The 72,089-nt window shown below is 34.2% G+C and overlaps 3 protein-coding genes across 3 annotated transcripts; 1 reads left to right on the forward strand and 2 right to left on the reverse strand.

The window, feature by feature from the left end:
- Positions 1-15,995: 15,995 nt before the first annotated feature.
- LOC126713939 (transmembrane ascorbate ferrireductase 2) lies at positions 15,996-20,410 on the reverse strand. Its single transcript, XM_050413903.1, has 4 exons — positions 20,000-20,410; positions 19,831-19,879; positions 16,614-16,813; positions 15,996-16,493 (listed from the first exon to the last, which is right to left on the reverse strand). The coding sequence occupies exons 1-4, from the start codon at positions 20,141-20,143 to the stop codon at positions 16,188-16,190; spliced, it is 699 nt and encodes a 232-aa protein (XP_050269860.1). The 5' UTR covers positions 20,144-20,410; the 3' UTR covers positions 15,996-16,187.
- A 2,681-nt stretch (positions 20,411-23,091) lies between these two features.
- LOC126713940 (protein decapping 5-like) lies at positions 23,092-30,357 on the reverse strand. Its single transcript, XM_050413904.1, has 8 exons — positions 30,073-30,357; positions 29,259-29,359; positions 27,704-27,778; positions 26,629-27,552; positions 25,617-25,682; positions 23,898-24,068; positions 23,686-23,796; positions 23,092-23,507 (listed from the first exon to the last, which is right to left on the reverse strand). The coding sequence occupies exons 1-8, from the start codon at positions 30,236-30,238 to the stop codon at positions 23,361-23,363; spliced, it is 1,761 nt and encodes a 586-aa protein (XP_050269861.1). The 5' UTR covers positions 30,239-30,357; the 3' UTR covers positions 23,092-23,360.
- Positions 30,358-49,776: 19,419 nt separating this feature from the next.
- On the forward strand, positions 49,777-59,014 carry LOC126713941 (nuclear matrix constituent protein 1). Its single transcript, XM_050413905.1, has 8 exons — positions 49,777-50,441; positions 52,594-52,803; positions 53,412-53,665; positions 53,940-54,210; positions 54,289-54,372; positions 54,907-57,023; positions 57,711-57,879; positions 58,391-59,014. The coding sequence occupies exons 1-8, from the start codon at positions 50,217-50,219 to the stop codon at positions 58,628-58,630; spliced, it is 3,570 nt and encodes a 1,189-aa protein (XP_050269862.1). The 5' UTR covers positions 49,777-50,216; the 3' UTR covers positions 58,631-59,014.
- The last annotated feature ends 13,075 nt before the right edge of the window (positions 59,015-72,089 follow it).

Consider the following 72,089-nt stretch of genomic DNA (forward strand, 5'->3'; position numbering starts at 1 on the left):
TCTCCCATCAACCTTCTTCCTTGTAAAATGCTCCCAAACATCTAAGGTAGTCTTTCTTTTTCTACTTGTATCCACATCCTCATTTTTACCCTCTTGTTTTCCCTCTTCCTTTGTCCCTTGACTCCCTTCTTGTTCCTCTACCTCTAAGTCCTCTCCGACTAAGTCCACCATTGGGGATTTCGGACTCCCAATTGGTTCAAAAGTTTGGGAGTTAGGAATTCTATCAATCAAAACAAATATTCACAAATTCATTATTATACATACTCATTGATTAATTGGCACAAATTCATAATTACACTGATTCACAAATATAGCTCAATACTATTAATCCAATCATAATTAAACATGATTAACTACAAATTCAAACACTTACTCATTGTTTAATTGGCATAAAGGTGATGGTGATCCTGAGGGTGAGCTGCCAGAAGGCGACAATGGCGAGGGTGATCGTGAAAATGGTGAAGGAGACCGCATAGCTAGTAAGGGACAACGTCCGGTTCTCAAGGGAGAGCCGCTTGGCGAGGGAGAACCAGATTTTTTTTTAGTCTCCCATCTCCATTTTATGCACTGCATTCACAACAAACACAAAAAACAATAAATTGGGAATGTAAAATTTAATGAGAGAGTGTATGTGTATGTTCCCTACAATTCAGTTTTTTGGGAATGTAAAATTTAATGAGAATTTAGGGCATCAAAACTATTATAGACCTTTTGAGGACAAATAGCAATTCCTCATATTTTAGGGGAATAGTTATTACTAAGGAGTCATTCTTTATAATTAAAGTGAAACCAAAAATTTGATTAGATATTGTCTAGGAATATTCATTCCATTCCTAGGAATGCAAAAGGTGAACCATGGAGTAGTTCCAGGTTTGGGTTTTATTTTATTTTATTTTATTTTATTTTAATGAAACTAAATGGGTAAAAGTGAATCAAATTCAATGAAAATCCCTTTAAGATTTATGGTTTCAGCACCAAAAACAAGATTCTTGTATAATCATTTGGCACTATCTATTTTACTTAAGAATGAAGCAGCAAAAGTTGTAAGACTTCCAATTTCTTTCCCTTAACTTTCTTAGCTACTCAACCATTAGTTACTAAAAATTCATGATTTATTTATAGCTATTAAAAAGAAATACATACATTCTCAAAAATCATAATAGCACTTCACAAAGCTATTTCTTCTCTTGCATTCAAAAGCAAAAGCCAATGAAATTCTCTGCTTCAAAAGCAAAATGGCCAACCAAACATTTCCAAACTCAACAAATACCATAAACCCAATACAAAACAAACAAAATTGAACAAACTGAGTGAGCAAAAAACTAACCAATTGGTGCTAATTCGACCCCGAGTCACGGTCCGACTCATCGCTGGACATGTCCTGGTACGTGTACGGTACATGTAGCCAATACCAAATACATCAATATCAAAAAAATAAAAAATAAATAAGAGAAGTAGAGAACAGAACTGACCGAGACCGACGGTGACACTGACAGAGCCTGGGTGGCAGGTGACTGACCTTAAACTAGCAATGAGAGCCTGGATAGTTGGGCTGGCAGTGAGATTGAGAGTGAGTGAGAGTGGGAGAGAAGACTTTGGTGAAATTGAGTCCAAGTGAAATGAGAGGCGATTGTGAGTGTGAGTGAGGTGTGAGCTGAACTTTTAGGGTTAATAGATATATATATATATATATATATATATGTATGTGTGTGTGTGTGTGTGTGTGGGGGGGGGGGGGTATTTTAGTAATTTAGGTTATAACCAGGTCGGGTCAGGGTTCGGGCTGGGTTTTAAAAAAACTTGGACCAAACCCAGACCCGGACCCGTTTTGGGTTTTTTTTTATTATTATTTTTTTTAAACCTAAACCCGACCCTATTCATTATCGAGTTGGGTACAACCCAACCCATTAGGGTCGAGTCGGGTTGGGTACTCGCAGGTTGGGCAGAAATTGCCATCCCTATTTGGGTGTGAAGAAAAAGGCTTCAGATCTGCTTTGGGTGGCTTCAGATTAGCGTGGGGTCGTCAAGGTTGTGGGTAGGCATGTGTTCGTTCATGCGTGGGTGGCCATTGGTGGGTGGCTTTCTTCACCGTGGGGTCATGGGCCGCTGTGGGTGGGTGGTTTTGCTCGTCATAAGGTCTTGGGTTTTGGTCGCCTTGGGCCGCCATGGGTTTTGTGTGTTTAGATTTGGGTTTATGTGGGTATTTTTGGTGATGAATTAGTGTTTGGATTTGAGTATTTTGGTGCCTAGGTTTTTGTTGGAGTGTTTCTCGGTGGTGCTACTGTAGGTGGGTGTTTCGATTGTGCTGTTGTGGGTTGCCGTTGCTGTTGATGGTTGCAAGTGATGGGTTGCCGTTACTGTGGGTTTGGTGTTACAATGGTGTGTTTGGGGGTTTGGTTTGGTGTTTTAATGGAGTTTCAGAGGTAGTGGTGTGGGGGGGGGGGGGGGTGTTTCTAGGTGGTTGAGTTTGATGTTCGGTGGTGCTAGTATGTTTTTGGGTGTTTGGTGTTTCAGAAGAGATAATAATTTTTAATATTATTTGTTGGTATATTTTATATTATTTTAATGAGTTGTTTGTAAAAATAGAAACTAGGATGTTAGGAGAGTTCTAAAATGAGATTGTAAAATAGATAAAGTAGGTTTTTAGGGTGTAAAATAGAACTTTTTTGGCATCCCGAATGCTAATGCTCTAAGCAAAAAATTTGAGTTCATCACAAAATTTAATAACTTCAAAATTTTGGTCCATTAAAAGTTGAACCAAAAAATTGCCTAAACAAATACAAATCAGCCCAAACAACAACATAAATTAGTCATTTTTGAATTTAAGATGTCATTCTATGAAAGTTGAATAAAAAAATTGCCCAAACAAATACAAATCAGCCCAAATACCTAAACAACAACACAAATCAACCATTTTTTAATTTAAGATCTCATTTTCACAGCACACACTCGTTTTAGGTGTCATTCCTTAAAATAACCTCTAACACTCGCTAATGACAAATGCAACAAAAACTCAACTGGTCTCACCTCTCATCAAATATCAGCTTCTTGGTGCAAGCTACAGTAAACGATGGAGAACGTCAATGTAACAAAAATTCTGGTGGTTATTGGGCAGGAGGCTTTTGAGCTCGATATACCCAAAACACACAAGGAAAAATTGTCTCTAGGCTTTTGAGCTAGATGCACCTCTTTAAGATCAAATGCTCGCATCTCATCTCCTCTCAAAAATATCGACAGATGCTTAACTCTCTCTAGGCAAATGCTTGGTTTTTCCTGTAGCTTAGATTAAAGGCATTTCTTTATTTGTGGTGTAACATTGTGGGGCTTATAATAAGTAATTGATATATGGTTTAGAAAAAGGGCTTTCTGGAAGGGATTTAAAAATAAAAATAAAAATAAAATAAACGAATCAAAAAATTTAATGCTTGAGCCTTGAAGTGAACATATTGATATGGATAAAACTTATATACAATATATTTAGTGTTATTCCTTAGGTTCCCTTTTTAAAATTTTGTCATGTAACTACTTAACTAAAAAATATATTTTCATCCATGAGAAAAAATTCATATGGTAGAATTTTAAGAGGGAGACCTAAGGAACAACACCTAAGTACTATATCTAAGTCTTGCTCAAAATGAAATTATTATATACAATTTAAGACATATGTTTGCAATTAAAAAAGATGACAAGATAATATTCATAGCACATTAAGTTGTTTTTATTAGTTTGCATTGAAATAGCAATTTTAGATCAACTAGTTGTTATCTCGTTCAATGTGTGAGAAATTTTTAAATAAATGTGTAACATATTCTTGCTCTAACATTGACGAAAGACCTTTTGAAGAAAGGAAAAAAAATTCCAATCCTAAATAACATGTGGTTACAAAATTCATCACACCATCGAAATTATTCTGTCAATTGACAATTATTTCTATAATAAGATATTGCATTTCACTTGGTGTTATAATATTATAAGGAAAAAATATCATAGGTGATATATTCATTTTTACCTTTGTGTTTGCTTTGTAAAATCTAAGTCAGTTATTTATTTTTAGTTGTTGTTCTTCTAACAATTAGATCAATTACTATAATACTTATTTGTTAACAAACGAGGGTATCTATATCTCTTTGAGTATCAGACTATTTCCTCGGGTGTATGCAGTCCCCCGTTTCATACACACCAAGTTATTACAGGGAGAAATCCCATGAGAGTGGTTCCAAAATGCTTGCAAGTTGTTAGGTTCTAAATATTTAGGAGTAAATGTTTAGGTTCTAATTTTATGTATGTTGGCAAACCGAGTACAAAAACATGTCTAGTATAAGATATTTATGTCTTAGAACAATTTTAGACATTGCTCAAGTTGATTCAAGTCAAAATTCAAGAACAGTCAAGCTACAGAAAGAATAATTCAAAAATTGCAAGGCTAGACCGATAGAGAGAAAGGTTCGACTGATCGCACTTCGATTTTTGCAGATGTTAAATCATGCCCGAAAGCCCACGAAATGTTTAGAGTTTGAGTCTACCACTGCTAGGTATAAAAGGAAAACCCTAATTCATGTTTCAGAAGTCTTGTGAAGTCTTGTGAGTTACTCCTATGAGATCTGTGAGATTTTGTAACCTTCTAACTCAACAAGTATTTATCGGAAAGAAGATTCAAATACAAGAACCAATGGAGAAAAGTTACTACATACAAGATCAACTGCTTCTAATAATCTAAAGCTTTGAGTGAGATCTCAAAATCACAGACTGGAGTGTTTGTGTGCAACAAATTCAGATAAAAGAGTCTGTGGATTCGGAGCTACATGTGGTCATGTAAGTGCTACAAGAGATAGCATTAGATTTAGGGAATTTGTTGCCTTGTGGATTGTTTAGGTTAAATCCTCTCCAGGTTTTTTACCTTGAAACTAGATGTTTTTATTGGTTTTCTTGGGTCATCATATTGCTTGTCTTCTTTACTATTCCGCTTTATGTTATATGATTGATATTGTTTAACCTAGATCTCATAATAAGCCTAAGTAACAACTTGGTTAATTAATTAGGTTAAGCAATCTAAGTTTACAGGGGTCTAAATAAACAAACACAAGTGATTTCTAACCCAAGATCTCATGGATATCATGAAATCTTAGGATGCACTAAGTCAACCTTTGGAGTTTTTTTAATCTCATATCTAACAAGTAACAAGTAAGGAAGCGCGAGCATGAAAATTTGACAATGACACAAAAATCAAAAACAGAGATATTGGAATATATCAAAAGGTGAGAAAGAAATAAGAAGTTGAATTACAAAGAATACTAAGAAAACCGTGGCAATTTTTTGCATCAAATATCCAAACAAATTGTTCATGAATCTGGAAGTTTGAAAAAATATTTACAAAAGGAAAGAATGAGAACATAGATAAATTACAAGAAAAATTAATGGGGGCAGATAGTAGAGAAAATGATGAAAATTGAACTTTAATTTAAGAATGAAGAAAGTGGGGCTTTCTTCTATTATTCTAGAAGAAAATTCTGAAATAGTTATTCTAAGAATTCATAATTACTAGAAGGGTCTTTCGAATTGGCTATAATCTATAGGATCGATCCTATGATCCCAGGCTGATCCTATATTATTACATGTGTGATTAGTCATTGAACAAAGTCTAGGGCTCACCTTCTGTAAAGCCAGATTCTATTTTCGTCTCACTCTTGTGATTAGAGGATGGTTTGAGAGAGAGAGAGAGAGAGAGAGAGAAATAGAGTTAAAGGATCTAGTTTTTTAAGAAACACATGAGAGAGAGAGAGAGAGAGAGAGAGAATTTCCTGAGAGAATTTCACATGGTTTATGATAGTAGTAATCCAAACTAATATAACAAGGGAAATGGAAACAGAGGATGGCATGTTTAGTGGATGATTGATGATTGTTTTGGTTCAATACAATTTTACTAAGCAAAAGAAGTATATATTGTGATGGCAAAGCTTATTGAAAGCAATTGCATCAGTGGATGTAAAATTTCTATCTATTTTGCAAAAAAAAAAAAGCTTTTTCAATTTTACACAATCATTTTTACAAAACACTCACATCAATTTGTCTATTCTACCATCTATTTTATTTAAATAATCATTTTCCTCACTTTTTTTTTTATTATCTATCTCAAATCCCTTTTAAAACCCATCTAAAAACTCTCTCTCTCTCTCTCTCTCTCTCTCTCTGTGTGTGTTAGGACATATGTGATTTGATGTTAGGAACATATGTCAAATTAGAATTGGCTAATCTTTTGACAAATCACATTTTACTTGTAATTGGGTAGATCTATGTTGTGTTTAATAATTCAAGGAACAAGGTTTCAAGTCCAAGTGTTAAAGCCATGTAAATCTATCCAAGAATCAAGTGAAGAAGTGCTGAATTTGAAACTCAACAGCTAGTTTCTATCGAGGTTTAAAAGCTGTTTCAGCCTGATGCTCAACGGCTAGCTCGATAGATACCCTATCTGTTGAGATTTAAGAAAATCAGTTTTTTAGATCTGATTTCACTCCAATCCGTGTGTGCATGTTTAGGCTTTCTTTTTTCAAAACCTTAAACATATATAAGGATTGTTTTAAGGGCCGTCAAAGGTGGCGCAAGTGTGGAGCTAAGTTGTGTTCATGCAAATTATGACCGGAGATAGAATTTGTCCTAATTCATCTTTCTCTTGAAGAAGCTGCTGTGTTTGTACACCGTAGGGTTTTGTAACCAAGGAGTTTCGTGATCTTCATCATGTGATGAACTGAAGAACTTTGCAGCCAACATCTTTTTCAAGTTAGTGATTAAATCGCATACTGGAATTCGCAAATCTATTGGTTAGTCACGTATTGGGAGATGTGCATTAAAATGAAAAATTGTCACTACAAAACAAATCCAATTGAGTATTGGGATAAGGGTTCAATTGTAGGTTGGTATAAGGTACTGGGATTTCTTTACTTGTAACCATTTGTTGTGATAATAGTGAATTTTCGGGAGTGGTATCCTTAAAATCACCCAATGGGATTTTTACCTTGTAGGTTTTCTCCATTCGTAAACAAACCACCGTGTCAAGTTAATTTCCGCTGCATTTAGTTATTTGGTGATTTGTTTGTTCTACCACGCTATTGCATGTTAATTGAATTAATTAATTGACTTGAATAATTAATTTGTTAATTCATCACAATGGGTCAATACATTCTTGGCCTATCACTCTCCATCCTTGAAGACACCACCGCCTCCATGGATGACACTCGCCTCTCCCTCTCCCCCTCACAGTTACAAGCATCGATCCACAAGCACCAATCCACAGAGATTCATTCCAGTCAACCCAAAAACTCCGATCTCCTCCACAAGCATCGAGACTTGTTCCAGTTGACTTCCAAGCACGAACCCATAGCCACAAGGAGGCAACAATGCTACTCTCTATCTTTGTTGGTGAGTCACTGTGTGGGAGTGTTTGATTTTTGGTTGATTTTGTGGTGTATCCGTGTGTGGGTTTGTTTGATTTTTGGTTGATTTTGTGGTGTGTCCATGTTGTGGTGGTGGTGGTTGGTGGTGGTGGGTTTGTTTGCAGTGGTGGGTCTGTGTGTGGTTGGCGATGCTGGGTTGCAGTGCTGAGTCCGTGTGTGGTTGGTGATTTTGGGTTGCATTGGTCAGTTGCAGGGATTATGGGTTGAAGGGAGAGAGTCAAGGAAAGAGAGAGGATGTGAGGGGAGAGAAAAAATATTAAAATAATATATAGAAAGCTGCAGTAACCGTGCATATACGGTTATTGTAGCACTTTTGGATATATACAAACTTATGCAGGCACTGATGTGAATGTTTTTTTTGGGTAAAATGGATAAAACTAATCTCTTTTTCTATTTTCCACTTTATACAAATACAAGCGTAGGATAGTGACATAGTGATAAAGCTGTCCTGATGCATGGGATAGACGAGAGTTTGGAAAAAGTCTTTAGTTTCGAAAGTGAGAGGAATCTATCTTCTCGCTGTGTGGAATCTTTGAATTTATGAACTCTAATTAAGCTTGGAAAAAACTTTTACTTTAGTAAAGAGCAACGCAATTCTTCTCGCCGTGTGGATTCTTACACACATGAATAATGAATTGTAGTGGTGCTATTGATGTTAGTTTGAGTTATTAAATATATAGGACATTAGTTCAACCAGGACATTTGGAGCTACTAAAATGATTTTTCCTTACAATTTTAATGAGCCAAGTTTTTCATTACACTGCTATTATATATATATATATATATATATTTGAAAATCACTATTGGACACTACATATATTATATCAATTCACTATCATTGTCCGTGAAATTCTACTAAATACAACACAAAATAGGTGCATGGAATCTTTTAGCTTAATTACAGTTTGTTGTGTTCAAAATCTTCACATACAAAATATCTAAATAGAAACAGTATAAAAAAATATACTCATTAGTTCAATAATAATAATAATAACAACAGTAAAAATATAAACAATTTAATTTGTATGAAAAGCTAGAGAAAATTTAATTAGAATCAAAGCTTAGTGAAAATTTGATTAGAATTAAAATTAGATTTTGCCTTTATTAGCTTTTCATACAAATTAAATTGTTTAGATTTTTGTTGTTATTTTTTTTTTTTTTACATAAGTTTATTTATATTGGACTCCTCGTTTTGTACACTGAATTAACTCACTTGGCACAAAAATTTTAAAAATTTAGATTAGATGGGACACGTGGTGCAAAATTACATTCTAATTGAAATCCAATTTTTACACTAAATTAACTCACTTGACACAAAAATTTAATATGTTAGATTAGATAAAACACATGATGCAAAATTAGACTGTAATTGAATTCCAATTTGAAATTTAATTGGATTTTCTCTCAGCTTTGGTTATTAATATATATATATATATATATATATATATATAATGCAGATTTAATTTGTCAGAAAATCCTAATTAAATTGTTAAAATTACAAGGAAAAATTTAGGTTAAAATGCACTATTTGTCCCTAAAGTTTCAAGTGAGTAGTTCTATTGATCCATGAAGTTTCAAATATTGGAGATTGTTCTTACAATTACCTCTCCAATGGCTCTTTGATGTTTCATGTTCTTGACCTTAGAAAATGATTTTAGTTGTGTATTTTTTTTTTAATATAATAAAGTTGCCACATGGACAAAAAAATGCTACATCATTCTTTTGTTAGAGACATAAACTAGAGAATTAACGAAAGTTAGTGGAGGGATAAATTTAGACTTCAAGGACTAATAATGTTCACTTGACACTTTAAAGTCCAAAAAAGCTCACTAAAACTTTAGAGACCAATAGTGTATTTTAGCGCCCCCCCCCCCCCCCCCCCCCCCTTTTCTGGACCCCCACACATAAGTTAAACTTAGTGTAATTTTACAAGAATTAAACATTTTTTAGACGGTAGATTTTTAAGAGATCTAATAGTTAGAATAGTTAACTACCTATGTCATTATTAAAAACTAGATAATTTCCTGCACAATGCACGGATACTTTGCAAATTCATTTGAAATAAATTTTTTATGATTTTTAATACCTATTTACAATATTCATTTTGTTGTATAAGATTTATGTTTTTTCATAATATTGTAGAATACTTTGAAACTCAATTTTCTTATTTCATATTATATATATATAAATATATATATGTGGTTATAGAATTGGTTTCCGAATATTTAGTGGATTGCTTTACTAATCTAAATTTCTAAGATTGGAACACTCAATTGTTTCGACATTTCTAGGAGACTAACATATTATAATATTTGTAGACTTAATTTATTAAATTGATTAAAGGATTTAGAATTTTGAAATTTATAAATTTAAATTCAAAGCATAAAATACTTTCATATCCCAAAATTACAAATTTTCGAGCAACCTTCCAAACACTTCCTCAACTGCTCCATTTTCACAACAAAATATTAAGCCCCAAATTTGAAACACCAATTTCATTATCTCAATGAAGAGAAATCTTTTGTAAGTACCAGCATAAAGAAAATGTAATAAAATAAAGAAAAATTAATTAAAAATTTTCCATTTATCAAGATTTAATTGACGTTAGCTAGGCTTCCACACACAAAAAACAAACAAACAAACAATCCACGAAAAACACTCTAAATTCATCATTGAATTTTACTTTTATCGTCTTCTGGATATTGCACTAAATAGTAGTAAAAAAACAACAAAGAAACCTATAAATTATGAGTTCTAAAACATAATAATAATAATAATAATAATAATAATAAACTAATCTCATCAATAATCAATTAGAAAGTTCCTTTCTATTTCTAAAAAAAAAAAATACATTTATGGTTTCTCCACACCAAACACCCAAAGCCAATCACAACTTTTACAAAACCCACAACGTCTGACCTCAACATCAAAACCATAAGCAATCGCCACTCAATAAAAAGCACAAGCCCTTTTCATTGGTCATAGCCAACTCATACGGGTTAAGATCATATGGGAGTTAGGGGTGTTACTGAAAAGTTGAAGATAAATGACATCATTCTTGGTTGGGATGTATTTAAGATGAGATGGTATGAAGGGTTGTAAGCAAGTATATATATAAAGGAGTAGAAGTGTAATAGGTTTGCCTTGAAACATTGAACCAAAGGAACAAAGAGTCTTACAAAGAATCTTTATACTTTAATTGGAAGTCTTAAAACATTGAACCAAAGAAACAAAAAGTCTCTATTTTTTTGTTCTTATCCTGTGGCATAAGAGTATTTCAATTTTCTTTTCAAAGAGTGTGTCACATGGTAAAACCTTATGCTCTCCCGCATGAAGTCTTTACTTTTATATATATATATATATATGGGAAATTATTGTGTACTCCCGGAGTACCATAAATGTGTACTCCCTCCTCTCACATGAATGGTGAGTCCCACTAATTAAATTCATGGTAGGACTCACCATTCATGTGAGAGGGGGAAGTACGCATTTATGGTACTCCAGGAGTACCTAATAATTTTCCTATATATATTGATTTATTGCAACCTCCTTAAACATTTAGAGAGAGAGAGAGAGAGAGAGAGAGAGAATATTGTGCCAAATCTCACTATGAATTTAATTAGTCAAATTTATCATGAACGAGAGAAGAGGAAGTATTAGATCATTGTAATCCAGAGTATATATACACACATATAATGATAATCTCGAAACAATACACTAATATTGGGAATTGCGCAAGTACTTCACTAATTTAATTAGTATAAAGTTTTTACCCAAAAACATTATTTCAGCTAAAAATTGAAAACTAACAAAGTTTGAAAGAAAAACTGACAATCTCTCACTCACAAGTTTTTTTTTTTAATTGAAAAAAGGAGGATCACAAGTGTGGTCACTGTCCCCACACCACTCAAACCCACAATCTCTGGATGTACTCACAAGTAAGACTTTGCTAATATTGGTGGAGATTAAGCACAAGAGATCCTGTGCAATAGCACACTGCACACCCACGTGAAATGTAAAAGTTAATAGGGTAAAAAAATAAATAAAACAAACAATACAATTAACTCTTACATTGCGGTCTGCCGTTTATTCTCAAAAAATAACTCTTACATGGTGGTGTGATAATAGCACTAGATCCAAATCCAAGAGATCCATACCACAGATCTCAGCCTTATCAGGCACTTCCTTTTCTATCTTCAACCAATTGTTATGCAATTTGATTTAGAAAAATGACTTGTTCCAGAGTTTTCTTGATATATTTGTTAATTTGCTGTGGTTTTGGAGTTAGTATTTGAATTGTAGGCAAGGGTAGGAGATAATCCTCCTTAAAAAATTGCGACAGAGAGGAAATTGTTAGGTAGTCATGTTAGAGATACCTCTATGAATTTATTTATCAGTTTTAGCTTAATTCTTCAAAATAACGATGTATATCTATATTATTTAAAAAACAATGCATATTTTTGGATTTTGAAGCTGCTTTCATTAAATGATAGGCTTTATAGAATTGAGGCCCCTGTTAAATTTTATAAATTGTACTGTGAATTTTACTTCCTGAGCTGTAATTAGCTGAATCCTTTTATGAAAATATCTGGTATCGTATCTGTTTCTAGTAACTTATGAAGGGAAGAGTTGCTGTTGGATGAGTAATCTACTCACTCTTTCAAAAACAAAACAAAAAAAGTCACACATTAGCATTAGCATTCCCGGAAAAATACAACTTATTAGGACATCCTGGTGATGTCGTAGGGGGAAGTGGAACAGTGGTATTGGTTATAAAAATAAAACAAAGTTACAAAACCATTATTCATTGATCCGCCCCTTTTAGCTGATTGGTCCGTGCTTGTGTTATTTTCCCTCCATGGATAGCTTTATTTACCGCACCTGCTAAAGATGGGGGCATCAAAGTCCTGCAAGCAATCAGAAATTAGAGTAGTAGAGGAAGCCATTATAAAAGCCTTTATTAGCTGCAACATCATTAACAACCTTGAAATCAATTGTGATTTCTAAAGTATAGATAGCAAGCGGAATCATGTTTTGCTACGCCTAAAGGTTTGGTTGGATGCAAGACGCAACACCAATATTTTTAGAGAAATCACAAATCAATTGCTCCATTTCAAATCTTTTATTCAACTATAAGAGACTTATCAGTTCAACTAACTGAAACTCAAAAATCCATTGCTTTTTCATTAAGAATTAAACCATTATATTTATTTATAGCCTTTATTATGCTTTTATGTTCAGTCTGTATAATTTATATATGTATATATAGGAAGTCATGATACAAATTCCTTCATTGTCCACTAAAATCCAATTACATAGTTGCTATTGATGGCAAAATCCATTTTGCAATAATATAATTAAATAGCCACAGCAAGATCCAAAAAAAATATATATATATTACCCACCTTCTTGGCATCACATCTCTAAACCATTCCTAATTCTTGTCTACCACATATATTTCTTGATTCATCAACTGCTGCATTGAAATTGCATAAAAGGGCTTCGACAATGGTGACCTTCGAGCAAGAAATTCTTGTGAAATATGTTTCATTGTGGGGCGAGATTTAGGATTGGAACGTAGGCATGCCAATGCTAGCGTTACAACTAAAACCACACTCTGAGCAATATTTTGGTTTATATGAGGTGAGAGGCGTGGGTCTAAGACATCTTTCAGCATCATATCTCCAGCAGATGATGATACTAATGAGGAAATAAGCTCTCTCGGATGCCTTCCCATAATTGTTTCTAGCACCACCACACCAAAGCTATAGACATCACATTTTTCGTTCACAACCATGGTGTAGGCCAATTCTAAAACATAACACAAAAAAGTGTGAGCACAACTAAACTACTTGAAAGTTGTAAGTAACCTCTTAGGAATATCCTACTATAGTATGACAACTAGGCATCCACTAAGGAACATGTCACCAATTTGATATTTCTAATAAATATTTGAGCATATGATCATTAATTAATCTATTGTTTTTTAATAGAGTGTGAGTTTGTGCATATAGAAACAAAATATTCGCCTGGTGCTATATATCCATAGGTGCCAGCGAGTGTGGTTAAATTGGAGGAATCAGGACTTAGGATTCTAGCTATGCCAAAATCTGCAACAAAAGCCTGCAATTCCGAGTTCAATAAAATGTTGTTGGTAGTCATATCACGATGGACAATCGTTGGGATGCAATCATGATGCAAGTAAGATAAAGCATGTGCTACTTCTTTAATGGTGTTCACCCGCTTCTTCCAATTTAATTCCTTAGCTTCAACATCATTGCTTAGGACAATAAATAAGCTTCCTCTTTCCATGTATTGATAAACTAGAAACATGCATCGTTTGTGTAGACAAAACCCGTAAAGCTTCACAATGTTACGGTGACGAATTTGATACAAGACTTTGGCTTCATTCTTGAAACTCTTGTCAAAAGCTGGATCTTCAGCTTCTAAACGGTGAAGTTTTTTTAGGGCAACCACTTTTCCACTAGGTAAATTTGCTTTGTAAACACTGCCATAACCCCCGGTTCCAATGCAATATCTGATGTCAAAATCCTCAATTGCATTAATGATGTCTTCATATGCAATATTTCCATCATAATTCCATATTGAGAACAAATCTCCATTCCTTGGTGGTTTAGACTCGTGTTGAGTGTTCCTAGTTACCTTACGGCGTCGGCAATAGAGGAACACAACTACAAGTAATAAGAGTAATAAGAGGCTAAGTGTAGTAGAGACGAGAAGAATGATTGTGACTTTCTTTATCTTTGTGGAGCCAACAATGGTTGGGGGAGATTCGGCAAGGGGATATTCAAAGTAATCGTAAGGAGAGGGAGAGGGAGAGGGAGAGAGAGAGAGAGGGAGAGAGAGGAGGACTTGGGGGTGATTCAAAGTAATCGTAAGTAAAGTTTCGACCTTCCATTCCAAGTCCTCCAGAAGGAGAGGGAGGAGGACTTGGGGGTGATTCAAAGTATTGGAAAGTAAAGTTTCTATATTCCTTTCCAAGTCCTCTAGGAAAGGGAGGAAACTATTAGTCTTGCTTATGTGAGTCTCGAATGAGATATATATATATATATATTTTATAAAATTGTAGGTGTTAACTTTGCATATTATGTCATTTGATATGATTTGCTTCACCGTGTCATCTCTTTATCATTATCAACCTTCAACCCTTATGTTTGGAATGAACCTAACTCGTTGCCCATTGGACGCATCCCTCATGGTTGTACTCTCCCCTCTAGAAGGACAAGATGACTCTATCGACACGCACAACTTGAGTTACAGGGCCTATTAATTCAATTTACTTGAGTTGAGTTTACCTTGACGAAGAAAAATACCTTAGTCAAGTTGACTCAACCAGTCACAATTCAAATTTAATTTGAGTGCTTTACAAGATAAGATTAAGCAAGATATACAATAAAGAATCACTAATCACTATCCGCAATTTAACATAGGATTGAATTGAATAAAGTTGAACTTAAAGAATTGAATTAAACGAACATGAAGATATATGACTAAATTGAATTTTAATCAAATCAGCTAATCCGTGCAATGCATAGGAATAGTTACTGGATAATTTTCAGGAAAAAAAAAAATTTCTCAAAAAAAAAACCAGTCACAATTCAAATTTAATTTGAGTGCTTTACAGGATAAGATAAACCGCCAAGATATACAATAAAAAATCACTAATCACTATCTGCAATTTAATAGATGATTGAATTGAATAAAATTGAACTTAAAGAATTGAATTAAACGAACATGAAGATATATGACTAAATTGAATTTTAATCAAATTAGCTAACCTGTGTGATGCATAGGAATAGCTACTGGATAATTTTTAGGAAAAAAAAAATATTCTCTAAAAAAAAAAACCAGTCACAATTCAAATTTAATTTGAGTGCTTTACAGGATAAGATTAAGCAAGATATACAATAAAGTATCAATAATCACTATCCACAATTTAACAAAGGATTGAATTGAATAAAGTTGAACTTAAAGAATTGAATTAAACGAACATGAAGATATATGACTAAATTGAATTTTAATCAAATTAGCTAACCCGTGCGATGCATAGGAATAGCTACTGGATAATTTTTAGGAAATAAAAAAATTCATTATTTTTTAGTTATAGTAATAAGAAAAAATGAATGAAATTAAAATTAAAAAAAAAATTGAAAGAAATAGTACAAAGTTTTATTAATTAGGCAAAAGAAAGGCTTCTTGTGGCTTCTTTATTTGTGCTTTATCTCTTAAAGAGCAGTAGCGCCATGTAGAAAGTTTGGTCACCAAATAGCACTTTAGCTTCAAGCAACTTGTGTTTTAAGTGACTTTTCTTTTTTTTTTTTCTTTTTTTTTAAGAAAACTAAGTTTTTTTAACACACACATGGGGTGAGGAGAGAAGGTCTTAAAGAAAAGAAAATTTTTAAGTGACTTTAAATACATTGTTTTTAGTAATGGTCTTATACTACACACACACACGTGATTGTATGATTTTGTGGTAACTCTTAAACCACCAGAACACATGTTTTAACACTAGAATAATCACTTAAAAAGTGCTTAAGGCTAACCAACACCAAAGTAATAGCCCTTTTTAAAACTTGTATGAATACACAGATAATAACTGATGTTTTGTTAAAATAGACCAATACATCCATTTGGTGACAAGAACTGACCCAGTAGGTAAAAGTGAATAAAAACACCTCTTTGTCACTTTTACGAATCATATAAACATACAAATTGTGCCTACTCTGTTGATCTCCTGGGAGCATCACCTTTCCCATTGGCAGGAGTAACAACTGCAAGAGTAACAAAACCGCCCAGTACAACTATCAAAATACCCAAAGAGTTGACAAGCAAAGCCTCCGTTGAATATCGTGATATCACTTTATTGGTTTGAAGAAATGTAACCTTCTCCAAAATACCAGTAGTAGTGGTAACAACAGCAAGGGCATATATATAAACTCCAAAGAACACATGCCACGGTAGCAGTGCTGCTCTGCTATTTCTTGAGCCACCGGGATACCAAAAAGTTGCAAATCCAGCAGCCCACTAAGCAAAAGAAATAATCAAAGGAAATAAGATTATTGTGATTGCAGAAGCTAAGTTCGCAAGAAAAATAGTATACTGGTAATGAAAAAGAGGTCAGAACTCAATATCATGGAAAAAGACCTGAATGCCAAAGAGAAAAAGGCAAGCTAAGCCCAGCCATGAATGCAGGCTGTAAAAATTGTCGATCCCCTTATCATTGTGGAACTTTAGAGCAGCCCATACACCAATAATGCTTAAACAGAGAGCAATGAATTGTAATGCGAGATGAACTAATTTTTTGAAGCTTTTTGTTCCTGAAACTGTCTTGTATGCAAGCATGGCTGCAAAAATCCATACAAAACATTTAAAACAAGAGAATTCTTAGAAAATCAACATTACAGAAGTGTTTCCTTTCAGAAACCATATTTAGTTCATGTCTTCACACATTTAATAATGCCTACTTTTGACCAAAAACAATATTCTAGTTAATTGCCACTTCAGTACTTTTCTAAGGCCAGCAAGCAAGACAGAGACTAAATAGAACTTGTCCTGTTCTTCAACAGAAAAATAAAACATATGGAAATGTAACAAAGCACAAGATGCAAAAAGAATTACAAGCTGTTCTCAGAGAGGGAGAGAGAAAGAGAGAATATCTATCTACACTATCAAACATGAACAATCATTCAATCATTTAATTTAACAAATTCTTATTAACTCAAATAATCAACTAGGAAAGCATGAGAATCAAAATCTGGGACGTTATAACTTATATGGTAACTTAATAAATAAATAAAAATGTCAAAATGCAAAACTGACCCTCTAAAAGTTTGAGTTTTGTCATTTCAATTCTCTAAGTTTGAGTTTTGTCATTTCAGTCCTCTAAGTTTTAAGTATAATCAATTCAATCTTCCGTTAGTCTTCTATTAAGTATTGTCATCTACTTATCAAAACAACGCTGTTTTGGATTTTTTTTTTTTTTTTTTTTTTTAATTTCTTAATTTCAAAAAACTGAAAAACGTTATTTAAAAAAGTTAAATAAAAATAAAATAAATAAAAAAATAAAAAAAACTAAAGGCCTCAAGGGAATGATGTCGTTCCCCTAGCCCACTGAATATCAAAAATCATCCCCACCCCCACTTACCCTAGCAGTCCGTGACCTGAGAAATTTGAGGGACTGAGGGAGAAAGAAAGAGGGGGAAAGAGAGCAGTGTAGGTGACACAGACCATGCTGTAAACATCAAAATAACAAAGATTGCAATTATAGAGAGCAATGTAGGTGATTCATCACAATGTTAGAGATCCAGTCAGCATGCTCTAAATCCAAGCTAGCCGTACTCTGTAGGATGAAAGCTCCTAAAGCCCAATCAAGTGGAATATTTCCCACCTGATTAGCAACCCCAATCCTGGTCAACCAAAACTCCAATCAATATGATTCAACTTACTGCAAACATACAACTGTATGTACACAAATGAACACAAATGGATCATTAAAGGAGCATAATCTGCCCAGTCGTAAAGCCAGGAAAGTATCAGTGGGGTGGGGATGATTTTTGATATTCAGTGGGCCAGGGGAACGATGTCGTTCCTCTAAACCCTTTAGTGTGTTTTTTTTTTTTTTTTAATAACGTTTTTCAATTTTTTGAAATTAAGAAATTTATAAAATAAAATAAAATTTTTTAAAAAATCCAAAACGGCATTGTTTTGGTAAGTAGACAGAACACTTAACAGAAGACTAATGGAGGACTGAATTGACTTTACTTAAAACTTAGAGGACTGAAATGACAAAACTCAAACTTAGAGGACTGAAATGACAAAAGGTGAAACTTAGAGGATCAACTTTGCATTTTGGCCCTAAAAAAATCACTCAAATTGACTATTAGGCAGGGATTAACAGTTGGTTTCAAATTTGATTTAAGGAAGCCAAATTGAGGAGATATTTCAATGAACAAGCACTATATTGTGTTTTGTGTGGACTGCATGTCTTGCTGGCTAATATGTTTATGTAAATATTTCTTTAAGCCCCAAAATTTGTAAAAATAAAATTTCTTTTGTCATTTCCAAAGGCTGCATTAAGGAAATATGGAAAATAGACTTGCTCACAGTAATCTACCGTCTCATATTCTGCAAACACATCAAAGTGAAGCATATTCATACCACCAATCATTACGACTATAACTCAGCATCCAACAATAAAAATATCATCTTCTTCTCGTAGTCTAGATATTTACAGATAAAGTTAGTTACCTATCTATAAGTTACATAACTAAATAAGGCCATGAACTTGAAAACCAATATGTCCACAGAACACAAGAAGAACGGCATTCTCTACATCCATGTACAGAGAAAGGAAGGAATTACATCTCAATTTACAGCCTCTCTTTATTCAGAGACAAAGCAAAGTCATATATTTTCACCCTAAGATGATAAAAACAACTTCCATCCAGCAACACATACTAAACAGAAAATATCAGCTTCTGTTAGAACCAACCAGAGAATATTAACATCTTGGGAAAAATATATCACAATGTTGTATTAGTAAGTTATAAATGCACTAGTGAATCTTGAACCCACAAAAACGCCCACTCCACTTCATCCTAATTGAGAGAAGTGTCCTCTAAACTAGAGCACATTTCTTAACTTTACCAAAGCATGTTCAACCTGTAGGTCCCTAATGTGGATGGCAATCTCAGTTAGGGAGGGTGGTGATAATAATTGCCAAGCAGTATGTCTGCAGAAAGAATAATGGGTTTATGAAACAAATGAGAGCCCATCTATTTATAGACTCTCTGTGATAGTTACAATGGTGGAGGGGGGATTTGAACCCTGAAAGTCTCCATCGAAAACACTAGGAGGTGCCAGTAGAGCTACATGGCTCTTGACATTTATAGACTCTCTTATACCTCTTGATGGTAGACATGAAAAGATATATCTTATCTACAAGAAACAATCGTTTAATAAAACACTGATTGAATAATTCATACCGTTATGCTTATGAAGCAACACCATCCACCAAGTGGGTGTCATTGTATGCGCGAGGGTGAACCATATTATGGTCTGATCACCCATCACAACCATACACTAACAAAAACATCACTATAGTATGAAGGCCAATAGTCAATTCAATGCAGTTGAAACTACATGATAGAAACACAGTACTCTTTCTCAGGCAAAAATGTACCATACATAGTAATACATCAACTCCGTTTGAAACAGCTATAGAATACAAATACAACATGGAAAATATCTCAAAACAATTTATAAGCAAGTTAAAATCAACCAAAGAATACATTCAAAACAAACAATTTATTGCTAACTGGCAAGTTAAACAAACAAATACAAAAGGGCAATTAGAATTCACCTTCGCCATTTAAAAGTATGAGCCCAATCACCATTAGAACAGGATGGACCTACAAAATCACATCACAAACAATTAACTTTTAGCAAACCAACCCCCAAAATAAAATATAAAATAAAAACCCATCAACACCAAATTTAATAAAAAAGAAAAAGAATAAGAGAGAGGGTACGTTGAAAATGAGGTCCTTGTTATCGGAGATAAGAGCCAAGCCTCCTCTGTAATGGAGGTTCCACGTCAGCACAAGAAGGGCTACTATCACACCGATCACTCTTATTATTGGGAAGATTGGGAACCGGACCACTGGAACCGCCATTTTTTCCTTTATAACCGTAGAAGATAGAGAGAAGAAGAAGAAGAAGCAGAGTAGTTTTAACGGAGAGATCTAATGGGTGGTATTGTGGTAACAAAATGAGAGGAGCATTACGTGGGGTGGGGTTTTTCTGGTTTTGGAATTTGGATATTTATGAAGTGAATCGGAGAAGAAGGGTATTGGAGTTTCAAAGCTTTAACGGCAAGACTGATAGATTTATTAATGTCAGTAAAGTACACGGAATAGTCAAAACACCATGTTGGCTTTTCACTTTCTATTGGTTCATCTGGTTGACCTTCAAATCTTATTAGCCCAAAAATAAATAAATAAATAGTAATCTTTCTTTTTTTTTTTTAGAAACAATAATCTATGATTTATGGTTTATCTAATTGATTTGATCATTTATGGAATAAAGTTTGAAAAAATTATGGTTGTTGGGTTTGTTTGTTAAAAGAATTATAGAAAAATGTTTCAAAAAGAAAAATAAAGGATAAAGTTTTACTCTAAATTAATTTCTAAGACCAAAATAAAAAAATAAAAAAAAAATCATAAAAAAGGACAAAAAATTAGGGTCTTGGTTTGAAGTAGGTTCTTAATCCCAATTTTTGGTCGGGAGTGACAACATGAAATTGGTTCGCTTTTTTATGAAATATATATTTACTTAAGGTGTATGTAGTGTTTATCTAACTACTAAAAAAAAAAGTTTTCATTCATAAGTGAAATTTTGAACTTGAAAAAAATTTATTAAAAAAAATGCATATTCATGCTTTAATTTTTAAAGACAAATATAATGAATATGCTATTATTTTTTTTTTGTTTTTCTTACATTAAAATATGACTTAGTATACACATGAATGATTTTTTATATTTCATAATGGTCATAAATATAGATGTATTTTCATGTGCACATATTTATGTGTATAAACTATTTCTATTTAAGTCAAATCCAAACTCTTTTATATTTCGTATTGGTCATAAATATAGATGTATGTTCATGTGCACGTATTTATATATGTTATAAACTATGTCTTCTTAAGTCAAATCTAAACTCCACCACTCCTACATATATTTTGATCAAAGGACCTATTAAGTCATTTTAAAATATGACATCTATATTAAATAGATAATGCAACTGAATATATAGGTGGGGGGGGGGGGGGGTTATTATTTAAATTATCATGTAATAAACTGAATTAATTTTCTTCTGAGATAATTTAGCAAGATACTAAGAGTGTGAAATATTATTAAAATAAAAATAAATAAACTCTTTAAGAAAAATTGAAAACAATGAACATATCCAAATAAATAAATAAATCCTTCTCAATCTCAAAAACTATTCCAAATAAGTTTTGTGTGGACAAACGCTCACACAAATTTTCACACTTGCTAATATATAGGTGTAAGATATAGAAGGAAAAAAAATTCTCAATCTCTCTCGCAAGTCAGAGGTTATATTTGGGACTCCAATAGAGGCTAGCTACACGGTGACAATAAATGAAGAACGGAAAATAGATTTGAGGCTTTCCTGCAAAGTAGTTCGACTTCGACAGCATTTTTAAGAGAATTTTCTGACTTTAGATTCCACCAGTGCTTAGATCGGGAGAAAAAAAAATTATTTAGGAATTGAAGGATTTGGAAAGAGGGAAGTAAAAAATTGGAATTATTGAGGTTTTTATTAGAGATCATGCATTTTCGAGGCTAAAAATTTCACGACTTAGAATTTGGAATGAATATAAATGAAGTTATGGTTCGTGTATTTCAAGCAGAAATAGAACTTATTAGACTTCCTATTTCACAAGAAGAAACTGCACAACTTGCGATAAAGAAGCTCTCCTATTTCAAACCGAAATTGAATGTTTAGGCAAAAAGGATCATGTTCATGTATAAGACAATGTAGCTAATTATATATACTTCTATCTAATTATATATTTTTATTCTATTACAAAAGTGAGATTTTGTTACTTTCTTTGCTAATATTTAAAAAGTATTGTGAGAATTTTTATTAAAAAATCATGTGTATACCACAAGATAGAAAGAGAGAAATCTATGATGACGACTTGGAGAAGCTGTGGATGATGTGTCATGGAGTGGAGTTAATATATGAAGAGATCATGAAATTATTCAAAAAAAATCTAGATTCAAAATAATTTTCCTCTAAAATAATACATGTTATTGCATTTTGTCAATACATAAGCGTTACCATATGCTATTTCCCACCACAAGAGCACTGAGATCAATGGTACCAAGCCACAGACCACGGCACGAGAGGGCTATCTTGGATTTGCAAGCCCAAATTAACAAGAAGTTACGCAAGAAGTCACGCATAGCCAACTGCTTTTTTTTTTTTTTCTTTTTTTTTTGCAAACAGATATGCATAAACTACTAAACAAAAACAAAAACTGTTTGTTTTGTTGCGAAAAAGACATGCATAAATCTGCCTTTGTTTTTGGGAACTTGTGAATTGCCTTTGCTTTGTTGCGGCTCACGGTATCACCCCATTGCTAACTGCATCAGTGCATTGCATGTCAACTAGTATCAAAATTAACTTTGGCCACACTGGATGTGAAGGTAAAAGCCACAACCGTGGTTCAATATTTTGAAGAAAAAAAAAAAAAGGATTTAGGCTATACGTTTGATTTGCTAAAGCTTAGGAGCTTAGGGGCATAGGATGCTGGTAAAGAAAAGGTAAAGCATATTGTAAATGGGACCGACACTTCCCAAGAAACTTGTGAACGCTCATGAAGTTTATCATATTCACTCCAGAGGCCGAACAAACAAATGAAAGTTTAAAGTTGAAAAGAATTTCAGAGAGGAATAACTTGTCTTGTAGGTACCCTTTAGGTAAGTTTTGGAACCAAAATGAAGGTGGGGGGCCCAATACGAATACCCAGGAGTGAATTCTAGTAATGCAATGACAGGAGGGTTCATTTATATGCTTAAATAACAGCTGCTTGACCTGAAATATTCTTTTTCCCATGCAATAAGACCAAGAAAAAGTTGAATTACAACAATTGATTTGCATAAGGCATAGGTATGCTTTGTTGACACTGCAATAGAAAATCCCTTCTGTCTCAGGGTTTACTTATTTTTAGCACAATCACAGGTAAGCTGTAAGCGGCATAATCATACAAACACAGCCCTTCTTAAGACTCTTGAGTAGATGGGCACACTAATGGACTTAAGGTTAGTTCTAAAAGATACTGTGAGAAGCCAGTGCTTACTAGGTGTCACGGCTTGAATAAATATATCCCCGACCCCTCCCAACATTGCCATAGCCCCTTCCGTAGTAACCACCGCGTGATCGGCCACCTCGACCAGCTCCACGGCCCCCTCGATTACCCCAATGCCTTGGCATATAGCCAAATGTCTGCATGATCATCATCAGCAAAGGAAATTTAAATAAATAATACCAAACCCTGGATGCTGACAAAGAAAGCAGCAGATCCAACCAACATTCAAAAATACTCTAATATGAAATTAATTTCTTAAATTAAAAAAATAAAATAAAATCCTTTCACATGGGGAAATGGAAAGGTAAAAAATACCTCAGAATCTTTTCTCAGTTGTTCAGAAAATTTGGTCCTCCCATTACGTGATCCACGATCAAGAGCATCACAAGACAGGGAATCGAAAAAGTCATCCTTGACATAAACAGGCTGAAGAACAAGTAGAAACAATAGCCAACTATAAATAACTGGGCTTTGCATTTTACTTTTATTTTTTTAGAGAGAGTTTGAGAGTACTTGGATCACATTACCTTGGCCTCATTATTTGTCTCTCCACCATTATCTTCATCTTCCAAATTATCTGCATCTTCTTGAGCTTTATTACTTTTACCAAGATCACCCCAAACTTCGTCCTTGTTGAATTTCTCATTCATTGCTGTAAAATCAAACTCCTCTGTAAATCTAGTCACAGGACGTGAAATCTGCAAGACCAAATTTTCAACTAGTCAAAAGCTATGCAAAATAAACAACTTGCAATATTTGTGGGACCAAACAACTAATCCAGTCCAAAAGTGCAGTGCCCTAAAATAAAAGGTGCATTGTCCTACAGAGGCAAAGAGGTTTAAGTTTGTCTATGTGCATACCACCTGTGTATGTGAGAGTTACAAAACCATCAGCGCAGTTCAAAATTCAGTCAGTTATTATAAATTCATGTTCACAAATACATAGATCAAACCATCATTAATGACTCAAAGTTAGATAAATATGTTATAATGTTATAAATACTGGCGCTTTTTTGAAACTTCTGAACTAAAACATATGATTTTGGATAACTCAACTTAATTCATTCGAATAATTTCTTTAATTGGCAAGTTACACATGCATCCAATGGGTTATGGAGGTAGGAAATACCATTTGAGCTAGAGTTCATTGGTAGTTAGTTCATCTACATGCTACCAGTTGAATCAGGCAATATTTCTTGATTCACCTAAAAACAGGTAATATCATATATATTCTTTCAAACTTCAAGTTAACACATTAGAAATCAGCAAATGGTAAAAACCAAAACTTTCATGTGTTTTTGAGCATCCCAAAAATTCTCGTGCACAATTTACTTGTGTAATTGTGCAACCAAGTGTATATGAAATTTAATTAGACATGAAATGAATGGTCTGTTTACTCAAAACTTTTTGGCTGGCAAAATGAGTGACTAGAAACTGAGAGCTCAGTGCAACTGCTTCTGTTCAAAACAGAAACAATGGATGACAAAGGAACCCAGTAAGACCAAGCTTTTTCAGTTTACATGCAACCTTGAGCATTAGTTCAAGGAAGATTCTTGTGCATCAATTTACCAGTCCTCTTGCTTTTTTTTCCCCTTCTCTTAATGAGACAATGGGAGAACAAGTTAAAGATGTTGGTGACAAAAATTAGCTTTCTTACATAGGAATAACGCATGACAAAGGGCACGTGTAACACCAATATTTGTCAGCTGATGCTTTGGGGTAGTGTCATATAGGCTTATAGCGGTATCAGGCAGGGGATGGGAATGGGATTGTTCATGGGATTCAGGGCTCTTGCTTGACCCCAGAACTTCAAAATAATATAAATAAGATTCACTAGACACTAGATAAGTACAATTCTCTCTCACACACAAACACAGATTCACAAGACAGAGTGAACAAATGAATACATTCGATACCAAATATGATAATTAAGATACTACAACTAGTTAGTGATGATGACTTGTAGTTAATTTGAAGCATGCACGTGCTTCGGCAGCACTCTTTTCACAAACTTTTCGTGTGGTTTGCTTTTCAACTAGTTTCATACCGAATAAGAGAAATGCAGAAAAAAAGGTTGGAGAGAAATTTGAAGCATGCACATGCTTTGGCAGCACTTTTTCTGCAAACTTTCCATTTGGTTTGCTCTTCATTATGGAACACACAACTTCTATAAGGCTCAGATTATCTAAATTCTACAACATACAGCATCAAAGACAATCTGAAAACTGATAGAAAAGCAGCACATACCCCATTTCCTCTTCCTCTTTCACGTCCTCCTCTATTAGTATGATGATAGGTAGGAGCTCCACGTAGCTACATGGAAAGGGGGAGAATTGACAATAAAAAAGCACTTGTTAGACTGCATGTCATATTTTTTTAGCCGTGTATTAACTCCAAATTGACCACATGCAACCAAAATGTTGGATGGAATTCACATATCCACTTTCCTGTATATTCTTTGCCCCTAATGTAAACATAAACATCCTCCCTCTACTATCATTCTCCATAATCACAGTGCTTGGAAAATTTTACCTAAATAACCATGACTAGGAATCATGCCTATGGACAATAAGCTAAAGTGCAGTGTCATAAAATGGGTTTACAGCCTTACACAGACATTCACATTGAATATCTGCTCACTAGTCAATGATGCATGTCATGTGCTGTTGCAGCAAGCAGATCAAGAAGGAACCTATTCAAATATTGCCCAAATCATTGTCTGCTATCCAGGGGCCCTATTTCTTTCTTTAAATATTTAGGTCAATCGTGACAATTTACTTTTAAGTAACACTTAAAGATGTGGAATAGATAAAATCCTAAGAACAGTAGACATACTATATTTAATTAATCCACCATTAAATTAGTTCATTCCCATTTTAATGCTGTTTCTACTCAATGTGAATAAGTTGATATCTCATGGGCTGTTTAGTTTTCTGTTTGGGGTGTTCTTCTAGGGCTGAATTTCATAGCACTTTTTGTTAAGGGGGACTGCTTTGCTCTGCAATGTCATTCTAATTGCTCTAACTAATAAATTTCTTCTTTCCCTTTAAGAACTCCCCCCTCCCCCCCCACCCCCCCCCCCCCCCCCCCCCCCAACTTCTCTCTCTCACCCTCTCTTGCCAAAATAAAATATAAAAATCTTCCAGGGCCAAAGGTGTGGCTAAAAAAAAGTATGAGTTATGGAAAGTTATCCAAGTTCATTAATTAAAGCAGGGATGGAAGATTTCTGCAATAAACTGTCAAATATTAGCAAGAATACCTTCTGTTCAGATGGCAAAGGCAAAGGCAATATAGGTTCTTGAACTTCTGCTGTTGATTGTGATAATTCTGGCGATAACACTTGCACAACCTCAACGTCCCTCTGAGCTGTTTGTAAAGGCTGAGATGAAACTGCAGTAGGGCCAGGCTGCAAAAGCTGGCCTGGGGTTACCAAGGAGGGAGTTGCTCCCTCATTCAGAATTGAACTTGATGTTCCCGATACGGAGGTTACAGATTCAGACACACTTATAAATGGCATCACGGGACTAGGGACTGTTTTAGGCTTGTCAGGGACTGATGATAAAATGGCAGTTTTATCCAAAACAGTAGTCAATGGAGATACCAATGGCAAGCTGGTGCTCAGAGTAGCAGTAGAAAGAGATTGTGTAGAAGCCTTATTAGTAATCAAACTTGATGAATCTGAAACTATTGCAGAAGATGGAGCAGGAAGTATAGAAGACTGCAAATTCAGGGTGCCACTGCTAAGGGGTGGCAACAAAGGAGAGGGTGACTCAGACAAAGATGAAGCTGACAAGTTGGAAGATCCAGAAGGCAAAGATGCACTCATAACAGGATATTGCATAGTCTGCTGCATGGAAGGTGCCATTGACAAGCCAGGTGGGGGTCGAAGCAAAGATTGCTGTTGGGCTGGAAACCCATTTGGGGACCCATAATATCCTTGCCAATACATTGGCATAGCAAGCCCAGTAACATTTGTGGTTGGAGGAGGAGGTGATGAACCCCATGACCCTAAACTTCCACTGGGTTGATATAAAGTTCCACTGGGTTGATATAAAGGAAGACTTCCTTGAAATGTCGGCCTAGGAAGACCCATTTGTGAAGCATGGGCACTAAGATCTGGAATAGAACCAGCACCAGAAGGAGGTAAACTGGTAGATGCTGTTGCTGCTTGAGGATAATGAGACTGCATGAGGAAAAAGATGAAGGTCAGTTAAGTAGAACTGCATCAAACATGGATACTCAGGCCTGAGAGATAACCAAATTAGAGTTATAGTAGCTCTTCCAATCTGGTGACATTTCACATTTCAAATGCAGCCTATTTTATTTGCTTTTACCTGTATAATTGCAGGATCATGGTGTATAGGTGCTGTCTGAACTGGTGGTGGTGGGGAAGATTTGACCTGCAAATCCTGTAACCAGATGCACAAAAGACTGCATTCTGAGACTATTCAACAACAATAATAGGCTGAGCTGAGATAAGTATGAACTGTACCATACAAAAATTTTCACTTGGAAAGGAAAATAAGACCAGTTTGCAATGCAGATAAACTTTCAATCTATATTGCTCGATCACAGATGTTCCTGGATGATGTCATTGCAATTCAGGCCAGAAATAAACTACTCCCTCCATCTCTAAACGATAGTCCTACTTGAAAATGCACTAAGGGGGTGTCCTAAAAGCTCCCCCCTACCATATTATTTTATTTTCCCAACATTATCCTTTATTTTAACATTGAAAAGGAAAAATATATAAAAATTATATTTTTTTGTAATAAATACAATTGACAAAGGCTATTATGGGAAGTGTAAAATAATTATATCCTTTCTAGAAATGAACTATTAGTATTCAAAGTCTAATAAATATTCTAAAATTCAAAAACACTAATTTCACCAAAATTTAACTGCAGCAAACAATAATTAAAATCTGTAAAAGAGGGGGGGGGGGGGGGGATTCAGGTTTGCACAAAATGGTTTCCTGCAAACTAACTTTGGCTTTAATGTTGACACACATGGAAACTCTATCACTTGAGCTTTCTAGTTTCTTAATACATGTGGCCAACCCTAGTAAGTTTGTTGAGCATCCATAGCCAACCAAAAAGTTTTGAGACAAAGGCTTGGCTGTTATTGCTCTTCTTGTTCTTCTTGTTGTTGACATGCATGGAAGAAATTTGAGTCAATATAAGGCCCAATTTTTTTGATTGTCAAAGCAAAATTACCAAATATGTGCAAGTATCAATAAATGATTTGAAGCATAAAATACAATCTTTCACATGTAATCTAGTTGACAATGCTATTGTTTCTTACCACAATTCTGGTTACAAGAATGATGAAGAAAGAACAATTCCAACAAATGAGACACCACTCTTTCCAACCAAACATTTTACAACAAAAACAACAACAATAAGAATAATGATATACGCAAGTTGTATAGCAATTATTTCATCTAAGTTTGAAGCTTTAGCATGTCTCCAACAGAGCCACTTAAAATCTGAGATGTGCAAGTATTAATAAATGTTTTGAAGCATAAATTACAATCTTGCACATAAAGTCCAGTTGACAATGCAATTGTTGTTTACCACCATTCTGGTTAACAGAATGGTGGAGAAAGGAACAATTCCAGCAAAAAAGGCATCACTCTTTCCAACCACACATGTTACAACAACAACAAAAACAATAACACTGATAATAATATATGCATGTTGTTTTGTAATTATTTCATCTTAGTCTGAAGCTTTAGCATGTCATCCCATAGAGCCACTTACAATCTAAATTTCAGACTCTACCCTGTAATCATAATCAACTTCCATAGCCTCAGTTGTTCACTAGCAAATAGCTATTGCTTTATCAATATGCAAAGCACATAAATTTCACTATCAATATTCTCCACACCTTGATGTCACTTCCTCGAAAGAGGATGTACTCGTAAACTTTATCACTTGGAAGAACTTGAGGACCATCCTTTTTTCGTCCTTCTGTTCCGAATGATCTCACTGCAAATTCAATGAATATAAATCGTAAAATGCAAATATGCTTCTTGAAAAACATAACAGTTATTAAAAATTCCACATTTGGAGCATATTCTCTGCAAGCCGGCCTCACAAGCTACTGTATACCATATTTGGAGGGATAGGAATGAAAGGGTTCCCAACTGGATGGTAAAACGTGAAGAGGTTTTGTTGAAGGCAATTAGCTTTAATGTCAGAGTCAGACTCTGTAGCAAGATCTAAGATGAATAATTCTCTTCAGAACCATGTTCTGTGCAGGCTGTCGAGGCTTCCTTATTCTATTTTGAGTTCATGTTTAGTCTGTCTCGCAGCACAATGCTGCATTTTCTGTGTTGAGTTATTAAGTTGCATTGTTTTGCAAGTTGCTTTGTGTTCTCAGTTTTAATTTGTGTGCAGCATGGATGCTAGTTTCTTTGTTTTTATGTACCTACTATGCAGGGTTCCTACTGGTTGAATAAATCTCTTATTCATCAAAAAAATATATATACAAAATACACATTCCACATTTAACTCATCAATATACATATATACTTATACAAAAACACTGCAATCTATATTTCCATAACAAAGCAACAAAAACCCATCATAGAACTTAAAACCCCCAACCACAAAACCCAAAATAACACAGACCCAGATAGCAAAATCCTCCATTTTTTCTTCAACATGTATAAATTATATGAAATTCATTTTAGACATACCATTTCTCAAGCCGATGCTGGATTCGTCAGTATTGATGTTAAAGAGAACGCCTTCATAGCGAATCTCGGACTTGGAAGTCAAGCTAATAAGGCTGCCGATATAAGAATCAGCGGACCCACTTGAAGATCTGGGAGCTTCTGCTGTTGTTGCTGCTGCTGATGCCATGGCCTTTGCTATGACTATGATTTAAGGTTTGGGTTTTCTTTTTCTCGAGTAACAGAGAGAACAAAGGAAGCAAGAATATCACAACCCTCCCCTACTGATTGGTATTCACTATTCAGGGCAAGTGGCCCAAACAGACCGCTTTCCTTTTTCTTTTTCTTTTTTTTCTTTTTATTTTTGGAAAATATTGTTTTACTTTTTCCTTCTTTTTTTTCTTTTTTTTAATATGTGTTGCCATTTGCCAATTACATGTGAATGAATAATTGATGGAAGAAAAACAATAAATGAGTGAATAATTATTAGGTGCTTCTGGGATACCAAGATGTTCATTTCTCTAAAATTCACTGAATAGAAAAAGTTTGATTCCAAACATGTTTTAAGCCTTGCACTCCAACAACTAAATAAATGATATTAGACCCATTTAACCCAACTAACCAAGCAAATTGCGTATATTGCATATGAAGAGAAATATGTCATCTTCTTATTGATAGTTGAAACCAAACTTTGTCTTGGTTGAGCACCTAACAATTTCCTTAAATGAATATGGAAATGAGTTTCACCTAAACAACGAAAGAGATTCTTATGTGAACCCTCTCATAACATGTGAGTCCAAACATGAATACATGATGTGAAAGGAGATCTCGTAAGATCATCTAATAAGATACTCTTTCCTTAAAAAAAAAACCTATGTCATAAACATAGTTCTAATAACAATTTTAGGATATTTTAACAACATATGAATAACTATATGATGATTCGAGAATATTGCACAAAGTACATTTAAATTAATTTAATTAGAAAATAATTGAGGAGTAGACATTATAATGTTATAAGTTTAAATCCTATTGCAACTTTTTTTTTTTTTTTAAAGTTTCATTACACATTGAATCCTCAACATTTGCCCATATTTTCAAAATCGTCCTCATCCTTTAAAATGTTTCATTTTTGTCCTTATACTTTTAAGTTTATGTCAAAAATGACCCTTTTATTAACTCTTTTTTTTTATTATTATTATTAACTCTTGTTTTGATTTTCAATATTTCCAAATAGATATAAAAGAAGCAAATAAAGTATTTGAAAATTTTAATAATGAATCTCTTCCTCCCTTTATTTATATCAAAATCCATGGGATTTTGCTGAACAATTTGGACTCAAAATCAAAGTAAGAGTTAAGAGTAAGGACCTTTCTTACATAACTTAAAAGTATAAGGAATAAAAAGAAAACTTTTCAAAGAATAGTGACCATTTTGAAACGTGAGATAAAGTTTGAGGATTAAAATTGTAATTAAACAAAAAAAATTGACATTTCTCAAAACCCATTTGATTGAAAATCTTTATCAAATGTGGTTTTAGGAATTATGTTTTTATTTTTCTTTTAAAAGAATAATGTATTCTCTGTTCATTTAATTTGAAATGAAGAGTATTATTTTTTTCATGAATATTTATTTATTTTCTATGATTTTTTTTTTATTGGTGTGTAAGTTACTCAAAGTCTAGAAATTTTAATTTTACTTTTTACTTTGATGTTATTAAGGAGGGAGTGGTTACTTGTGCTAAAACTCATTAATAATGATTTTTCATGTATACATGACATCAAGTCATTTAAAATGCTATTTCTTACTTGTGAATTGTACATGATACTATCGTATCTACATTCTTAAATTCCCCAAAATTTTAATTATTACTCAAAATGTCTCTTCTAAGATTAAAAAATAAATGGATATGATTAAATACATGTGTATGAATCCATGACCCAAACATCATAAAATGAGTCTCAAGTTGATGACTGGCTAATATTCTTAAACCTTATATTAAAGATTTTATATTTAGACCCACCACTTGATATTTTTAAGGCACAAAAACAAGAAAATCAGTAAAATAAATAAAATACATCTTTATTCCATTAAGAATTTAAAATTACATGATAATAAAATGCATAATAGAAACTTACAAAACTTTTTCTCCTAGTTATAACATATATAAAATTACATGACCTTATTTCCAAGTTGCATTCTAAAGCCGTAAAAGTACATAGAAAAGTATAGTCTTAAACTATTAATCTAAAATCATAGTGTAGATTACATGATGGAAAGATGTTAAGCACCAACTTACCTGACCTAGCGTCGATCTTTTGGGAAATAAAGACCCTTTCAAGTCATATTACACAATTTATCCAAACATTTCAGAGTAAAAAAAAAAAAAAAATGAAAGAAGCATTCATGTGAAATAAAGATCTCAATAGGTTATATTCCATGTGAGCTATGAAATAGCATTCAAGGATGATCAACACATATTTTCGGCAAATCACAAGCCATGTGATTCATTTGCATGCATGCTGAAAGTTGATATTATGTTATTATTTATGTAATCATGGGAATTTCGATTTATTTACATGAGCATGCCATCAATCAAATAATTAAAAATCAGATTTTGGTTATTTCATCATTACATGTGAAAAAATTGACCAAAAAAAAATCATTACATGTGAATCATATTATTCATTTTAAATCATGCAAACATGCGAATCATTTAAATTATCATATTTAAATTTTGAACCCCTAATCAAAGAAACATGATATATTCATTTGCTTTAACTCATGTCATCAAATAAATTCATCATATTAGTGCATGAAATTTAAACAAAAGTAAAATTGCTATACTTGCATGCACACCTCTAAAAATGACGAATCCAATGGATGATCCTCACATATTCTAGTCTTCGTTCATTCAAAAGGTACAACCACTCATTTCCTCAGTTTACCATAGACCTCCACATTGTTTCCAAAGAGGAAATTATGCCTTTGTGTTTCCTTATTAATAGTTGTGGAAAATGAAGGTTACTTTAAATAGAAAATGCAATACTTGAGTATACTCTAGGTGCAAACTATTTGTGCGCCTCTTAAAGAGACACACAACTAGTTTGAGCCTCATCGTTCAACCTTCATTGACAACTACAATGTGTGCTTTTGGCCAGTTTTTCTGATTTCTAGGTCCTACTTTTGCATACACGGTTGAAGACCTTCTTAAACTACAATTTGAGTTTTTTTTTTTTTTTTTTTTTTTTTTTTTTTTTTTTTTTTTTTTTTTTTTTTTTTTATGTCATTGGAAAGTTTGTGTTCCCTACTTTCCAAAGACACCAAATACGAGTCATTTGGAGTTGTGGTCATAAAATTATACAAATGGGAAGTTGGATTATTTAAGTTAATATTTTCCAATGTTGATTTTTGTCCATTTTGTCCAAACAATTTCTGAAAATTCAAAGAAGATCAAATGAAGCCGTTTGAACCATGATGTAGAGAAACAAACGTATTCTCTTAAAGTACCAAGTTTTCTCTTCTTTTTTTACCGTTGAACTATTATTTAAGCACTTATTATGGTGGGCCATCATTTGTGCTAGTTTATCTTTGCAAGAGGTATTTTTGGGGCCTTAATATAACTTTGTTGGATGCAACTTGAACTTTGAGCAAAAATAGACTTCTCACACTTCACCAATAGCCTTTGGGCCATATTCCAAGCCCAAAGTTGAGTCTTGGTCTTAGCTTTTCAAATATCATATAGGCGACAAACAAAAACACCCCCAACATACATAGACAAATCTTTAAAACCCAATCCTCCTTGTGATTTGGGCTTGCACATAGTCTCCCATTTCAACCAATGAATTTTTCAGTTGTCCCCTCGTTGCCCCCAAAATTTTTTTTCGAATAAGTGCTTCAATTCCATGGCATAAAGTGACCTAGAGCTTGAAACATGACATTGTATATGTAAGGAGGGCTTAGGCAACAGATTTAATTAGGATTTCTCTTCTTGCTTGGGTCAAGAGTTTAGCTTCCCATCCTTGAAGGGTTTTCCAAATCTGCTATTTGATATTTGCAAAGCTATCCTTTTTCTTCTTGTCGATGAAAGAAGGAAGTCTTAGGTACTTCTCATAATGCTGCACCACAGGAACCCCAAGAGCCTCCTTGATAGAAAGCTGCATATCAAGATTAGTCGATTTACTAAAAAATAGAGTAGTTTTGGCTCTATTAATCTTTTGACCTAAGGCCCTTTCATAAGTGGTCAAAACCTCAAGCAAAGCTTGACATTCATTCTCTAAAGCCTTGCAAAAAATCAAACAATCATTTGCAAAAAGAAAATGAGTTAGTCGAGGCCCTATTTTACATATAGCCACCCCATAATATCCCCATAAGTGGCTGCCCTCTTAATTAGCCCATTCAGACCCTTAGTGCACATCAAGAACAAGTATGGTGAAAGGGGGTCACCTTGGCTGAGCCCCCTTGTGGGAATAATGTCCCCATGAGGTTCACCATTAATCAGCACTGAATAGGATGCATTAGTGATGCATTCCATCATCAAATGTATCCATCTATCACAAAAACTCAACTTTGCCAAAACTTTTTCCATATATCTCCACTCCACTCGATAATAAGCCTTACTCATGTCTAATTTTAGAGCCATGTAACCAGATTTACCCGTACAATGGTTCCTCATATAGTGTAATGTCTCAAAGGCCATCAAATATTATTTGAAATTAAGCAATCCGACATGAATGCACTTTGTTGTTCAGAGATAAGATGTGGCATAATAAATTTTAGTTGATTGGCTAAAACTTTGGCAAAAACTCTATACAACATTACTTAAGCTTATAGGTCTAAACTTCGAAATAAATTCAGGATTTTTTACCTTGGGGATCAATGTGATGAAGAAGTGACCCAGAGCCTTTGGTATTTAGCTTGAATTCAAATACAGTAAAATAGATTGTGCCACATCACTTCCCAAAAGACATCAATAGCTCTGGTAAAAAAAGGGGGTTATGCCATCGGGCCCCAAAGCTTTCAAGGGAGCCATTTGTCTCAAAGCACCCTCCACATCTTCCATCTTGAATTTGGCCAACAACATGTCATTCATCTCTTGTGTTACCAGCTGTGGAATGGTGTTTGTAACCTCCTCAAAATCGGTTAGGTTTGATATGGTGAAGAGTTCTTGATAAAAATCAACAATTGTGTCCACCACCTGGTTATGTTGTTGCTTGCTCACTCCTAAGTGCAGGAGATCGTAGCAATATAATTCTCGGAGTACCAAGGTCGAACCATAAGGAGCGGAGTAAATTCAAAGACAATGTAATTAAAAATAAAATAAAAAACATTTGGTGAAGATGAAGAATAATTTTTGCCTAGTAATTGTAAACAAGAATAACGTTGATAACTGATTTAAGTCAATAATGTAAATACTAAAGCATCGAGGTGTTTCCCTATATCGATACGAAATTCTTTGTGATCTAAGAAATTATATATTTCATAATTGATCGTTCTTATACAATTAAATACTTATGATTTGGTTGAATTGAGACAATTCAAGAACACATGATAACCTAGATTACTAATGCGGTTAGAAAAGTTTTCAGAAAAACTCATTCACTTTAAAACCTGATTTCTATTTGAAACTATTAGAAATTCATCTAAACAATAAGAAAATCATGATTGAATTTATTGAAAGCATGGAAGAACTAATACATCAAAAGAAATCTAATTGAACAATCAAATATGTTGTTGATAAAATCCTAGAAAGAATCACATTGAATATTCATACCATATAGAAGAAACATAACCCCTAGCCCTAGCAAAGAGTTTAGGCCACCATTAAAGAAAGGAAAATACAAGGTTTTCTTTGCCAAATTCGTTCTACCCAGCCTCCCTTCGAAACCCTAATGTAAAAAGTGTCCAAAGAAAATAAAATTTTTACTATTTTAATTTTCGTTCAGGTTTACAGTAGTAACTTGTGAGTTGATTTCGGCCTTCAAATATTGAGAATTTTGAAAAAATCAAAACTGAAAAGTTGTAGATATTTAAGTCACAGTTCTAACCCATCCAGCCTTGTGTCAATTGGATTTTTGAGGAGAGATACACCCAAAATACTGATCAGTGCTCAAATCTGACTTTTCCTTTTTCAGATTTTGCCTCTTTGATTTCTTTCCTTATTTGAAGCTTCCAAACATGGTAGACGACCCAATCACTCCAGCTGCACCTCGTTAGACATTTAAGAATGGTCATTTAGCTCCTCTTTAATTATAGTTTGGCATCCATTCTCTCATAGACTCTTGTAAACTCATCTTTTTCACATGATTTCCTGAAAGTAGAAAATTACATGCAATGAATGACATCTTATTCAAGAAATTATGTAAAGATATATAATAGAGACTAATGCAAATCATGGCTTAATTATAAAAATTAAGCATAGTAATAAGGAGATAACGCCCACATAAATATATAACAAGTATACATTTTAAGGCGTTATCAGTTTTGTGCACCACCTACCCGAAACATCTCTAAGCCTCGTGATGTAATTCCTTCTCCTTCTCTAAGTTGCCTTGCCATGGAAAAACTTTGTATTTTGATCCCCATCTTTAAGCCACATGATTCTAGACCTTTGGCGCCACATCTTTGCTTCTTTGTCCAACAACATAGATTGTGTCACATCACTTCCCAAAAGAGACCAATAGCTCTGGTAAAAAAGGGGGGCATGCCATTGGGCCCCAGAGCTTTCAAGGGAGCCATTTGTCTTAAAGCACTTTCCACCTCTTCCATCTTGAATTTGGCCAACAACATGTCATTCATCTCTTGTGTTACCAGTTGTGGAATGGTGTTCGTAACCTCCTCAAAATTGGTAGGGTTTGATGTGGTGAAGAGTTCTTGATAAAAATCAACAATTGTGTCCACCACCTGGTTATGTTGTGTGCACCACCTACCCGAAACATCTCTAAGCTTCATGATGTAATTCCTTCTCCTTCTCTAAGTTGCCTTGCCATGGAAAAACTTTGTATTCTGATCCCCATCTTTAAGCCACATGATTCTAGACCTTTGGCTCCACATCTTTGCTTCTTTGTCCAACAACGAATTAATCTCCTTTTCAAGTTGTTGCATTCGGCCAATGTCTCCTCCTTGCATTGCAATATTTTCCGCCTGTTTCAATTGTCTTTTCTTTTGTTCTAGGTCTCTATGAACACTCCTAAAACGTTTTTTATTCCATCAGGCGAGTTCCTCCCTACATCTATCCACCTTCCGGATTACTTGTGTAGCACTTGACTTAAAGATTTTTTCCTTCCACACTACCTTAATTGTGTCACTACATCCCTTGGCTGACATCCACATTTGTTTAAAGCGAAAGGGTTTTCGAAAACTACACTCCATACCATCTGGGACTATCCATAGTGGTTTGTGATCAAAACAAGTCACGTCAAGATGGTGGATTTTTGTCCTAGGAAAATTTGAGAGCCACTTATTTGTAGCCACTACTCTGTCCAATCTCACCCGTATTGTGTATTTAGTATAATGTTTGTGCCACGTGAATTGGAAACCTAGGAATCTCAAATCCATGAAGCCACACTAGTCAAGAACATCCTTGAACGGTTGGATTTGGTTATGGGGCCGAACCCTGCCTCCACATTTTTCCGATTGCCATGTGATCTCATTAATATCACCTGCACACAACCATTGTGCATTGCTTCAATTTTTCAGACTATGTAATCTTGCCCACCCTTCATCTCTCTTCTGCAAATTAGGTTCACCTTAAAAGCCCATGAACCTCCACTCATCCTCTTAATTTTTATTGATCGTAGTGTCAATATGATTTTTGGAGAATTTTTCAATTGATAAATTAAAATCTTCCTTCCAAAAGATCACCAATCCATCCACCTTACCTTTCCTTGGAACTTTAAATTTATGTCTAAACTTCAAACAATTTTGAACTTTTTCTAGCCTTGCTTTGTCTGCCCATGTTTCGGCTATAAACACAATGGAAGGATCTTTTGCCCACACCAAATCGATGAGCTGATTTTTTGTATGTTAGTTCTCAAGCTCAAGACAGTTCCATAACAAGAGACTCATTGCTCCTGGCAAGGCTAGGAATCAACCTCCGCTAATATATCTTCATCTTTTTCACTGTGAGAAACCAAAGATTTTTTGTTTGGTAACTCAAGGTGAGCCGTGTCCTGGGTTGCATGTTTCAAGCCTAGTGCTGTATATCCTTTCGAGTATGAACCTATGTTAGGCTTGGAAATGCATTTCCATGTTGCCTTATGGTTTTCAATTATTGGGGAATTAAAAAGCATTAAAGTCTCGATTATAAAATTAGGGTTTGTGGCAGCAATTTTAGGTGAGTGAGGTAACTGTGGGGATTTGGTAGAGATTTTTGGGGTTGAAGAGTTAGCCAATGTAACTACATCTAACTATGAGAAGTTTTCCTTAATTTGGGAGACTTGATTGTAACAATTCAGCTGTAAGAGACTTACTCGTGGATGGAGTAACTGACCGTGTCTCTTAATGAGGCAAATCAAACTTCCTTAACTCTCGGTATAATGGCTCAAGTTGCTTTTCAAATGGATCTTCCTTATTATGGCTTTGCACAAAATCAGGATTGGAGCTAGTTGTAATCGTTCCAGTGTTACAAGGTAATGGTTGGTTCGAAGTTTGCTCATGCTGTGAGTGTACCATGTTAGGAGTTGCCACTGATAGGGGTGGAGCCGCCTTGGTCCCAGCCGGAGTTTGCATCAAAAACACAGGCTGTCTTGGCTGAGAAGAGCTATATGTGTTCTTCTTGTAGAAGCCTGCTACTATAACCCCACTTTTTTGTGATCAACTAGTTGGTGCTGCACGTTGTGAGAGACAGGGAAATTTAGGCCTCTCAAAAAAAGAGATTTTTGGGTGCTTTGAAGGGCACCTCTCTTTTTAGGTAAGTGGTGTGGAGTTGCTACTTATTTTTTATACAAAAATAAAAATAAAAATAAATACAACTTTACATGATCAAAATGCTTCATTGTCATTAATTGAATAAAAATAAATACAAACTTGATAGATTGAATATTACAAGGCTTTGAGTCCTATTTACAATCTACCCAAAAGAATACATGGTTTTTTGTCCTAGTTACAATCTACCCAAAAATAAAAAGAAAGACAAAGCATAGGTCTACCTATCCAAAAGAAACTAAGTTCGGAGGCTAGGTTACGAAATGGGAAGGTGTTAGGCACCCATTCTGCCTAGACAAAGTCTTGTCTTCTAGACTCTAATGACCAATATACCATTTTATGGATGATATGAATTATATGTTGTATACATGACAAACTTAACCAAAACTAACTCACATAAATCTACATTATGAATGCATCCTCTTCTTTTAGAAAAAAATTCAGATATATTTTTGTAAATAAAAAGATTGATTTGATTCGTTAAAAAGAAACCAGATATGTTTTTGTATATGTAAAAAAAATTAGTTTTGTAGAGAAAAATCAGATCTGTTTCTGGTGAATAAAAGATTAGTTTTGTTTTTTTTTTTTTTTTTTTTTTTAAATTAGATCTGTTTTGGAACAAAGTAAAAAAAAAAAAAAAGATTTTGGTTTATATGTAAAAAAATCAGATCCGTTTTGTAAGTAAGAAAGTCTAGATTTGTAAAGAAGAAAAAAATCAGATTTGTTTTTTATGAATAAGATGAGAAAAGACTTTAAAAAGAAAAAGAAAAAAGGAGGGACTACACTCATGAAATAAATCTACATTACATGCATCAAACAAAAACCATTACAACTTTTGACTTCCTCTTTTAAATTTCAAAATCTACTATTTTTGTGACAAAGGAAATTTTTCTTGGAAAAATCAAATCTATATTTAATGAAAATACAGATCAGTTTTGAGGTGTAAAAAATTCAAATTTGTATTTAATGAAAATACAAATAAGTTTTGATGTGTAAAAAAAATTTAGTTCTATATTTAATGAAAATATAGATCTATTTGATGCGTAAAAAAAATTCAAATCTGTATTTAATGAAAATATAGATCTATTTTTTAGCTTTAAAAAGATTTATTAATTAACAGATTTTTGAAACTCAAAAGAAAAATTATAACAACAAAAGAATTAAGAACATGTTTTAAAGAAAAGTTTAACAATACTTGGCAACAACATCAAAAATTAAAAATAAAAGAAAACATCCTAAATCTATTCATGCATCATCAAGTAGAATTAAAAAAAGCAGAAAAAGGAAAAGAAAAACTACATCTTGTATGAGCGTGCTCTTCTAAGTGAAGGAATATTTTAGGGTTCAAAGAAATTTATTCAATTTTCTTTGAAACCTAAAATATTTTGCTTACAAAAAAGAAATTCCTAAGGCCAGAGCCTTCAAAACGTCTTTAACGTAAGAGAGAAAATAAAAGAAGAGGAGTCAGAAAGAGGGGAAATCAAAGAGCGTGAAAAAGTGTGCTGAATCTTAAGATGCGACCTCTATTTATAGAGGCTAGGATGTTCAAAAAATTAGCTAAATGATCAGAATACAAACTAGGACGCGTCCTTATCTCTAAAAAATCAGAAAGGATGTGTTTTAGTTCAATCCAAGTGCCCTTGGAATAGAGCCTAAATTTGTGCCAATTGGCACTTGTTGGCACTTTTGGGTGCTGGTCCCGCTTTTGAGTTTCGGTCCATCTTGGACTTTTTTTTTGAGGTTTTTTTAGTCGGGACTTACACTTGGATGCGTTTTTAATCCATATTCTAAAAATTAAACTATTTTTTTGATAATTCAGGTCTTTTCAGCAATGATTATCTTGTAAATAAATTCTCTAAAAAGTCTTGATTATCCCCAATTTTATTGTTATCCAATTATCCCCTTTATTCCCATGCAAGCAAGCCTATTTTTGATACTAACTAACAACCAATCACAAAATTATTTAATTAATTTTAATTGTATAGCCAATCAAAATTAATTTAAATTAATCATGTGTGGTTGATTCTATCTAAACACAATGCATGCTGACCGTACAAACTTGATCATGCGATACCTTTCAATCCGACGGTTCGATTTGAAAATTGGGCATACCATTGTGACCGTTAGAACCTCAAGATCATTTTTATGATATGCAATGAACAAATTAATGCATGTAATGCAATCATGAATTTTTGGTATATATATGGTCATTCCAACCATCTTCCCGGATTAAATCATGGGTGCAAAATTGAGTGTCTACACATGTATCCAAGGCCCAAATTGTTGGTCTATAGTGGCGAGAGTACCTTCACTATCAAGCTAGATTTCACAGTCCCTATCGTCATGTGTAAGACATTCGCACCAATAGCAGAGATTTGGAAGATGTTCATACTTAAATGAAACCCATTGTTCTTTTCCTTGCCCCATAGACGCCATTCTTCCTCGACTCAGTGACCGAGTAATATTCGAACTTATACGTACCTTCAAAAAACTCCCACCCTCCTCCTCCGACTAAGTTGGTCGTATCACATTACCAATAGTATTGCAAATTCCTTCCACCACCCTTTGGTTCGTGAATCTCATTGGTATTCTGTGAACTTGCACCTAAAAGGATGTTAGGTTGAAAAGCAAATCATCAGGTGACATGTCTTTGTCATAATGCTGCAACACCATAAGGTGTTTATCAAAACTCTAGGGTTCATTAGAAAGGATGGTATCCATTTCGAGTTTGTTGTCAAATGTAAAAATGACTATATGGTTGCCCATATTTTTGACTTTAAAACCATTTTTTGACCTCCACAATGGTTAGAAGTCTTAGCAATAACTTTAGTGTTCAGAGCTCACCTTGTGAAAAACTTGGCAACAATGATGTACTCCAGCGTGGCCATCTCTTCCTCTAGATCGAAAGTTGGTCCTTCCTTGTTTGTTTTTGACAATCCATTGCAGTGGCTTGTCAGATCCTCCATGGCTAAAAAATAAACTTGTTATCTTAAGGGACAAAGGCACCTATAAGAAGGGACAAAAAAGTTCTACAGCCTAGGAGAAGTTTGGATATTCCAAGCTTTCATTAGCAACTGAGAAACTAATTTAACTCAGTTAGTCTTTGTCGGGGGCCGTTTTTGCGTGTAGACATGTGTCTTCCGTTGGGGGGGGGGGGGTGACTTTGCTAGGCCCGGATTTGTTTTGTGGAGTTCAATTTAGAACTCGACATTAGGCCACATAGACCAAGGACTTTTGATGCATTTTTAAGCTACAAAATAGATAAAACCCGAAGTCTAAGAATCGTGATAATGGTTGAAATAAATAAACAATATGTTTAGCATAATAGATTTGATTAAATGGTGAGTTGAACGTTATTATTATATGTGTTAAATGATGTCCATTAGAATGATTAATTAATTGTCATATGTCCAATAGTTCATATCCAACCGTGATATAGTTCATGTTCAATATAAAAATGTATGTCCAGCAATGGTCTATGTCCAAATAATACATATCCAGTTGTGGTTTATGTCCAAATATTACACATCCAGCAGTGGTTCATGTCTAAGTAATATATGTCCAACAATGGTTTATGTCCAAATAATACATATCCAGTTATGGTTTATGTCCAAATAATACATATCTAGTTATGGTTTATGTCCAAATATTACACATCCAATACTAGTTCATGTCCAATTAATATATGTCAGGTAGTGAGATGAATCCAATTTATTAATACATATGTTTATTACTAAAGCATTAGTGAATCCATGTTTATCAAATAGTGAGAAAATATCAAAATACATTGCATCTAGCGATGCAATAATGAGTTAACATATACTGAATGGTGTAATCTTGAAGATAGAGAAATATTGACTTATTTTATATGTTTCTAACTCTAGCCGTATAGCATCACTTTGTATGATTTGTGGCTCCAACCGTATAGCATTAGTGAGCTAATATATTCCAGCGGCATAATAATATGAGTCCAGTGGTACAACGATAATGAATTAAAATATACTCAATAGTATAATTTTAGAGATAAAAATATAATGACTTATCTTCATAGTTTGTGGCTTCAGCTATATAACATTAGTAGACAACATTCCAGTAGCATGATAATGTAAGTCCAGCAGTGTAGTATGATATCATGAGTCCTTTTATGGCGACTTCACAATTGAAGGGGAAAAATAGGTGCAACTGGAGAAAGAGAGAGAGAAAATATGTCCAGCTGTGTGCATAGGTTGGTTAAGTTTATCCCCTTTATCATGTACTTAAATAATTTTCCTCATGTAATGCTCTCTTAGTTTTTGGTGAAATATGAGTGATATTGCCTTCCATAAGAAGAGCTTTTAGTATTATAAATATATGCATTTCATGAGAAGGGCGTTTGTAACATGTTTTTGGAAGCGTATTTGATATCTTTTAAGATGTATGAAGTTGGTGAGAAATATGTATGTTTTGTGAGATTAGGTGTTTGTGAGATGTATTAGAAATATATATATGAGAAGTATGGATAGTTTGTGAGGAATGTGTTTGTAAAATATATGAAAGTATGAGAAATATTGAGGGTAAATATAGTACTACATGAGATTATAGCTGCTGGATTGATTTGTGTTATGATAATGGGTTATGTTTTTTCTAAGAGAAGAGATTTTGTAAGAGAAATGGAGGAGGAGATGTTTAGAGATATAGGCAGCAAGATGATGATATTTCAAAATAAGAGAGTGTGGGAGAAATGGGTAGTGGTGGTGTGTAATAGGTGTTATCTAAGAGAGATGCAGGAGCATGGAAATGGTTAGAGATATGGGTAGCAAGATGATGATATTTCAGAATAGGGGAGTGAGAAAGGGATGGATAGTAGTGGTGTCTTGTGATGTGCATAGCTTGGTCCTCTTTATATAAAGCCAAGAAATGAGATTTTAGTTGAAGGGAAAAATTAACAAATAAGGAAAGGTTTTTAACAAAATGAGTGATCTCCTTAGTGGGTTTTTGGTTTTTAGCCAAAAGAAGAAAGTCTAAAATTTAAGTCTACTCTGTAGCTGTACAGCATCTGACACAGCAGTAGAGCAGTAGCTGTAGCAACTGACAACAGTAGCTACTACAGTTGACAGCTACACAATAGTAGCTATCCTGACATAGCTAGATGATGTCAGCTGTATGATGTCATCTGTTGGAGGAGGTATTCAACATTAAATTCATGGTTTGGCTGAAAATGGTAAGATATCATTTATAGGATATTTGCTTCTTTGGGTATGGCAGCAAGTTGTTGGTATTGACAATTAATTGGTTGATGATGTCGCTTTTGGACATGTGTTAGTTGTTGGAGCTATTGCTGGTATTTTTGGCTAAGTGTCCTCTTTTGGAAAATTATATGTTTAGTCCATGGTTTTATTACAATATAATTTTGGTAAGTAGTTGACTCATTGGTTGATTTTGATGAAGTTTTGAAGGTTTAATTATGATCTCTTTATGTTGTGACCAAATCTTGGAGAGCAAGGAGAGCATTTAATGTTGGATGAGATATTATATAGAGATAGCCAATAAGATTTAGGTATGTGTTTGGTATTGATTTAAATGAAAATAATAATATAATTTATATGAAATAATATAATTTAGATTATATGATCAACATTAAGTTTTAGATAAAAGAGTAATAAGGAGTTTTATCATTTTAAGTGTTATGTGATATGAGAGGCTTACTAGATGTTATCTATTGCACACTGACTTGTTAGAGTTCAGGGAATTGGGGAAAACATGCCAAGCAATACGTTTCCTTTATCAACTTTGAACCGCTAGAGCTTTAATAAACATACTTCTTGGCCCTCCAAACCATGACTCCCAAAATTCTCCCGATGAGACTTATGAGCTTGGATCATGAGCTGAAAATGAGATGATGTGCCATGAGCTTGAACCATGAGCTTTGATAAGGTAATATTGCCATGGGTTTTAGACCATGGGCTTTGGCATTGTTTTGTGTAAATATGGGCTTTTTTTGTGCTTTGAAATAGATTTATCCAAAATCCATGATAATATTGATGTGGTGCGAGTTGCCAATGAAATAAAGCCATGTGGCGTGAACATTTTGTCCTGAACCGTCTTTATGTTTGTTTTTCACTTCTTTAAGATAGCTTTAATTGCATGGTTTTAGTTGAAAAAGGTTTGTGGTATAAAGTTTTAATTAAAACATTTTAGCCTATTTTAGAAATTGGCAAATTACAGTAAATAGTGCTTTAAGTTATGAATTTATAATAATAAACAATAAATTGTAGAGTTTTTTTAATTATTAAAATAAAATTTAGTTTTAATCTTAAAGTTGTTTTCAAGTTAAACGTTCCTTAAAGTACTTTTGGGTGGCCAAACACCTAATTTTTGACTTAAAGTGCTTTTCAATCTAGAAATCACTTTTATTAGTATGCTAAAGGTAGGGTCGGATGGATGAGATAAATAAAGAAGGCAAGATTAAGAAGAAATTAAGCCTTTCGACCATAGATGCATAGACTATACTTCATTTTACATTTTGCTTTCTGAACTATTGAAATGCATAATTGACCCATAACGTTATAATTCTATTTCAATGTTTCTGCCTTCTATTTTGGTGTTTAGTATAACAGAATTAAGTATTAAAAGACCAATTTATTGCTTTGCTTTGGTATTTTGGAGAGATGGGTTAATTGGGTTTTTAATACTAAATTTTGTTAGATTTAACAACAAAACATACAGAAAAGACTTAAGTGTTACAAACTTTTCAATTTGGGGGGTTGATCTTATGTTTTGATAGTTTAGGGGGCAGAGTATAAAATGTGGTATAGTTTATTATGAAAAAAGTGTAATTTCTCCTTAACCTTATATTCTTTATTCATCCTATCCGTCTAACTCTATCTTCAGCTTAATCAAAAAAATAAAAAGCTTAATCATAAAAGTGCTTTAGACTATTCATAAAGTGCGTTATATTGGTGATGTATCTTTATAGACACCAATTATCTAACACTTAACTATTATATTAATAGTTTCTAAAAAAAAAAAAAAAAGAGAGTATCATATTACTAATATAAATGGTTGACAATGTGTAAATAAGAAGATATAATCAAACATGTAAGGTCAAAATTAATATAAGTTTTATAATGTAAATGACCAGGTTAAAAATAACACCAACCTTTTTACCTTTAAAATTTGGTGTTGTTGTTGTTAAAAATAACACCATGCGTTATATTGGTGATGTATCTTTATAGACACCAATTATCTAACACTTAACTATTATATTAATAGTTTCTAAAAAAAACAAAAAAAAAAAACTATCATATTACTAATATAAATGGTTGACAATGTGTAAATAAGAAGATATAATCAAACATGTAAGGTCAAAATTAATATAAGTTTTATAATGTAAATGACCAGGTTAAAAATAACACCAACCTTTTTACCTTTAAAATTTGGTGTTGTTGTTGTTAAAAATAACACCAAATATATAATAATAATAATAATAATAAAAATAATAATAATAAAGGCCTTAGTCCAAAGACAATAAAAAAAGGAAAATGTAATGACATCTTACATACCATCATGATCCTTTAAGAATTAGTTTTTTTTTTTAAAAAGATCTTTTAAGAATTATTATGTTTTTTTTTAGTTAGTTTTATCTTTGAGGTGAAATGGCTAGGTTGTATAAATTTTTTTTTTTTTTTTTAACAAGATAAAAATTCTACTCTAACCTAATCTAAGTGTATATGCGTGCGAAACTCCCTCGTAGAGACTTAAACTCCGACCCTTACCTCCCACACCCTTTGAAACATTTATACTTGTGGAGTGACTATTGCACCAAAGGACACGGTGGTAAATGATTGGTATAACTAATTTCAAATAAAAATTGTCCATTCAAAAACAATAGGGTCACATAATTGCAACATTGAACATTCCTAATCTACTCGCGATATTTTCACAAACTTGTCAAATTCTTTATCAGAACTACCGAAAGTGATGGCTTAGAAAAAAATTGATTAGACTACTATAAGCGTTCTTTAGATGCTTTCAAAATTCAAAGACGCCAAAAAAAGACAATTGAATAAACATCATAAGCTGAATCAAATAACATATAAACATCCCCATCAAAAAAAAAAAAAAAAAATAACATATAAACATCAGAGAAAAACGTTGCAACAACTCCGCAAACACGTGTATCATTAAAGGACCCAAAGTCCAAAGTCTAGTAATTATTAACCAATTCCAGTGAACTTAGACTTCACAATGCACCACCAATAAAAATGATGGAAATACTTGTATAATTCTCATTTCATCTCATCGGTGGTGACTCCAGGAATATATTTCAGAAGGGACATTAAGAAATTTAAAGTAAATAAAATTTTAATAAAAAAAAGAACTAAAATATATTGAGTTATTAATAAGAAAAAAAAAATACATAAAGTTTTACAATTTCTTTTTACAAGTTTTCATATTTTAAAATTGTTACGTGGTAGTTCATTATCAATTGTTATTATCTATTTTCAATATGGGTAGGTGTGACCATTTTATTTTGTTAAATTTATATAAAATTTTTATTTTTATGCATTTGTCTTTGTTTTTATAGAAATATTTTGAACTAATTGACAAACTCAACTCATTAGCATTGTATTAACACACTCATTCATACATAAATAATACACTAATTATCTACTTAACCAACTTAACCAATAAAAAGATGGAACATCCCTGACTTTACTTTTTTTTTTTCTTGAATCACTAACTCTATAACTAAAAATTTTGGGATGCACTAAAGTGTGTTTTTGTTTGGTTTTGGACTAGATTGATCTGTGATCAGAGTGTGCAATAACATTTTTAAAGATATTTTGAACTAATAAAAAAATATAATATTTTTTCCAAGCCCTGAGGCCTATGTGCCACCGCCCCTGCATCTCAGTGCTTTGCCTTGTCTCATAAATATTTTTAAACTCTATATTCCAAAAGTTTTAAGCAAAACTTGTTTAACTTATAAAATATAAAGAAAATGCTAGAGTTACAAATTTTTTTACAAGCTGTTGATGTGATAAGTGATTATTAATAAGTAAAAAAGTGATGTAAGCAGTGGACCCATACGAGAATGAGTAAGAATTTACCATTTTAACAGTTTGTAAAAATGTTGTAAAATTTAACTAGAACATTACTCAAAATATAAAGTTTTAAGTGAAACTATATATATATATTCTCTCCTCATGTGTAATTCTGTACTTATGTGTTTGTTTCTCAATAAAAATAAAAAATCAGTTCCCTAATTCTTTTAATCAAATCCAAAAATCAACCTCAAAAAGTCCATAGATGTTCTCTAAAAGAAAGTCCATGGTCTAAAATCTAAATTAATATGATTTTAAAATTTTAAGGTTTAATTTTTAATTATCTGAAACTTTAAGATTTAATTTTTTACATTTGAGATTATAAAGTTTGATTTAACCTTTTATTTTTGGGTTAGAACACTTATAATAGCTGATGTATAATAGCAAAAGGGATAAATTTTGCAAATCCATCTCCAAAAATTAACTACATCAATCAATCTAAGCTTGTGTAAATTTAGATTGATGCTGCAGTAATCTTGTAAACATACATGATTATTATTCACATGCAAATCTATTTTTTAATACTTAAAAAAAATTTAATACTTTTTTTATTCATTTAAAGATAAAGAGAGAGAGACAATTTGAGAGTAATAAAAAATTGATAATGAAATAAAATTTTAATGAAATAATTTTTGAAGAACAATATTTTAACAAAATGCCATGTAAAATGGATAATATGATGCTGATATTTTTAAAAAATAGTTGTGTAAAAAAAAAAAAAAATTTACACTAAAATAGATAGAAACTTCTAAACGAGTTAAAGAGGCTGCGGGAATGTTCAAACAATTAAAATAAAAAAAGATGCAATCAAAACATGAAAATAATATAATCATCATTTTTTTTTGTGTTAAGAACACCAACCCCGTCAACTTTTGAAATTGTCGACAAGCATGACTCAAGTTGAAGCAGATAATGAATCACGATTCAAGAAATAAATAAAAATGACCAAAATTCATCATCTAGAACTACCGCCATCTATTTTTTTTCTCACAAAAATCATTCCTTTCTCCTGAAAGTACATCACGAATAAAAACATTGTGGACCCTCCACTCCACAATCTCATGTCCCACAGTTTAACCCATATGAGGTCCAAGAATTTAACCCATGATCAAATCGGCTCCCTTTGGTACCCCAAGTTGCCTACACTACACTTCAACTTCAACTTCAACTTCAAGCTCTCACTTTTTAGAGAGAGAGAGAGAGAGAGAGAGAGAGTTTAGTCTATAATGATGGGCCACGAAGCCACACGGGACAAAAGATGCTTATCTTCAAGACCAAATCGCCTCCATCCTCACATCAATAATTAAATTAAATTAAAAAAAAAAAAAAAAAAAAAAGGCTCCATCCCAACTTTAAACAGCTCCTTAACACCGTGGCATTTCCAGTTTCCACATAGGTTATATTCTCGGGAACTCCCATTAACTCCACCCCATTTACTCTTCTACCCCTACTCACCCCCCAAATTTACTCTTCCTCTCTCACAACCGCCTTTACCAAACGAGGCCATTTTCGTCATCCAACCAAAACCCCCACGTTCCAAACCAAAAAAAGCCACCCCTCAAAATCCCCAAACTAGCCCTCCAAAAACCACTCCCAATATAAACATCCAAAGGCCAGTATAGTAATTTAAACATAGGCAAGTCCTGTCGGACCCATTAATAATTAATAAATAAATAAATAAAAAATAAAAGAACGTTATAGTCATCATCACAAAAGGTTGGCTCAAAAAAAAGAGTGAAAAAAAAAGTGTTTGGATTTGGAGAGACGTTATCGGATTTGAAATCCACAATTCGCCGGAATTTGGGATTTCCGTTCACGTCCGCCCGTACCCTAGGGTTACTGTTATTAGTTATTACACTCTCTCCCACCACACCAAAACAATTCAGAAAGTGAGAGAGAAAGAGAGAGAGAGTCAGTTATAGATAGATAGAGAGAGAGAGAGAGAGAGAGAGAGAGAAAAGAAAAAGAAATTGAGTGTTGGTTTCGCTACGACGTCGTTTTCAAGGCTTGGAATTCAAAAAAAGAACGGTGATCTAGTTCGTTTCTGTTTCAATTAGGGTTTCGTTTTTTGTTGTTGTTGTTGTTGAAGTTTGATATGAGGATCTGTAATTCGGGGAATTGGTGAGGGTTTAATAGTGGAAAGAATTTGCTACCGTGATGTTTACGCCACAGAAGAAGGCGTGGTCGGGTTGGTCTTCTCTCACGCCCCGGAAGTCTGTTCTCGGGTCGGGTCAGAATCCGAATTCTGTTGACGCTGGGAAAGGAAAGACTGTTGCTTTTGTCGAAACGACGCCGAATTTGGAGAATGGGGGAAATATCTTGGTTGACGCTGCCGGAGACCCTGAATTATTGGCCGAGAAGGTTTCCAAGCTTGAAATTGAGGTTTGTGGAGGTTCAATTTTTTTCTCGGTGTTTTTGTGCTTGTGCCTGTGCTATTTTTGGTAGGTTTTTGTTGCTTTTAACTTTTTTGCTTAATTGGGTTTTCAAAAAAAAACAAAAAAAAAAAAAACTTTTGCTTAATTGGGTGTTTATGGAATTTGGATTGTTGTTATTATGATTTGAGTCTTTTTAAGTTATATTTTGGTACAAAAAGACAGTTTCTTTATCAAGGTCTTGTTGAGTTAAAACTGTTTTTAACGGTTATACTGTGATTTATCAGTGTGTGTGGTAGTTGTTTGTGACCGAGATTGCCCAATTTATGAAAATTTTTACCCTTTTAGGTCCCAAGTATGTTATCTTGTTTCTGTGTTTATGGTTTTTTGTGTGTGTGCGCAAAGGCTGTACAGTAAGAATGTGGGCTTGAAAGGTAGGGAAAAGTGAAGTCTTGGGGCCAAATAGGAGGAGTGACAGTTACACAGTGAGAGACTAGAAAAAAAGTAGGAAATGGGTATTGTTCTTTGCCTTTAGCCCTTTACATGGTTTACTTGTGTGAAACTTACTGTCGAGAGTAAACAGAAGAGTCTCGCACTTTGAACTTGATGTTAAATGTAACTGGTTGGAAATAAAATAAAAAGTTTTGAAATTAAAAATTGCATTTTTGCTTCAAGGTCTTGATTAAGCAATATTTATGGGTTTTTTTATGAGCCTGTCCCTGTTGTATTATGCGATAGAGGCATTACCATTTATTAGCCTTGTTTGTGCTGTGCAACCAATTCTTTTGTATTCTCTGTATCATGGGTCCTAAGGTGTGTAATTACCACATATTCTATATGGTCTTTGAAGCAAAAAAAATTATGAGTTATTTTCAATGTTAAAAAAAAAAAAAAAAATTTATGAGCTCACAATCTGGATGACTGAAGATTTGGACTTATAATCCACTGTTCTCTTAAAGTCGTTAATGCTACTGTAGTTTATGTTGTTGCTGGGTTCGCCAATACTGGTTGGGTTTAAGATGATCCAGAACTGGTAAATGCTGCACTGTTCAAAAATGAAAGCTTTGAAACTGAAAATAAATTTTACATGAAATTTGGAATTAATGAACTTTTTTTAAAAAAACAATGAAAGAAAAAGAATACAGCTATTTGTGTGTGTGTGTGTGTGTATTGATCATAACACTGGCGTAGTTGAAGAAATAACTTCTTGCATAGTAAAGTAAGTGTGTCCGATATGATCTACTTTTTAATGAATGTGTCCTATAGATCTACTGCATTGGCTAAGCACACCTTTGTACAGTATCTATGTCATTGCCATCATATTAATACCTGGATATTATGTAGGATATATGATTTGCCTCATATGGTGGTGGATTAGGTACTCACATTAGGAATTTGAACAATAGCCACATTAGAACGCTTTTATGACTTTTTTGTGGCCAAGCTTTTTTTATTTTTATTTTTTGGGTTCACAGTTAGTACCCATTTGGGAGGGTGGTTAAAAACTGCGCTTCTTTATAATACAGCTTTATAAAGTACAACTTCTTTTAAATACCCCATTTTAAGTAGTACATCATTTATTGCTCCAAAAATTACACCGTACCAAATGTGCGCTTGACCAAAAAGTTGAAGATTATGTGAAGTTGGTGTTTTAATTCTACATCTGGAGCTTCTGCATCTACCCTCTAAACTGTCTGGACACCCTATTTATAAACATATTTAGGCTGGTAGGTGGTCGAGATGTTTTGAACCAAACAATTTTTTTGCCAGTTGCACTCTCACCCTCTCACTCCTCCCTCTCTTCCTGTTCTTACATAAAGCTTTGTTGTTTTAGGGTACAGTATCAAATATTCACTACATTGTCAGCAATTCTTGTGAATACATTTGGGCTCCCTCAAAGTTTGTGATGATTCACAGAGCCACTGTACTTTTGTTGGGATTAAAGTGTATTTGAGTTGATTGTTAGCAATCCATATTCATTACCAAATACCATTATGACCTTCCTAATCACTTGCCTATTAATGATTATGTCACTGTAGTTTTTTTTATTGTTTTATTTTGCAAATTATCAGTTATATTGTCTTTAACGTTTCATTTGTTACAATAAATATAATGCTTTACTCTTACGTTATTTATTTATTTATTTTTGATGTTTTGGACAGCTTTTTGAATACCAGTATAATATGGGGCTTCTCTTGATTGAGAAAAAGGATTGGACTTCTAAGTATGAAGAACTTAGGCAAGCCTTGGCAGAAGCAAAAGATGCCCTTAAACAAGAGCAATCTTCCCATTTAATTGCAATATCTGAAGTTGAGAATCGAGAAGAAAATTTGAGAAAGGCCTTAGGAGTGGAGAAGGAGTGTGTGCTTGATGTATGTTCTTTTTTTTTCTCCCTCTAATAGATAAATTTCTTATCATTGCTACCTATCAATATCATCACTAAATAACTGGAATTTTTTTTTTCTTCAAGAGATGCCATATTGCTACCTATCAATATGGATTACTACTCACCTCCCCTCTTCATAAGTAAAAATCCAATCCCCAAATATTTTCTTCAGGTCTTTATAAGGATATTCTGCTTTTTATTTCTCTCTCTCTTGTTAAATCTGGTCATTACTAAAAAAAAATATTTAAAAACAAGAAGCATCTCATTTGGTTTGTCTTGCTCCTGTTTTGTGAAACAATAAGCATTATCTGTTACATTTTATACTCATAGTTTTAATGGTATAAGCATGAATAGTTTATTTTTTATCCAGCCATATCATCACTTAGCAGATAGTTTTATGCTAAAAATACATTTTTAATTCTTTAAATATAATTTCTTGTTGACAAAGCAATATGTATCCTGAACCCAGCTTTTTATCTAAAATGCTAAGTTTAAAGCTCAGAGGTTGTTGGTCATGATGCAATTAAATTTTATTAGCTAGAAAACAAAATACAAAGTGATGTTTCCTAATGTTTGGAGATTTTTTTTTCCCAGCTGGAGAAGGCTTTGCGTGACATGCGTTCAGAAAATGCCGAAATCAAGTTCACTGCTGATTCTAAGTTGGCTGAAGCAAGTGCTTTAGTCACTAGCATTGAGGAGAAATCTTTTGAGGTAGAGGCAAAGTTGCGTGCTGCTGATGCTAAGCTTGCTGAGGTGAGCAGAAAAAGTTCAGAAATTGAGAGAAAATCACAGGATTTGGAGGCTCGAGAAGCTGTACTTCGAAGGGATCGCTTATCCTTTGTCTCCGAGTATGCTTTATGCTTTTGACCTTTGCTTGTTCTTGGATCTATTGGCTCTTGAGTGGGTTTTCAGTTTCTAGTGATTCTCTCCCTTTGTTTCTTAGTTATCTCCTTTGTAATTAGCTCTTTGTTGTTTTCTGTTTGTTTTCGTGTTTCTTTTCTTTTCTGTTTGTTTCTTTCTCTGTAATCTTTGTTCTGCCTTTTGTTTTCATGAGGTAGTTTCTTGAATATACTTCTTTCTTAATTATCAAAAAAAAATTAAGTCATTTCCTCTTTTTGGCAGGCGAGAAGGTTATGACTCTACTTTTTCTAAGCAAAGAGAGGACTTGCGAGAATGGGAAAGAAAGTTGCAAGAGGGAGAGGATAGGTTAGCTAAGGGTCAAAGAATCCTTAACCAAAGAGAGGAGAGGGCAAATGAGAATGATAGGATTTTCAAGCAGAAAGAAAAGGACCTTGAAGAGGCACAAAAGAAGATTGAAGCAACTAACATCAGTTTGCAAAAGAAAGAAGAAGATATAAGCAGTAGGCTTGCAAATCTTACTTTAAAAGAGAAGGCAAGTATTTCACCATGCCGAGCCATTGTTAAAATTTTAATTGATTTATGTATTAATATGTCAGTTTACTTTGGGCAGGAATTTGATGTTGTGAGATTAAACTTAGAGACGAAAGAGAAAGAGTTACTTGCATTAGAAGAAAAGCTCAATGCTAGAGAAAGGGTGAGTTCTTGTACCTTATTCTTTTAATAGAAGATTCTTTTGAGAAAGATTTCTCATGTTTAGTGTATTTATTACGTTGGTCATCTTCATTTGGCATTTAATTAGCGGGTGTCTTGTTATTTGCATGCTCTATCTAGTTTGTGTTTGCACCAGTATAATCTGTAGTTTTGGGGTGAAACTGGTCCGGTAATTGGAGAAAGTATGCTATATCAAGGAGGTGCCTTTGCTCTTGTTTTGTTTAAAGGAAATTCTCTGAGGTGATACATTTTTTTGTTGGGGGAGGTGGGGGGAGTTTTTTGTTTTTTTCCCTAGTTCTAGATATATTTCTTTTCTTTTCTTTTTTCCCAGACCCTGATTTCTTTGTTTTAATGCACTTATTACAAGGAAAAAATTTTAAATAATAGTTCTGCAGCATCAGGAAAATAGTCTACCAAACATTATACTTTTGCTACACCAAATTGGAATTTTATTGCAATCATTCAAAATTGTGCCCCTGATATTTTTATTTTGGTTTGTTTTGTGCAACATCCACAGACTGAGATTCAAAAGCTTCTTGATGAACATAATGCTATTCTAGATGCAAAGAAGAGTGAATTTGATTTGGAAATCGATCAAAAGAGAAAATCTGTGGATGATGATCTGAAAAACAAGGTTGTTGAAGTGGAGAAGAGGGAGGCTGAAATTAATCACATGGAGCAGAAAGTAGCAAAGAGAGAGCAGACTTTAGAAAAGAGATGGGAGAAGCTTAGGGAGAAAGAGAAGGATCATGAATTAAAATTGAAAGATCTGAAGGAAAGGGAAAAGTCCTTGAGGTCTGAGGAAAAGAATTTGGAGAATGAGAAGAAGCAAATGCTTTCTGATAAAGAAGATTTGCTTAGTCTTAAGGATGAAGTTGAGAAGATAAGGGCTCACAATGATGAAGAGCTATTGAAGATAGCTGAAGAGAAGGATCAGCTTAAAGTAAGTGAAGAAGAGAGGCTGGAATTTGTTCGTTTGCAGTCAGAATTAAAACAGGAAATAGAAAACTGCCGGCTTCAGAAAGAACTTATTCTTAAGGAAGCTGAAGATCTGAAGTTACAAAAGGAGAGTTTTGAGAGAGAGTGGGAAGAGCTGGATGAGAAAAGAGCTGAGATTGAGAAAGATCTGAAAAAATTGACTGATCAGAAGGAAGAAATGGAAAAACTGAAACACTCTGAAGAAGAAAAGCTAAAAAATGAGAAGTTGGCAACACAGGAGTACATACAAAGGGAGCTAGAAGATCTTAAATTTTCCAAAGAATCTTTTACAGCTCAAATGGAGCATGATAAGTTAGCGATTGCTGAAAAAGCTGATAGTGATAGAAGCCAAATGCTTCATGATTTTGAGTTGCGAAAAAGAGAACTTGAGACTGATTTGCAGAACCAGTTAGAGTACAAGGAAAAAGATTTGCGTGAGAGGGAGAGGTTATTTCAGGAAGAAAGAGAAAGAGAATTAGAAAATATTAATTACTTAAGAGAAGTAGCTAGAAGAGAAATGGAAGGAATAAAGCTTCAAAGAGCTAAAATAGAAAAAGAAAGACAAGAAGCTGATGAAAATAGAAAGCATCTTGAAAGGCATCAAGTGGAAATGAGAAAAGACATCGATGTGCTTGATGACCTCAGGAGGAAGTTGAAAGACCAGCGGGACCAATTTGTTAACGAGAGACGACGCTTCATTTCATTTGTTGAAAAACTCAAGGGTTGCGAGAACTGTGCTCAAATTATCTCTGAGTATGAGCTTTCTGATCTGCAGTCTTTAGCTGAAATTGAGAATGAAGAGGTTATTCCTCTGTCAAGACTTGATGATATTCACACCAATGAAGGTGGTCATGGAAATGTTGCTGCTTCTGAGAATCAAAACAGTGAGATATCTCCTGTTGGAGTTGGCTTAAGATCTCCAGTTTCTGGTGGAACCATATCTTGGCTACGCAAATGCACCACCAAGATTTTCAAATTTTCCCCGATCAAGAATATTGAGTCTACTGCTGTTCAAAATTTGGAGGCACATTTGTCTTGCCAGAACGTTGATATGGAAGAACCTTCCAAGAGAGTATCTAGCACCGAAAATCAGGCAGAGATATCTCTTGGTGTTGCAACTGATTCTTTTGATGTCCAGAGAATCCAATCTGACAACAGCATCAGAGAGATAGAAGTCAGCCAAGATCCATCAGCTGATGATCAAAGCAACATCAACAGTAAGGCACCTGAAGTTGCTGATGATTCCCAGCCATCTGATTTGAATGGTGATCAGCACAAACCTCGCAGAAGAGGGAGGCCTAGAGTTTATAGGACGCGCTCTGTGAAGGCAGTTGTCAAAGATGCAAAGGCTATACTTGGGGAAGCTTTAGAAGAAAATGAGAAAGATTATCCAAATGGGAATGCTGAGGATTCTGCCTATGATAATGCTGAAAGTCGTGATGATTCTAGTCTAGGTGGTCAAAGACTACCAAGAAATGGACGGAAGCGGAACCATGCTCAAACATCTCAAAACATGGGTAGTGAGCATGATGGTGATGATAGTGAAGGACGTTCTGATAGTATTGTGGCAGGCCAACGCAGGACAAGGCGGCAGAAAATTACTACAGCTGTGCTAGCACCTGGTGAAAAACGATATAATCTCCGGAGACCCAAAACGTAAGTTCCTACATCCATGACTTAAGTAATGGTAATAACTTGCTTTAAGAAAGAGAAGAAAGGGGGGGGGGGGGGGGGGGGGCATGTGCCATGCTATGCATAGTTACACATATTTTCCCAAAGGAAAAAAACTTTGTTCAGTTGAAGGTGGTGTAAATTAATAAATTATTTTTAGACTGCTGAATATTGTTTATTGAACTCACAACTAGATAATAATTTTGAGAGGAGTGCTATGTTTACAACATTTTCACAATACTTTCACAACAAATCATAGGTGGAAGTTGTTATTGGTCCTAATTTAAATCCACAACTTAAATAACTTTTTTGTTCACCCATAACAGCCAATGACAATTTGCCATTTAAGATTTGTTGTAAAAATGTTGTGGACATAACATTTCTCTAATTTTGAAAACTGTTGTCTATTTCCATCCCAAAAAAGGAAGAAGGGAGGGACGCTCTTTTTTGTGGGATTATTTGGTTTTGTAGACCATCTAGGCTATTGGAGGCTGCGTATTCAAAGTTTTGGAAGTTAAGCGGGGGGAAATAAAGATGAGAGTTTTAAATTTTAGAGACATAACCCAAAAAAGGAAGAAAAAATATATTACAATTAATTGATGTAGGAAGATGCCTTGTTCATCTGTGGCATGTCAAGCAACTAACTACCGACTTTACCATAATGCCTTTCAGTAAAGCTACTGTCACAGCTGCCAGAGCCATGCCTGAACTTGGCAAAGAAAACAAGGAAGAGACAGATGTTGTTAGAGCAACAGGTGAGAAAATTCTTCACTCCAAAGCTGCTCCTGCACTTTCGACTGGAGCTGCAAGTGAGAATGGTGGAAGCTCTCACTTTTTGCGGGTAAGGGAATTATAAAGAATTTGGGTTTCTTCTATATCCCATTTGATTTTTTGTAATACTGTATCTGCACATACGTGTGCGATCTTGTTTTTGGTCCTTTTTTCTCCTTGTTCAAATCAATTTCTTTGTAGAATTCCATTTTTTTATTGAAAATTTAGGGTTTTATTTTGATTTCTACTAGGACTTAAAATAACATAAATTTCAAAGCTAAAGTTTAAAAGCTTTTCTCTACCTCTGTATGTGTGTGTTTCTGATTTTCGGAGAATGTAAGAATTATTTAATGAAGATTAAAGAATATACATTTCTTAATGATTTTAATTTGTGATGTGCATGTGTTTGCTGTTTTATTTGACTAAGCTGTTACTATTTTGCCAAAGTACAACTGTTATAGCCATCCTTGTTGTAACTGATTATGGAACACTCATTTGAGCAGTCCTCCAGTTGCTGATGGCTCCTGAAATTTTTCTGAACTGATTTCTCTGACTAGATGTTTATAAATTTTGTGACACAGTCCAAGAGAGTTGCAGACTCTCAGGTTGGCATTGCCGATATTACAAGCAATTTGGTTGAGAACACGATCATGAGTGAAGAGGTGAATGAGACTCCAGAAGAGTACGGTGATGTAGATGAGTACAGGTCCCATGGTGAAGATGCTAATGTGGATGGGGAAGATGAAGAGGATGAAGAAGACTCTGAACATCCTGGTGAAGTCTCAATAGGAAAGAAGCTCTGGACATTCTTCACAACATAATGATGCTCAATGCTGTTTGCCATATAGTGGTCGCTTTGGATGGCCTCTACTGCATCTACCTTTTTAGATATGCTGGTAGGAGTTTCCTGATGTGTAGTAGTGTGAATTAACAATTCAAATGTAGTTAGAAGCCCTGGAAGTATTCAGAAGTATTCAGGTCAGGGAATGAGTTTTTCTCTGCCCTCTTTGATTTTTATTTTTAGGATTAAGAGTATGGGGGGTGTTTTATTTTTTTAATGACAAACCTAGATATTTTGATTAGTAGTAACCCAGTGCAGATTTAACACTGGACTCTCAGCTGCCACCCTTACCAATTGTTTGTATCAAATGCTTTGTATCTCTTCATTTAGCTCTGGAATGATTGTTTGAACCCAGTGGTCTCAACTCTCTCTCTCATATGCGTGTGCTTGGTCTTGTGTTAAAAAGGTGCTTTTGTTATGTATGTTGTTGAGGCTTGATGGAAGGCAAGATAATCAAGCAATGTATGTAGGTTAAATGAGTAGTGAGTTGCCCCAGGGATATGAATTTTGATCAGCATCATACTTTTAGTACTGAAGGGTTGACCACAATTGCTGCCTTGAGAAGTTTGCTAACAAGTTTTACTATGTAAATTCACGGGCCGTATTCTCACCTGATCATTTTTTTAAATCCATTAATGCAATTACATTTTATTTTTTTATTTTTTTTTAAGAATCTATTACTTAAAAGGGTCATTCTATAGTGAATTTATTTTTGTAAATTTACCTTCCTAGTTAAGATACTTAATCTTAACTTTCCATCTATTATTATAAAACTATATTAACATTTAGGCTAAAAATGCAAATCACACTAACTAAGTTTGATTGAAATTCATTTTAACTTTTTAACTTTATCTTTGTTCAATTGAGTCATCTAAGTTTCAAATTTATTTAATTTAGTCATTCTGTTTAATTTCTTTAAAAAAAATGCCTTTAAAAAAAATATTTTTCTCAAATGGAAAAAAATCTAAAATAAATATTTTATAGATATTTTATGTGATTTTTTTATTATTATTATTAGTTAATTGCAAACTTAACGATTGAGGGGGGCGAAAAATAGATCAGATAACTAAGGTTTGTTTTAATCCAGTTATTATTCGTTCACACAATTAATTTTTAGAGATGGGATGCAAGACCAACCTTTAAGTACTTGTTATGTAACAAGAGATGAAAGTCAGACAACAAACTATATGTGAAGAGGTAACATTCAATTGGAAATAGCTTGAAAATTGGCTAAGTGTTTGCCCTCGGGTTTAGTCCGAGGAAGAAGATACAATTGGATGATTTTTCTCTCCTTATGTTTTCTTTTCTTGTTTTCTCTTCTAATTTTCACGTCCCCTCGATCCAAGTGCTTCTTGACTTTATATAACTTAGCAAGAATGCATCTGAATCTTACATTTGGAGGGTTATGATTAGACTTTCTTGATACTTGTCCCATCAAGACCTTGCTAGAAAGTTTTTACACTAAAACATGAGCTGTGAGGAATACTGTTCATGGTCATTTCTTCATTAATGTGACCAGTTAAGTAGTTGCAGTACATTTAATGCGGAGGGGATGGCTGCTTTGTCCTTCATTTTCTTCTCTTCCTTGTTCAATACCAAGTTACCTTTGTCCCCTCGGGTTTGCACCATGCTCCCTTCATTCTTGATTTCGGCCTTCCGAGGTTAAGTAGGAGCTCTCAGCATCTTCATCAACGGCAACATCCCGAACTCTTTATTAGTTAAATAAGTCCTCTTTGTGAAGTTCTCCTCCTTAGAAATGCCCTTATTTTCTTTATTAACGGCTTTCGATCCTCGTCCCCCTACAATGATAATTTTTTAATGGAATTGGATAAAATGCTGGAATGGAATAAATTTGAAACTTAGGAAGATTTAATTAAACGAAAGTAGAGTTATTGAATTGAAATGAATTTTAGACAAGTTAAAAAATTGTAATTTGCATTTTAGCTTGACATTTGACATTTAAGATTAAATAACTTATTTCCTATAAAAAAAAATGGCCTAGTTTATTTGGGCTCCACTTCATACCCTATCCCAGCTCAGGAATACTGAGCGAAAGTTCCATAAAACTAAAGTCTAAAGAGACATCAACGTTCTAACATTGAAGTTCATAGGTATGTAGAGAGGAGAAAGTGAAACTGATATAATAAGTCTTGGAATCATGTTCTTTTAAGGGTATGTTCACTTTTTGTCCAAATAATACTATAATAGCGTACGTAAGGTTTTTATTTATTTATTTATTTTATAATTTTTTTAACGGGGTTTGGTTTCTTGAAAGAGAGCACTAGGAGCACTTCAAGAACGTACAGTTTAGAAATGATAGCCCTTTGCCCATGCCAAGCCAAGGCCAACACCAAGACTAAACCTTCACAGACACTTCTAACATTACTCTTCTTTTAGAGAGAGTTTCAACGTATAGTGTTCGCTCCTGATAACCTTCAGAGACACTTCAGACAATAATTTAACCATTTTATGTTCAATAACTTAGGATACAATATTCTTCAAAACTGTAACATAATTTGTTATGATTGATACATAATAAAGTGGTATTAATGGTAAATCATGTAAAAAAATATTATTCTATTTGTAATAAATCTTATCAACAATTATGAAAAACACTTGTGAGTTCTATATGCCTTGAGACAGAAGTTTTATGAAACTATTTCATTAGATATCTCCTCATAATATGAAGGAAGAAAGAAATAATTAATTTGAATATAGGTATTTTTGTTGAATCACAGTCATAAAATTGTACACATACCCCTATACGAGTGCGAAAATAGTTAATTGGATAGAACTCTAACAACTTGTTCGGGTAAAGGCGATTAGTGGGAAATGGAGGATTAGGATTTAATTAATTGAAAAAGTTTACCACTGACCTTGTTTGGATTTTTTTTAAGGAGGGGAGGGAGATGAGGGGGTTTGGACTTTGGAGGGGAGTAGAGAAGAGGTGTTCCACTTGTATAAAAATACATTTAAAATTTCAATTTCAATTTCACTTTTTTTTTCCCAACCAAAGCTAATTTCACCATTTTTTCAACCAACTTAATGCCCCACTTGAATTTCACTCTTATAGTGTTAATTTACATCTATTTTCTTAAAATGAGCAAATAGGAGTCATATTTGTCAATTTATATGAGCTCTTTTCTTATACCCCTACTTAATTTTAAACACCCAAACAAAGTAAAGAGATATTTATTTCCCTTTATCCTACATAAATTTCCTGAGCATCCAAACAAGGGGAAGGGCCGAAGGGATAATAATTCCCCAACCCTCTTCTTTCCTTTTCCCCCTTACCCTCTACTCTCCTTTCCCTCCAAACTTACCACAATGTAGAGATTTTATTAAGTCCAAATTCAAAGTGGTTTTTAATGACAATTTCACTAAATTGAATGCTGGGTAAACTACATGGAATAATTTGAAAATTTTCCAATAAGAAATAGAGGGCAAAATTCGCATTTAAGAGCTTGTTTAGTCTCCTATCCACCCCAAACCACCCCCCCCCCCCCCCCCCCCCCCCCCCCACACACACACACACACACACACACACACACACACACACACACACAAAAAGCTTGTTTAGTCACTGTTTTGAAGTCTTTTTTTTTTTTTTTTTTTAATCCTGAAAACGTGGGCCCCATATATTGAGTTTTTGTTTGGCATCTGTTTTTTAAATTTTATTGTTGCAAAACACGTTTTTGAAAACAATTGAAGATGTGTTTTTGAAATACATCAAAGTGAACTTATTTGAATTCTTTACCCAATGGGCTCATACGGAATTAATAAAACATCATATAAATTAACAGTTGTATCCCTCTTTTGTTCAATTAAAAATAATATATATCAAAGGAAAGATTGATAATTATTAAAGTTTATCATTATTTTTTAATGTAAGTGGAACTTAACCGGACCCTTCTAAATTCTCCCAAATTGGGAGAACAAAAAATTGAGGGACTTGAACTCCTCCAAGTACATATGGATGGTTTAGAAAACTGATAAAAACCCCCTAAATTGGGCAAAAATTGGCAATTAACGCCAATTGCCAAACTATATAGTTAGTAGGCAACATTTCAAAACTATATTTTTAACTAATATCTCGAGTTTAAAAGACTCGATTTAGGGCTTATAAATTGAGCCTTAAAGACTCGGTTTCTGTGTTCTGATCATGTCTGATTTGGCGTTTTTCCACGTGACGTCCACCTGGAAATCGAGTCTCTAAGACTCGAGTTATATCTCGACACTTAGAGGCTCGATTTATGTGTTCTGAGAATGACGTGGTTGATCCACATGGAAGCCACTTGGAAATTGAGCCTTAGAGACTCGGTTTTTTAAAAGGGAAATCGAGTCTTAGAGACTCGATTTGTAAGTTGTGGTGGACAAGCATCCACGTGGTTGGGCAGCTGCTTGTCCTTAGTCCTCATAATGTGGGTCTCTTGGTTTCCTCCTCCAAAAACCCAACAGCAATCTCTCTTCCTCTCTCACTCTCTCTCTCACTCTTATACAAAACTCACCCCCATTACAAAACTTCAAATCAAACTCACCCCTCATTTACACATCCTCATGTTAGGTAAGGTTTTTATAACACTCACTCTCTCTAGTTGTTAGTGTATATATATATATATATATATATATATGTATGTATTGTTAGGTTTTTTTATGGATATGTATCATGACCATTTTTTTTTTTTTTTTTGTTTGGTTTGATATTTTTCTTTAAATTTTTTTAGAATGATTTGAAGGTTTGCAATGGGGTGAGTTGTGTGTTTAGTTTTTTTTTTTTTTTTTTTTTTTTTTTTTTGGTTTGAGTATGAAATGATAATGATTGAGTGTGTTTGTATGTGATAGGGTGAGTATATGCAAATGTGGGGTTTGTATATGCATATGATGTAACAAGTTAGTGTATATATTTGCTAGCTTTTATAAAAAGTAAAAAATATTTAAGATATATTTGTATTGTTAGGCTTTTATCATGACTATTTTTGTTGTTGTTTGGTTTAATATTTTTCTTTATTTTTTTGTTGGTGAAATTTTGTAATGGGGTGAGGTTTATTTTTATTTTTATTTTTATTTTTTTTTTTTTTTGAGTATGAAACAAAAATGATTGAGTGTGTTTGTATGTGATGTGGGGTGAGTATATGCAAATGTGGGGTGTGTTTGTATATGCATATGATCTAAGAAGTTGTAATTTTTGTACTTTGAGTAGATAAAAAGGTTTTATAATTGATGTTAAATGAAAGAGATAAAGTATGTCACTAACATAGTACACTTGACTCTAATAGGTTCACAATCTCTGAAAAATATTGATATAAATATATACTATGGCGGACCCCTTGTCAATCCTGAAGAGATTGATGGATTCCCATTTAAAGGGCTAGGAATCCAGTGCTATTATATCATGATACGTCATAGGTTGAAGACGTTGAATGATTTGAAGATGAAAATAATGGAAGAATTGAATTTGAACCCTTCTTTTTATGACATAAAGATTATTTACCATTACTCACAAGAAGTCCTTCATGAACGGATAAATTATGGGTATATGGCGATCAAAGAAGACAAACATGTAAAGATCATGTTTAATAGGATTCATAAAATGCCCCAAGTATATGCTCTTGAGTTGTACGTAAGTTTGGAGCCGCTTGCAGAAGTTGATGCCGAGGAGGTGCAACAAATAACTACATCTTTACAATTTACAGCCCCAGATGATGGATGCACTACAATGGGAGGCTATACAATGGGAGATTATACACTTCCATCTCAAGATCATGCTGCCAATACTGGTGAAACACTCCAACCTCAAGAGACACATTTAGGGGAGGAAGACGAAGACGAAGATCATGCTGCAAATAATGGTGAAAATCTTGATGATATGGATGAGTACGAAGAGAGAGTTGAGCGAGGCGACTTTGACAGGGATGTGGATGACCATGAACTTATTCCCAATTTTGAAGAGGAAAATATGGAGTACCATGATGAAGGGGATGCAAACGATGATGGTGATGATGGCGTCAAGCATGTCACAAATACGACCACTGCCTACACACCTCCTGTTGAGTCATTCTATGCAAATACTTGGGAAAATGTGGTTGATCCTTCACGTCTTTAGATACCATTTGTTTCTACTTGGGAAGATGGGATGCATTTTATTAAAGGGTTAACTTTTGCAAATAAAAGACGTTACTACCATAATATATTTAGCCATAAGAGATTGCTTTCACTTCCGTATATAGCTATTGTTCAAAGATTTAGGGGATAGAGTTTTTTGGTTTAGAGAAACATGGTACTTGGTGTAAGGGCTATTCCTTTCACGTTTGTGGCACACGTGCTAGCAATTTTGGGTTTGGCTTTTGTGCTGGTTTGGACCTCAAATTTCAGAGGTGGTTTAGCATGGGAAGCTACCAACAAGAGCCTCATCTTCAATGTGAGTTTAATCATTAATGGGTGACCTAGGTATTATTCCTCATGTTTATTGGCATTAGGAATTTTTCTTGATTCTCTCTCACTGTGAATATGGTATTGGATGCCACTCCAATTGGCTTGAACTGTTTCAAACTTTTTTAATCATATATATATATATATATATATATTTTTTTTTTTTGTGGTAACAAATTGTTTAATATCAGTAACTAAATGCACTGGACAGCTAAGCCAAACACTATTGATACAATGTTATTGGGGAGAGCTTGGTTAATGTATACAATAATTCTAAATAAAGTATTATAACCTTAGCCTAGCCACTCTCTTTTCAACTAATCATTGCAAACGTGCATACTTTGTTATGCTACATTTAGAGTATGTTTTCTAATAAGATAGTTAATCTAGTAAACTAAAGCTTGGTTAATTAAGTAGCTTTTATATACTTATAAAATTTAAAAAAACAAAAATAAAAAGAAGTAGCATATATATATTAACCTAATCATATAATTTAGGAAATTTGACACAAAATTAGGTTATATTAACCTAATCATATATATTGAACCTCTGTTTAAAATTTTTTGATATTGACTTAAATAATTCCTAGAAGCCTTTAAAAAAAATAAAAAAAATGAAGTTACATGATTGTGGGCTTAGGTAATGATCACATAATGTATATGACGTGTATGAGGTAGAGACTTACTTCAGGGATAGTGGACCACGCACTGGAGGACCATAAGCACCCACTAGTGGGCCACGCTCAACTCTCAGGCACAAATATGGGAACCTGGCCCATGCCCAATACTGGACCAACAGCAAGCACCCACCAATCTGACTGGCTGTCTTATCACTTGCCCTGCATAACTCTTTGTACAACCATGTAAGGCAAGCACTTCCCCAACTGTACCTTCGTGGGTTGCGAAGGTCTTCCAACTGTTGTACCTACATTAGATGCACCCTATCACTGGATTTGTTCATGAAGATTATGTCCCCCAATAGCGCTAGGATGTAGCATCATGCGTACTTATGTAGCTGATCCTCTTCAGCATTAGGCGGCAATGGACTGGCAACTTGCTCCAAAAGCCGTTTGATGACAATCCTCTGGCTAGTAAGTTGCTTTGTCTCATCATTTATAGGTTCAAAGCCAAGGAAGTCTCGGCACACCTCTCGCCAATATTTTTGTGTGCTCCCTGTTATAGCCTTGCCATTAAAAGGAAGCCCAAGAAGAACCTCCACATCCTACAATGTGATGGTGATCTCACCATGTGGCATGTGGAAGGTGTGAGTCTTGGGCCGCCATTGCTCCACTAAGGTCGTTATCATACCATGGTCAATCTCTCTACTCGGGGTCCTAAGGAGTCCTTCCAAACCAAGTCCTTTAATGATGTCAACGACTTGGTCGTCCACCATTGGCTCTAGATTGGTGAACTCTTCACTACGACTGTAGCAAGTAAAGGACCTTGGATCCTGCACAGAACAGAACCATGGATTAATATATGACAGTAGGTGTGTGTACATTCTATGAATTAAATGTGGGTACCATAAGAAGGATACAATTAAGAACAACACAAATGGTTTTAGTGTTGTGTTTTACCTGCCCATTCCAAATAGCTTCTAACCGATGGTCAACCTACAAATTCAACATCGTATCGTTAATGGGTCCAGGCTGCGCATGGTCAATCTGTCCAACATTTGCAGCAGCCATACTACACAAGAATGATAAGCAATTGTTGGGGTACATTTCTTTACACCTAATATTAACACCTATTTATTTCTTTTCAAATGTCACAAACAAATTATTGGGCATGCCTAAATATTTTTTCACTGTCACTATGCTAGCCCATAACCTTTCTCCTTTCTATTACAAAATTGGGCTACAAATGCAAAACACTATGGGACCTAATCTTTTCTCGTAAAAGCTCAAATTATTTATTGAGCGAGATAAAATCTAATCCTTTCTAAAGCCCAAGAATTTTATACTTAGCAAATTTTCAAAAAAACCCCTGATTCAAATTCATGGCAATACTATTTTTCCAATGTGATTCAACCCCATGATCAAAGCACATGATTCAAACCCGTGGCAAATTATTCGTCAAAAAGCCCAGTTCCCATTAGCAATATCAAAATCCCAATTTTCATTGGTAATATCAAAAGCCTAGTTTCCATTAGCAATATCAAAAGCCCAATCTTCATTGGCAATATCAAAAGCCCAGTTTCCACTGGCAATATCCAATGCCCAATTTTCATTAGCACTATTTTATAAAAAAGCCCAAGATTATTAACGCTTGGCAAAGAAAAAATATTATGGTATAATTATTGCTTAAATATTACTATGGCAAAAACCATGGCAATCGTCTTATAAAAGCTCATTGGGAGTTATCTTGAAGATTATGTTCTCATATTATAAACCCATGAAATACATGGTCATCATTTGCATCACAACATCCATAATATATACCTTCAACACTCATGGTAAATATTCAAACCCACAAGCTTATCATTTAAATTATGATGTGATTATTAGAAACCATGAACATTATTTACAGTATGGAATTCATCATAGTAAATGTTATTTACAAAGATATTTTGAAACTTGTCCTATTGTTTCAAACATTACAACTAATTGCCCAAAGGCCCATTGCAAGTATCTATGAAAAACCCAAAAATATTTACTAATAAAAGTCCATGAGGAATGAAAACCCATGGCAACATGTGTTGTTGATGTCCATTTTGTAGGATGCACACAACCTAGCCCATGTGAGCAAGCCCAATCCAAAAGATCCCAGGAAGAGGCAGAGGATTGAAAGTGGACACCAGCACTTGTTCATCCTTGACCAAAGTACAGTTGAAGGCCCCTACAAGAAAACCAAGTCTTTGAGGAAGAACTAGAGACTGTCCCATCAGCTTTCTGTCACCCTTTACCTGACGTGAACAGTGCCCGAGAGTTGTGATATCAACTGAAGTCTAAAGGATGATGGAACTCCATCATCTTCCTCAAGACTGTACCTCTAGCAAAAAGGGAGCTGAAACTAAGTTATCCAAACCTCAACAAATTGATCCTATAAATGTCAAAAATGTTTAAGACATGATTCATGTACCAAGCCCATGAATCCTAAAGGGGAAAAATTGGGAACATGTGGTTTGGAGAGCATAAAGGGATCTCCAGCGGAACCCCTTGAAGTGGACTTAGAGTTTGACACCTAGCTTGGGGTTTTGAATCCTACTTCTTGGGGGTCCAAATCTCAGTTGCAGCGTTAGGATTCGTTCTTGATACATGCCTTAATCCCATTGGTTAAGCTCAGCCCTAGAAATCCTGGCATTTAATGCAAAAACTCCAAAATCCCATCATATGTCATATATTACCCAAAGAAGCAAGGTAGCCCCTAAAGTAAATCTCCTACTTTTGTCCAAATCCTAGGAAGATTAACCTTGATTTACTACCTCTGATTAGTCCTACGATTTTTTGATTCTTGTTAATCAATGCTTCCCTAAAACTCCATTATAAAAACATAAGCACCTCAACCCACAAACACACAGCTACTCCCTTTGAAACTCTTGATTAGTTTGCCATTTTTGTTGGTGGTTTAGCTTTCCTTAAGCTAACCACTCATTCACCTTAGACCACACTCACCCAACCTCAGATATTCTTTCCCCTTTTTTACACAATCACAGCTCATAAGTGTCTCCCAAATTAGTCACAAACAGCCCACTACTCACTAAAGCCTTAAACTCAGTATCAATCCTATCCCACTCACTTAAAACAGCCCACATTACCTCATCCATGCCTTATGAACATACACTCACCAAAATCTTAGTTTAATACTTGCTGCACTGTGCTGTGATCCTTCTCTCCCTTCACACCATGCCAATTAATCTTTTTCTTCTTTCCATGGAACCTTTAATTTTTACTTTTTGTTTTACTGTTAAAGGATATAATGTATTTGTAACAATCGAACTCTTCCCTCATATTGATGTAATGATGGGCGAAAGTACAATAAATTCCCCTGACCGAGACATACAAGGACCCCCAGGAGTCAACACTTTCCTAAATTTATTTAATCATTGACTGTTGGATTGTGTAACTTCACCCTTGCTGTTGGAGAATTTATCTTTCTGGACTTAAGTGTAATTTCACCCTTATTGCTGGAGAATTTAATTCCCTTGCGCTATCAGAATAGGACCACTAACGTATTAATTAAGTATTGTAAAGTATTTTTCATTGGGCTTTTGTTGCTATTTTGTTAAGTGCAGCCTTTGTTTTCTTGCTCGGATAGGCTTGTCATCACACCGAAAGCCTTGGGGTTCCATCTCAAGAGCCCATAGTCAAGTGTTGGCTTGGCTTCCGAACACTTTATTCAGAGGCATCAATTTCTCCCTCAATAGCAATTAGTTTGAGAAATGAACACACAATATGCTTATGGAACTAGGTATGAGGTAGAGCAATAAAAGTCAGCTTGTACAATGAGAATTCTGTAAAAGATGAAAGATTGAAGCAAAAAGGCCAATAGGAACAGAGAGCTTTTTAGACTTAGGATTTTTTTTTTTTTTTTTTAAGTAAAGTTTTGAAGCAAGAAAAAGAGTAGTTGATTAATAAATAACATTTCAAAAGCAAGTAGAAGATGAATTCTGTTGAGGACCATTTTTTCGGCCCACGTGGCATTACTTCATTAGCAACCCATGCCATATTAACATATTATTGATTTTTTAGGTAAATCTATTTAAAGTCCAAAATAAGCTCATATCTCATTCAACTACATGGATTGGGCTCACATGGCCCGCGAGATCCTTACTTCAAGAGGCGGATTCATGGTCCACATTTCGTCTTCATCAATTGGGATCATAACCCCACGACATCATCAACATCAACATATGGATTGGGTTTAAGTAATGAATCAAAGCTCATGGCCCATATTACCTCTCTTACACTCATGGCAAGTGGCTTCTTCAACAAGAGCCCATATTTACACAAAATGACAAAAAAACCCGAGGTATGTCATCTCGTCTTCGGCTTATGATCCAAGCTTATAAGTCTCTTTGAGGAAACTTTGGGAGTCGTGGTTTGGAGGGCCAAGAGGTATGTTTAGTAAAGCTCCAGCAGTTTAAAGTTGATAAAAGAGATATGTTACTTGGCATGTCTTCTCCAACTCCCTAAACTCTGACGAGTCCGTGTGTAGCAAGTAACATATGGCAAGCATCTCTTATCACATAGCACTTTAGATGATAAAAATTCTTTATTGCTCTTTTCCTAAACTTAATATTCATCATGTGACAAATACTCAATATCTCCAACCATCTAACTTCTGGGAAAATAACTGTTCATTCAATTCCTAGCTGTTGCTATACAAATTTAGAAACTTCATTATATTATTTTGCATAAACTACATTACTTCTTTCAGCTAAAATCCAACTCAAGCTCATGGCCTAATCTGATTGGCTATCTTTTATCTCCAAATATATGCAAAATATTCATGATATCTCTCATATCCAGTTGCTGTCTACCACAATCAGACCATATATTTCTCTACCAACTGCCAGAGCAGAGCATTAAATACTCTTCTTGCTCACCAATATTATGTCACAACCCAATGAGACCTTGACTAAATCTCCAAAGTTTCATTAATTTTCAACCAATCCTTCTATTACTTGCTAAAAATGTGTTGTAATGGAACCTTGGACCAAAAACGCAAACACCCGAAAAAGGAAACATTTTTAGTTGAATCCCAGCAGTGTATTCAACACTTGACACCTGGCTGAAAGTGATATCATCAGCCATTTAATACTGAAATCCCAGCAACCAGCTGTTATACACAAAATAGCAAGATACCATTCAAAGAGATCTTACCATTTTTCAGCCAAATCCATGAAATGACCTCTCCAGTAGTTTGAAATCACCCAACTGACCTCATTTGCTTCTGCCCAAAGCAAACTGCTGTCTTATGACAGCTGTGACAACTTTTTCAGAATAGCTGTGACAGCTGACCCAGCAGCTTGAGCATTATTGATTTTTCCACATTTGGCTAAAACCAAAACCAACTATTGTAACTACCTTTTTCTTGCCAAAATACCTTCCTTTTCTGTTGCTCTTTCCCCAGCAGCTCTTATCCGAAACAACAAGAACACCTTAAAGCTAAACATACCATTTTTGGCCAAATCTTAAGATGGATTTTCTGAAGATTCATTGCTAATTGGGACAGATTTTGGCTGATATTCTTTGCTAAAATACCCCCTTAAACTCAGATCTAAAGGGGACCCTTCATCAGCACCTCAAGTGGGGGACACCGATGGAGAACAACTCTCTCATAAGCTTCCCTATTCTTTCTCCCTCTAATTATCTTCTGAAACTCTTAATGAAGTTTTGAGCTTCAGAGTTTTTTAGTTTCTAAATTAGGAACTAAACTCTTCAGCCCTTATCTCATAAATGTCATTCATAAGCTTTCATACAATCACAGCAGAAAATCCCAACGGCTTTGCTAAACATATTACAATACTATTACTCTCTTATACTCATTATCTCACTTTCCATATTCTGAAGATACATATATCTTGCTGCCCATATCTCTAAACATCTCTTTCTTCACTTCTCTCACACAATATCATACACATTTACTACACCATTACATATAACACACCACAACTCTTCTAAGCTCTACTCTCATACTCTCTCACTCTGAAATTCTATTATTTTGCTGCCTATAAACACATCTCAATATTCTTCTACACCTATCTTACTACTCCTATCTCCAAATACCTAAACACATCTCCATACTCTTCTCTTACAAAATCTTTCCTCTTGGAAAGCAATCTCTACAACTTCTCCAGCGGTTATAATCTCACATTCTTACTATCTTTAACCTCTATATCTCTCATACTTCCATATATCATACATATTACAAATACTACATCCCACAAAACATCTATATCTTTTACCATCTCTACACTTCTCAAGAGATATCAAACACTCATACTAAAAGCCCTTCTCACAGAAGGCATGAATTTCTACTATTAAAGCCCTTCTCCTAGAAGGCATC

This window comes from Quercus robur, chromosome 2 (genome assembly GCF_932294415.1).
Source record: "Quercus robur chromosome 2, dhQueRobu3.1, whole genome shotgun sequence".
Lineage (NCBI taxonomy): Eukaryota > Viridiplantae > Streptophyta > Magnoliopsida > Fagales > Fagaceae > Quercus > Quercus robur.

Bases quoted from the DNA above. Each gene is read 5' to 3' on its own strand.
- LOC126713941 (XM_050413905.1), top strand. From the start codon at position 50,217: ATGTTTACGCCACAGAAGAAGGCGTGGTCGGGTTGGTCTTCTCTCACG. The intron at 53,666-53,939 runs GTATGCTTTATG...TCTTTTTGGCAG, and splicing joins CGCTTATCCTTTGTCTCCGA to GCGAGAAGGTTATGACTCTA. The intron at 57,880-58,390 runs GTAAGGGAATTA...TTTGTGACACAG, and splicing joins GAAGCTCTCACTTTTTGCGG to TCCAAGAGAGTTGCAGACTC.
- LOC126713939 (XM_050413903.1), bottom strand. From the start codon at position 20,143: ATGGCGGTTCCAGTGGTCCGGTTCCCAATCTTCCCAATAATAAGAGTG. The intron at 19,880-19,999 runs GTACCCTCTCTC...GTGATTTTGTAG, and splicing joins ACAAGGACCTCATTTTCAAC to GTCCATCCTGTTCTAATGGT. The intron at 16,814-19,830 runs GTGAATTCTAAT...GGATTTTTGCAG, and splicing joins CATACTTTTAAATGGCGAAG to CCATGCTTGCATACAAGACA.
- LOC126713940 (XM_050413904.1), bottom strand. From the start codon at position 30,238: ATGGCATCAGCAGCAGCAACAACAGCAGAAGCTCCCAGATCTTCAAGT. The intron at 25,683-26,628 runs GTATTCTTGCTA...CTTTCCATGTAG, and splicing joins CTTTGCCATCTGAACAGAAG to CTACGTGGAGCTCCTACCTA. The intron at 24,069-25,616 runs GTATGTGCTGCT...TTGGTCTTGCAG, and splicing joins AAAGAGGAAGAGGAAATGGG to ATTTCACGTCCTGTGACTAG.